Below are 71,724 nucleotides of genomic sequence, written 5' to 3' on the forward strand. Positions count from 1 at the left end.
AAGCCGGCAAAATCGGCAAACGGACTCCACTACTCAGTGTCCTCGCTGGCAGGGCCAAAGGATATCATCGGCCGCTCCGGAGGTGAAAGCGCTCCACAGAGCCATGAAAATGACAATATACCGAACAGGATTCCCAGTCCCCCCCGTCCGTTGTCCTCTGTGTATGTCTGTGTGTGTGACACAAAACTGGCATTAGGCAAGGATTTGCGTTGATTATGGACAGCAATGGGTTTTTGGCTCTATTTTCGAATGAAAAGACAATGAAAGGCATCCCTCGCATCCCACTGCCAGCCACTCCGTCTCGATTTCGTGTTCCCGGCAATAAGACAATAATGCCATAAACAGCTTCGATTCCAGGTGAAGTCCCGCTTTGGCACTCGGCTGATAAAACTAATTACATTTCATGGCTTAGGCGAAATGTTTGCGAGATTTATGCCCGGGGTCAGAAGAGTGCGGAAATTGATAAGCCTTCTTAATGGCAGTTTGCTTAAGGGGTTCCTTCCTGGATTCCTGGGCAAAAGGGTCCCAGTTCGAGTCCTAGCGAAGGTCAGGAAATCAAAACAATCGAGTGGTTAATATCTGGGGAATCCCTAGAAGAGTGTCAATTTTAGAATCTATTTTTCATTTGGTGCCAGCGGAGAACACTTTTTAATTTATTATTGTAGGAAAAAATCTATAAGAAGCAAAAAGGAAACAAACTTCGGCAAGCCGAGATTTTTATACCCTTCAAGTTTGCTTTTTCAGTCTCAATTTATTCTGAAATACTTTTCTAGTTTATCCTAATTAAAATAATTGTGTTAGTAGAAAATCTAAGCACTTTATTGTATCTTTAAGAGACTTAAGAAATGTTTATTTTACAATATTATTCAAGTAACTATTATCAACATTTAACATTAACATTTTTCTTCTGTTTAAGTACGAGATTCTAATACTTTCTCATAGTTCCATTTCATCTTTAATTGTTTCCCTAATTACCATTCCCAGCTGAAACCAGAACCAGTCGTTAAAGTTCTTTATTTTCTCCCCAGCTTTTGCCCCAATGCATAATTTGGCTTTTGACATTAGACATTTTCTCAAGTGTTTCCGTTGTCAGTTTGGACAGACAGTGCCATCATTTAGGCGAGCATTGAGATAAACATATTTTATTATTAATTCATTAGGCTGTTTTTTAATGGGCAGAGCATATTTTTCGGTCTGGCACTTTAATTGTTAATTAGTTTAATGTTCGAGCCACGGCCAGCCAGCCACATGGCCTGTCGCTTCCCCCCAAGAGAAGACTATTTATTGGAGGGTCTAATTGGAGAGTGCGTTGAATTGGAAACCGCAGAAATTGGTGTGCCGTTGTTGTGTCTGTCTGAAGTGCCACCACCCTCGCACCCCAGCACCCACTTCCCAAGGCCATAAAAAAGCCCAGCTAATAATTAAGAGCCGCCACCACCCACCGCGCAAATGAACATAAATGGGCGCAAGTGTCGCCTCGGTTGCCTTGGTTGGGCTTGGGGCTGCTTTAAGGGCGTGCTAATCATAAAAAAAGAAAACACAACCGAAATTATGAATTTGTTTGGCGTAATTTTACGCGCCCAAGACAAGCAGAACAGAGAAGGGAAACCCCAAGACGGAAAGCGAAACCCAAGAAAGGCCAAGAAAAGCGATCCGAAACGGTGCTGCCAATAATGACCCAATTTGGTGCATCAAAATTTATGTTTATTCGCTGGGCTCTGTGTGCGCCTTTCCCTGTTTCCCATTTTCCCAATATTAATATGTATAAAATTAACGAGGGAGGAGGCAGACCAAAATCGCTGCGCATAACAAGAAAATTACTTTTTAATCTTATGAGTCATTAGAAGACATTTTTGACTTTTCAACAATAATGCCGTGGAAAGTGGGAAGTGGGAAGTGTGAAGACCCGATAAAGCCGACCGGAGTACCGTCATGAGAACTCCAATTCAAATGCAGATACCTAAGAGACCATCGAAGATACATACAAACAACACACCTAAGCGGCGTTGCTAAATGGGGAAACTCTTTTGTCTAATTTTGGGTCGATAAGAGGTGAAGGGAATTGGAAATGGATCTGTTCCAGGGCGCGTATTAGTATAATTAACTTTGTCCCACGGCTTATATGTTTTCCATATTTCCCATTAGTTTCTCCAAAGACCAAACTGACCTTTAAGCTGCAGCTGGCAAAGATAGTGAGTGGCATATGCCACATGTCCTGGCACCTTTCCCTCGGGAATCTCCTGCGATGACCGCACAATGCCACAAAAACCCGAAACGAACATAAAGGAAATTAATCAGATTTTTATTTAAACGCCCGGGGATATGGAGGCGAGTGCGACCATTGTCCCTCCCGGCCAGGGAAGCCTTTGACTCGAGCTCGAGCGTATCCTGTGTGTGTGTGCAATTTTTGTCAACATGTTTTCCGCACAACGCTGTCCATTGTCTTCGACCCCTTGCCCAAAACTGTCAGTTTTGTCAGTTTCTGTGGAATTCCCGAGACCATGAATGATTTTAGCAGATTTTTATATATTTCTGCTACAGCCCTGCGCTATTGTGTGCCATCCATCTCTAGGCATCCATCTATCTATATGTGTTATGTGTGCGTCCCCTGTCCTCCTCCCTTATCCTTGTCCCTGTCCCTCGCCCGTGTGGTTAGTTTGGTTTTGTCATTACAATTGTTTGCGTTTTCCACCATTCAATGCCAGCCGAAGTCGTGTCGGTCCTTTGTTGGATCGCACTTTGGATGGGCAAGGACAAAGCAGATGCCGGTTGTGGGTTGCAAGTTGCCAGTTTTCAGATTCCAGTTCAAGCGGAAGCAGCAAGGCAAAGTTGCCTCAGAATGCAACGTTTTATCTTTGGGAATAAAATATAAACATATAATAGTGAGGCAAGGATTTTAAAATATAGGTATTTCAAGTGTCTATATTTTGTTTATACATTCTATTTGTCAGAAAAAGCTATAACACTTAGTCACCTTTTATGTCAGGTCTTCAATTGCTCTCATAAAAGCCATCTCAAAACTCCATCTCGTTTATTAAGTCATATTTCTGGCTCAACTACTCCACCTTGCCCTTTTAATTGTCCTTCTTGTGCGGTTTCCTATCGACTTGCAAACCAATTCCGTGCACAAACTGGTCCCTGGCCACCGCAGACGTGCAAACTGATTGCAAATGTGTTTTTGAACCGAAAACTTGCCAAAAAGGCAGGAGAACGAACCGAGACTCCCCCGCAGATTCTCACTTAGTTTACGGCATATTAGTTATGTGCCATAAACAAGATGCGGCGGTCCAAGTGGCGCCAGCAGGAAACTGCAGCCTGGAGGAGAGGAGAACGCCAGCGAAGCACAAAATTAGGGAAGCCTCCCACTCTGCAGGATCAGGGTCTCCCAGCTTCAGCTTCTCCTCTGCCGCCGGAATCGCCATCATCATCAACCTGCGACAACTTGCAAAACACAAACGAAATTGTTCAATGGCGCCGCAAAAATGACCAAAATGCGATGCCAGCAGACGCGCCGCCATTTTATTTGCAGCACTGCCACTTCCGGCGGCAAGAGCTGTCTCCGCCGCCATCCCGTCCCTTCATCGGCGCTGCGGCAGCCAAAAGCTGCAAATTGATGGCGACTGGCGCGCATTCAAAACGCTTCCATTATTGTCATAAGCTTGCCCGGCCAGCACCCAGCCAGATAGCTCCAAGGAATGCCGCCGCGTACTTTTCGATTTCCGCTCCGTAATATTCAAGTGATTGCGCGGCTGCTGCTGCTGGCCAGTAACAGGAAGCTGCAAAGTGCGCCGGGCCTGGGAGAGTTTTGTGCTGACGTGCGCTGATTTCAGGACTCTATCTGCACTGGAGAAGATTGGGGTATTCTTGGGAGTATTTTGTGGGTAACAATAATATTCTGTGACAAAAAAATGGAGGATTTTTAAAAGAAAACTTTAGTGGTATCTTATAAAATTAGTTAATAGATTTAATAATATATTTTCTTTCAAGTATTATCCCTTTCTTTTCTTTATTTCTCACACTTTTTCCACTGTGCAGCTACGAGTCCTTGCCGCATTATTTGTGTTGCTAAGTGTGCTGGGTTCGCGGCTCTCGGTGCTCGCTGCTCGCTCGGTTTTCGGGTTCAATGACAAAGTTTACTACCACTAAGTATTTATAACTATTATTTATGTAGCCAGCACCGCCTTCGCCTTCGCCTCCGACCCCGACCCCATTTTAAATGTTCAGTGATGCGCAACGAATTTCTTAATGGTGCAATTTGGCGTTTTATGTTTGAAGTTTAGGCGAATGGCGATTTCCAGCGGCGGCAAATGGAGGAGGGTCCTGAATTCATTTTTTTCCCTGCCCGCTATCGCTACGTGCATAAAGTTTTCGCAAACAATTATGGCCGCCTGGCAGACGACCAACCGCCGGAGCGGCCAGTAACATAACCGGAAGGAAGGCATGGGGGCGGTCCTAGCTGGAGGACCTTCGATATTTGCGGTTTTTCATTAATTCAATGGTGTTACTTCCGCACCGCCGTCTGGCTTCCGGGCGAGCCGTAATCGCACTCTGTCGTATCTTATTGATTTGAAAATATGTTTTATGATTCAATTCGCTGATGGCGGAGGCATGGCCAAAAAATGTTCCAGCGATGGTGAGCATATTGTAGAGTTTATAATTGGATATATAAATAAATAATAGTCCATTTTGGGCATAAAATTTGGAATAAAAACAATGGAGCCTTAAATATATTTCTATCGTTTAACAATGTCAGTTTATTTAATTATCTTTTAAGAATTTTCTCAATTAAAAACCACAATCAACGAGCTGATCTGAATTATTCATTTAACAAATTAAATATTTCTGTACCTTAAAATTCGCTTAACTGACATACTCATTCCCACAAACAATGCCTGCAAAATATGGGCTGAAATTCAATTGCAAACCCGATAAACTCAGCATCCAGAAAGGCAAAAACAAAGTCTGGTTGGTGATAAAAAATTTTGCCGGAAAAACCGCTTGGAAAAAAATAAAATTATGCCAAGCACTTAATTGGTAGAAAGAAAAAAAACTGCCGACACTTTGGACAATGGGCTTCCATCATGACTCCTCAAATCATAACGACATAATGAATATGTGATTCCCGGCGAGTGTACGTGGCAGCCGGCGGCGTTATGCCAAGAATGGAAATTAATTGAAAATGCATTTTGCATTCCATTGTCTTCAATTAATTTTCATTTCACTCACTTCGAATAGCTTGTAATTCGATTTGCTCTGAAAATGAACGGGCGAACGGACGCACAGCGGCTTTAATTCGTACACGAAAAGTTAATAAGTGATGGCCGGGCCCGGCGGAATTGAATTTCTTACCATCTCAATTGGAAGTGATTGAGTTTAAGGTCTGCGATTAATTTCGCATATAAAAGCGTAACTTGTTTTCCATTTAATCCGAATTACTAGCACATATTGTCGCTCTGGCAAATTGCCTTCACTGACTGCCTGGGCTTGGGCCTGTGCATAATGGGCTCATAACTAGTTAAACTAACAGAACTCCATTATCCTGCAGCAGCTGCAGCTGCAGCCTGGTGTCCTGGTCCTGTCCGCTGTGGTCCTTCAATTACCGAGCTCGCCAGCGAGTCCGGAGTTGTCCGTAATGTATTCAAAATCTTTAATGTAATTAATGCTGTTTGTTTAATGAAAGTTGTCTGAGCCGCTCTCTCATTCTGTGTGCATCCCAGTGTCGAGCAGGGTCGAGGATATTTACCAAATCCAGCCAGGACATTGCAATATGCAAGCTTGTTGCGGACATGCAGAGCTCGGCCACTCCAAATGTGTGTGAGTGGGGGTTTATGCCACAGCAGAAATCGTGAAGTGTGATTTATTATGAATTTATTTGTAATCTTCCTTCAAGCTTAGTATTTCTATAAATAATTATTTGAATGATAAATTCATTTATTTGATTCATCAATTTCAACTGACAAATGATCTCTAGGTTAGGTATAAACCGAAACCCACTGCACTAGGGCTCCCAGTGGACTTCTAATCATCATCGACAACTGTGCCATACATTTGTCCGTCTGTCTGCAGGTCTGCTCTGCCCTGCCCCAGCCCGAAAGCAACCCCTCGATGGGTCCGTGTGTGCGTGGGTTCTAATGCGCTAAAGTGCTTTTTCAGAAAAACAAGTTACACTTTGCAATTTGCACTAAATCCCACTTGGATGTGGCCGGGTCCGCCGTTCGATTGACTCCGGTTCTGGGGTCTCTGGCTATCGGGTCTCTCCGGCTGCATAGGCAGGCCGAGTTGTTTAGTCCTTCCTCTTCCTGTTCGCTTCATGTGTCTGGTCTCCGTGTCCGTGAGTGTGTGTGTGTGTGTGTAAATCCTTTGGCCGTTGCGTGGCAATTAAAAGGGATTTTCATGGCTAAAACGTATTTATTTAACACAGACACACACACACACACACACACGAATGAAGACTGAGGCACTGCTTCCTTCCCCTGACTCTTCCACCTCGCTTAATATTTGATTTTTGATTTGTGGTCCTGTTTCGCAAGGCAACCCCTGCCACAGCCCAACCACCGCGTCCTCGTCAAGTACTCTTATTAATTGCTATTGATTTTGGCCTCCTGTTTCGGTGTTAATGAAATTGAATCGAACGGCCGCCGAGTGCAGGCCACAGAGCAGTGCGGCAACCGTAGCGAAAATCGATAAAATCGCCGCAGTGGCATAGTTTTCGAAAAGGTGCATTGAACCCAGCATTTCCCCGCATTTCCCTGACTTTTCCCGAATTCCCAGGCACACACACACACACAGTTTCACAGTCAACGGCTCGTCACGCTATCCCTTCGCGGTGGACACAGGGGCGGAGGCGTGGCAGACAGCATTTAGCACTATGCGATGGCAGGATAGGAGCAACAATCACCAGGCCAGCTTATACCCAGTATCCGGTTTGGGTTATGCCACAAAATTACAACCGAAGGAAGACTATCTATTAGTACTTTTTAGTAAGACAAAGATTCTATTTAACAGCTTTCCCTTTTTGGAATCACAGCTCTATTTTGTTGCCATTGTGACTGCATTCAAAGCTCACTCAATCAGCTGGCCATTAATTATGTAAAGTTAGCCTGCAAATAAAGCGAAAATCGACCAAACATATGACAACAAATTGCCACCTGTCCTCCCCAATTTCCATCTCTCTCTCTCTCTCTTTCCAAACCTGCTGCTGTCTCTTTCTGTTCGAATTGTCGCCAGCGTCAATATTGAATTTGAAATTAAAACGCCCCCGAAAATGGCAGAAATGGACAAGGGCCAAGTGACCGGCCGGCAACAGTTGGGCCAAATTGGTCAACTCCAAACCCATAGTCTTAAAAACACAGCGAAAAGTATGAGTATATATTAAATAAAATCTAAAAAATCTATACATTTAATTTAAGGTATTAACAGGTTGCAAAGACTTAAGTCATTTCTCAGTATAGATCATCAAGATTCATTTAAATGTGGCAAAGGAATTTTCTGATATTTATTTTAAGTATACTATAAGCTTATGGATGAGAATATATACATTTAATATACTATTTATTATTTAATATAATTTAAATTTCCCAAAATTATATTATTTTCTCTCCGTTTACTCCCCCTTTGGCCTGCCCAGATATATCCCCACGGAAAACCGGGTGGTGAAATCTGCATGTGTTAATTACCGTTGCCGGGGTCTGGGCCCTGGTCAAGGGTCAGAGCTGGCCGGGGTCTGGGAGGCGGAACGGCAAAAAATTGTCAACATGGCGGCGGTCTTTTCGCCGGACGTAGGAAAGCTGCCAGGACAAGCTGCCGCCCGAGCGACGCGCATTTGATTTATAAAGCCCCGGCGAAGGGGGCGTGTTTTCAGCCACTCGAATTTGCATTTACCTCCAGCAAAAACAAATAAACGTCTAATCGAGTCCTGCGTATCCTGCGACCAGGGGGTCGGGCCAATTGGCCAGCCTCAACTGTTGCCCGCTCCCAGACAGACAGCGGCGAATAATGTGACGTAACAGCTGGCGGCGGGCTAGAAAAACTGATGTCCGCCATAAACAAATAAAGGCGAGCTTGGTCGAGAAATTGATTTTTTGCGCCTAATCAAAAACGAATTAATTTCGGCAGCATGTGACAAACAGCCTCCCATCGGATCGTGCGGCCTGCGGGGGCAGATAATGCGCCGCCAGCTCCTGCTCCTCCTTCTCCCCGGAAGGGTCCACAGATAGCCCCAATTGATTAAATTGGCATGAAATGAAATTTATGTTAGTGTCTGTCCGCCTCGGTGGTTGCAAGGTGTTTTCTTCGTTTCTCCCTGCACTCGGTGGGGTTGAAATCTAACTTCATTTGGGCCAAGGGTGAGTTCGTAAACCCCAGTGGAGTAGCGATTGCGATTAAAGTGCCGGCGAGGAGATTTTTGCGGTTGCAGAAAGCACCTTTATTGTGGGGAGCAAAGTGTCTTTAAGATTCTGGTAGCAGTAAGCCGTGTTTCCTGAGGGTTTGCTGGAGCTCTTGAAGTTTTTTCTCCTTTTCCCAAGGCCTAATGGGTGATGCCGACAAAGGGAACGTCTAATTGGATTGCTATATATCAAAGTCGAAGAAGGGGAGACTGCATTAAAGACTCTATAAAGGTAAGCTAAATATTTAAGGAAATGTTTATTAAGGCATTACTATATTTTATTTACAATTTTAAAATATTTTATTCTTCTTTAAATCAATCATTTTTAAACCTTTTAAAATTTAAATTTCTCAAAAATATTTCTTTTTGTACTTTCAAATCGATGCGATGGTCTGTGCTTTTCCCTTCATTGGGCTGATACATTTTTAATGTGGGTCGCACGCACATTACGCATACGCCGCGTGCAGCCAAAAAATATGACTGAGCCGTCATAATGCTGAGCAAACTTTAAATAAATGGCATCCAGAGCGCACAGACAGACAGACAGGCATGGGCTCCCACTCGTCCATTTGTGTGTTTCGAATACCATAAAAAGCAGTCGTAAAACCCTTTCCGCAAAACGGAAATCCCGCTTCAAAACAAACGCCATTAAAAACGAGGTCATGCTCAGTGGCACGTCCATGGGTACTCATGGGGATGTAGGATACTGGAAGGATACTGGCAGGATGCGGGCGGTATGTGGGATCAGGCTGGCGGATGAGCTGGTGTTTGGGCAATATCGCATTCAAGGACTGCCGAAAAGTCAAACAAAATTTACAGTCTCAAACTGCACAAAAATTTCAAAAGTTCGAGGCACAGAAAATATATATAAAAATATATATATATAATATAATATTTTAAAAGTGCTCATAGGGAGCAGCATAAAATATGGGCGCAAAAAGTTCAAGTTTACGAGGGGGCCAGGGTGTGTGGCTCTTCTTTCTAAGGTATTTATTTTCATAACGCAGCACAACATAAGGAAGCAATAAATTTAAGCTGACTGACGACAGTTTGCATGTGGCAGGAGAGGCGCAGGAGGGGATCATACATAGGGTCCTGGCAAGGATATGCCCCTGTTATGTCTGGCTTTGGCTTAGGCGGCCTGCTGTTACACCTCCTGGACCCCCTGCTCATGTGTCGTAGGTGGAATGCTAACAGTCGTGTCTGCACATATATTGCATAGTTATTGTTTTAAAGCCTTAGCCCCACGCCCCGGCCCCTAGTCCCGTCACTTGCTCTCCGTCATTTAAATAAATTTTATGCAATTTAGTTAAGCTGCTCCCTCTCGCTCTCGCTCTCCCTCGTCGTCCTTGTCCTCTCGCTCTGGCTGCTGCACTTCGGTTGAGTGAGTAAATGTCATTTAAATTTCTCTCGCCGTCCCGCTCGTCAGCAGCGTATGTGTGGCATTCCAATTTCTTTTCGCCTGTATCGCACATATCCTTTCACAATCCCCAGCACCGCTCGCAATAAAATATTTAGCAGGGGGGCGGGCAGGGCGGAAGGAGATGGATACACCGGGGGAAAAGTGTTTAAAGCTAATCTCAAATATCTTTGAATAAGAAAAGGTAAACTATGCTACAAAAGGATACAACTTTTAGCACTTTAAGTAATCAAAATCAAACAATTTTGGTAACTAATATCTAGTCATACCTTATACTTATTTCCCTATTATCAACTTCATTTTCTCCCTGTGTAGGCGCTCGTTACCTCCCATTTGTGTGTTGTTTTTCGTGAGTTTTTCCTTTGGCTCTCCCACCCGAATACCGAATGCTCGGCCCCCCTGGATCTTGTCGTATGTCACCGGCAACTTGACTGAGTTGTTAGTTTTACTGTATTTCTTGTCTCTGTTGTCGGTGCTGTTGTTGTTGCCGCTGTTCCATCACATCATAAAAACGTGTGTGCCATAGCTATATAGCTTTTCCTTCTGGTTCCTGCTTGTTCAGGTTATTTATGTTTGCCATGTTGCGTTTGTCAAGTTTTTGCATTTGAAACAGACGCGCTTGAAAGCATTATGACTTAATTCTTATATGGCGCTCAGACATGATATGGATGCATAATCCAAAAAGGGCGGAATTCCTGAAGGACACCTCGCGTCCCTTAAAGCCTCCAACATCAAGCTCCTGGCTGCAACTGAAGGACCTATTTGCACGGCAAATTCAATTGCTGTCAATTGTGCTGCAGCAGCCTCCGCTTGCTAATTGAATCAAACTTAATTAAAAATGTCTTGACATGGCATAAATCTCGGGAGAGGTGCTGCCCACCTGCACAGGTAAACAACAGAGAAGGCCAGAGGGTAGGGCAACATATGCCAGCAGCTGTTTTGCTTTCGGGCTGCCTCAACTATTTATTTGCACAAAAAATATAGCAAATGTCAAATGTGTGTTTACACAGACCGAGAACACATATACTCTCGCTCCTGCTTGCTCTGGGCTCTGAGCTGCCTTAAAGAAACAACAAAGAAAATTGCTTTAGTAAATCCTAACGAAAATAAACACAAAACACAACTTGAGTAGCAAAGCAAACAGAACCCAGAAAGGTGCGCCCAGGTGGGTTTCTAGGGGTGCTTTTCTTTGGGGCGAGGAACTTGGAGTGTGGGTGGGTGGTGTGGCATCCACATTTGCAAAAGTCAAAAAGGGTTAAGGCAGAGCTCTCCAAGTGTTTATTATGCGGGGGTGCGAATGAGCGGCTCCTCAGCTCCTCTCCGCCCGGCTCCTTTATTCCCTGCTCTTACGTGAGCGCTTTCATATTGCGCTGCCTTATGTATGACACTTAAACATGCAAAGCTGCTTGCCAAGATGATTTATATTAGCCATGATTTCTAGCAATTTTTAGCACTTTGCGTACACCCCGTTCCTGCCGAGCGTCGGAGGTGTTGATTGTTGTTGAAATCTGCAAGGGGGACAGCAGGGCGAGACACGAAATGCGAAACACTCGCATGTGTCCCTTCGCTGTGACATATTTCGGGCCATGATAATAAAAACTTATTTGGTTCCCTTTCTCCGGCAAAGTGATTACACAGCTCGGATGTTGTACGAAGCACTCAAGAAGCGCAAAAGCTGACAGGAATATCCACCAAAAAGTAGGTAAATATCTAACAAGAAAGGAGAAAGATCTTTGGGGTTACTCTTCTGCAAGAGCTGGGGATTTTCCAAGGTTGAAACTCAAAGGAAAATTACAAAATTTATTTAAAAGTAAAATATATGATTATATGGCAAATCAAACTAGTACCTTATATATCAAAAATTAATTATTTAGTACTTACTACAATTATATTCCCTATAGTTCTTACCGCAAGTACCCTCACATGTCCTGAAATTAATTGTTGTGGCTTGCATTTAATCCCACAAAAACTGCAGGACTTATAGGACAATGTCCTGCCGCACTCATAACCGTGGATAATGCGAGTCAAATGTTGGCCAACTTTTGCGCGTGCAAGAATGGCAGTAAAAACAATTACTGGCCACAAAGCAAAGTCGTCGTGGGCCACGCTACGTATACGTAATGCGAGCAGAGAATGGTGGAAAGGGGGCGTGTTCTCGATGGTCGTCTGCATAGTCACACACAAATACACGGACACACTTGGGCTATCAAATTAAGTAATTGCATAATTGTTTCACTAGCATTTTACTATGCCCACGGGTGGTCGATGTGACGAAGACACACCATCTCTAACCACACACACACCGCATAGATGTGTGTATATAGCACACCCCCAAAAAGCAGCCCGGAGCCCAACGCCCAACGCCCACTCCCAGCGACTTGGCTTTTTATGTGCGCTCCAAGTTTCTTTTATTTGCCTTTTGGTCGATGGCTAATCCCCGCCCTCTGCCCTTGGCTACGTGCCTGTCTTTGAGTTTCCGTAGCTCCGAATCCACCTCCGTCTCCACCTCCGTACCCGCCTCTCGTCCCTCATAAATCAGCGTCAAATCGCCGAGGACTTAGTCCTCCGCTGGCCCGGGCTCCGTGGTTTCTAATTGTTTTGTTATAGACACACATCCGTGCGGTTCCGCGGCCCCTTCGAATGCCGAATGCAAAATGCAAATGCCTGCTCCGACCGCAAATGTTGTAAATGCCAGCCGCACCTGCCAGCCCTGGGGCTCATCCCACGAGCAGCTAACCTGAGTGGGACACACAGGCAATTGCACCTGCTGACAGTGGGACGGGGTTTAAGATTATGGGGAATATCTGAAGAAGGAAGAGATTGGACCTCAAAAAACCACAAGGGAAGCTTCTCAGTAAAAGACAAATAAACCCATAATTCCCAGTCTGAATATAAAAATATATATAATATCTTTACCATATTTCACCCCGTGTGCTTTCTAGCTTTGCCCACTGTGCTGCGGTCGGGCAACTTTGTGGTGGCCACTCGAGCTGGTGGCCAGCTTGCCTGGCGTGATAAGGCCAACAGAGCGGTCAAATATGGCGCTAACATTATTACCTCGGCCGAAGGATGTCTGTGTTTGCCGGTTGGAATCGGATCGAGCGTGTGAATGCGGCAAGGTAAGCTTGCAGGTATATATGGTTTCATGGGAGCGTGCAGCAGGAAAGCCAAGGCAAACAATTATGAAATAGATTTCAGGAGGCTCTGCTCGGTAGTTGTAAATCTCACAAAGAAATGCCCTTCGTTGCCGTATAAATCTCTCAATCAATTCCCCCAATTTCCTCCAATCTAGCCCTTTGTTTTGTGCTCTCCACCATGATTTTTCCAGACATTTTTTTACACCAGTTCTCCTTGCCCTGTTTATTTATAAGCCATCCATATTGCACTTCAGTTTCGGCTGCAAGTCAAACATTTATCATTCCTAATTACTGGCACTAAGCTCTGATTGATCTACTCCCCGGGAGATGGAGGACGTGCCGCCCCTGGATCTGGATCTGGATTTATGGCCAGTGCAGGCGAGGCAAAGAACAGCCCATTTGCTGCGCCTGGTTGCTAATTTTAATATTATTTTTGGAGATCTCATAAGTTGCCCTCTGCCTGGGGATTTTCCCCTTTCTTTAGGTTTTACTTTCCTCTTTTTTTTTTTTTTTTTGCTTTTGCCAAGGCAGCTCTTTGATGCCCCGAACTGTTGATGTCTTTATTGCAGTTGTTATAGGCTGCCGCTGCTCGCATTATGATTTCCACATCCACATCCACTTCCATTTTCATTTCGTTTTCATTCAGCAACTCAGTGCGTGGATCGCTGGATCTTCATGGGGCTCTGGCTGTCTATAATTGGACTTGTCCGGGACTTCTGGGGGGGAAAACTCGTGTCCGGGTGCGGACTTTTAATCAAGATCAAGGGTGATAAATGGAAGCCTCAGCCATGGGAATCGAGGGGCTGTGGCATTCATTGAGGAACTGCAATCGGAGAACTTTACTCGCCACAAATTTAATGCAATTCGACGTGCATTAATCACTACATACAGATATATTCCACACAGACATGTAATTGGCAAAACCAATGACCCCTTAATGGTATTCTAATTTATTGTTATTAAAACAACATGTCAATGTGTCTCCCGCTTGAATTTATTCCACTTTGCAATCGTCTATTAATAAAAGTGAATGGTCTAGATGAGTTTCCAGTTCAAGTGCCATTTATTGTTCATCATCTCTTAGGAATAAATCGTCATAGGAAAAGTGATCAAAGAATTCCTGGGTTCTATTGACGCCCATTCTACTGAGGGCAGGTATGAAGTTTGGTTCGAGTTCGTTCCAGAATTCCAGCCAGTGAGTGTTAAGTACCTTGTTTATGGCAAACGTCAGGTCCGAGTTGTCGGCAAAGAGATTGTCCAGCAGGAAGATCATACGGTCCAGTTCCAGCTGAGACTCAAAGCTGTACAGCTTCAGGTGGCGCTTCTCCTTTCGAAACTCAATGTACACCTTGAAGATGGTGGTGAAGCGGGCGTTCTGAAGGTCAAACTTTATGGGGCCAGAACCACTGGTCTCAAAGAACCCTACCTTTATTTGGTAGTAGAAGAAGCCCTCGACTTCGACCCGTGGTATTCTGTACTTGAGCCTAATCATCTTGGTGGGATCTCGGTCGAATCCCTTGACTCGATACACCGTTGCATTTTCCAGGCCCTTAAACACCGGATTCCTGAGGATGAAGGACATCCAAATGGGACGATCGTGGGAGCAATTGTACACGGGAATATCGGGAAGGGGAAATTTGTCAAAGGACTTGAAGCCCAGCCTAGGCATACCTCTGGCAAAGACCTCGATAAAGCTGTTAAAGCTGTCAATCAGACAGGAATCGTTGCTGAAGTGACACTTTTTAATAAGGGAAGCTATAATAATAAAAAATATCAATAATAAACAATAATAAATAATAATAATAATCTGTATAATAATAGTAAGTAAGGTAGTTGAACTTCGATTCCCTATGATCGCTACTTACGTAACTGAGATGGTGCTGGTGTAGGTAAACCCTTCAGGCCAGGCAAAACCATTATAAAGAGTATAACAAGTAGCATCGTGAACTAGTATCTATCAGGCCCAACGTCAGTAGCTATACTAAATGTTAGTATAGACCCCCAGTCGACTCGAAAGCCCGCTTGTAATACGCTCCAATTAGCATAACCCGATAGATTAGGCCGGTGGTACATCCCCTTAACAGCGAATTACCAGCACTTCAGATGACGCCAAATCGCTGCCTTGATCACCAGTGTATATATAAAATATACGCTCATTTTCAGATATTCCCTGATGCATTCCACACGCGAGCGATGCAAAGGCCATAATAATGAGCTGGAATGCGAGAGCAGAAATCAAAAACAATACTGCTGCTGCAACATAAACAAATGCGAGTATAAATCTTAGGGCCCTGAGCCGACAAAGAAACTCTGGAAGGCGACACGGGGAAAAATAAAGGATATTTATAAAATTTAAATAAATATATTAAATAATTGTTACAGGGTTTGCAAGGAAATTTAAATGCTTTTACCTTGATGTTAGCTTGGAAAACTTCAGGGTATGAATTATTTTCCTAAAAACTTTTACCTTATAGCAAACCCAACATATTTTCTCCCTGTGCATAACTCCGATTGTCAGTCATCGCCTTTTGCATTCCAATGCGTTTTCGAGCGTCTGAAGTGGATTCTAAGAAACTTTTGCAAATGTGCGTGGTGTTTTCTGCATATAAATTGCGAGGGCACAAAGAAGTGTATATGTTATGGGCACATGTGTCACTCCGCAGAGAAACAATGCTAAGACTGGGGGGGAACTCCGACTGGAACTCCCAGGGAAAGGAACCCCCTTGACAGGGGCTAATAGCTAAGGTCAACAATTAAACTCATTCTGTCCGTCTCGAGTGACGACGCCCCATCCCCGGGTCCCTGCCTCGCCTCGACTGTCTATCCGCGTGTCTGACAACTGCAGAGCCATCTATTTGCAATGCATTAATTTTAGATTGCCCCGGAAAACGACCCTCGGCTGGCAGCAGAGTATCCAAATTCAAATTCAAAAGCAAACCCAAAACTGAAATACAGGAAAAATCAATCGCCCGCACTGTCAATGTGCCCGCATTTCCCGTTCGCTTCGTTCCGTTCCGGAGCTGCTCGTTTTGTTTCAGTCAGAGCCTCGATGGTATTTTCATTTCATTTCATTTGATTTTATTTTCGGGCACCTTCCCCGGCAGGAATCGATGGCGCGCCAACTATGTAAATATTTGTCACGACCGCACGACAATATTTGTTCAGACTTTGATTCACTTTTTGCGCCGGACCCTGGCACCTCGATTGAGTTGTGTCAAAAATGACAGTAACTAGGCGAGGTATTTAGGCATTATGTTTATTTATAAGTTGGTATAAGTACTAGTACCTTAAAGTCCCCCATATTCAATTGAAATTGCATTTAATGAAGACTAAACTGTGAAACAATTAGTCTGAGTGATGACAGCTGTTATCTTAATTAACAAAGGCAACCGCTTATATTGTTCCTCTGAATTAACAGTGAATTTTGTAATATTAAATAATCTAGAGATCATTAGTGGAATTGTACTGGCACAAAATAGAGGTAAAAATCCCCTGGTTGATCAATGATTCAATAAATTTGTTGTAGAGCATCTTACATTCGGTGTTCCCCCATAATTGTTTTCCTATGTCTTCATCTAGAGAGCCCTAGGAGTAGATCCGTAGGCCCTCCCTTTTTGTTTGTTGTTTTGGCGCTGCAGCTCTGTCCCTCGTTGAAATGTGTATCTTGTCCCCAGTGCATTTCCGCCCAGAATGCATCATAAAAGTATTTCGAATTAACAGAAGTAAATCAGGCGGCAAGCATGCTGGAGATTGTTGGGTAAACAAATATTGACATCGCCATGCGAGCTGCTTATGGGATAAATATGAAGCTTCCTTCCTCGACGAGGCATCGTTGCAGCTCTTGTCGGGAAAACCTGTCGTCCATGACGAGTTCCAGCCTTGATCCGCCAATGCCAATCCCAGTGGAATTCACTCGGTTGAACCGCAACCGGCGGCAGTGCAATTATAAATAATTATTTAATTATCAGACCTCTCCATTACTATTGCCTGAACGATGTATTTATAAATATTTTTTATTTACCTCAAGTGGTCGATATTATTTGGAACAAATATATTATATATTCCAACAAGGAGCTTGTCTCAAATTACTCTCAGCTAGTTTTGTTTTTGAAAAGTATCAAAAATTCAGCAAGAATGTTTTCGGCGACGACGCCCTCCAAGCCGCAGGCGCCGAAGTGCGAGTGCCACAAGCCGGGGCAGCCGGACTGCATGGAGATGAACGAGAAGATGCAAGCCGAGTACCGTCAGATGGACATCGAGGATGTCACGGACAGCGTCATGAAGGTGATGCGCATCTGCGGCCTCAAGCCCTTGGAGGTCAAGCTTGCCGCCGGCGTCATTAGGAGGTCCTTCATGTACTTTGAGGAAATTGTGGAAAGGATTGACCGTGTGCCCCGCAAACGCTTCGGCAAAGAGAGCTTCCTCCACGGACTGGCCCACGTGGCGCAGATGTCGCGCATGGATGCCCAAATGGCCTACGCGATCGTGAAGCGGGCCTTCAAGGTAGGTTTCCCAGAGGAAAAAACCCACCCAGATCTAAGGATCCCCTTTCCGCAGGCCTTCTATTACGGCACGGGCGTGGAGGGGCGGCGCTTCGCCTGCCTGCAGTCGAAACTGCATCATGGAGAGGAGTGCATGTGGCGTCACGCTGCCCGTCGTACGGCTGAGATTCACGCTGTGCTGATCGGACTGATGGACTCCGAGAAGCGGCTGTTCGAGGAGCGGATTGAGTGCGTCTACAAAACTCTCGTCGATGTCTTGAGGACGCGCATCTTCTGGGAGAACGACTTGGTCTGCAGCTGCGGCCATCCGTCGGCGACACCTTCACGGGCCGTGTTGGGGAAGGCCACCTCGCAGGCCGACTCCTTCTACAGCGCCGAGGTGGAGATACTCTACCACAAGGAGAACAGGATCGTGAGCAGCGCTCCCTCGGGGACCTCCGTACGGATAGCTCCTCCGACAGCTAACCAATCAGCGGTGAGCTCCGTTTCCTCGCGGCACAATCATGGCCTGAAAAAGGGCAACCAAACGCTGTCCAACAAGCAGACTCCAGTGGTGACGAGTCCCCTCAGCTTTTTCGACGCGCCGCGGTGCAACTGCCCCAAGCTCCGCTGCTGGCAGGAGAACGGCGAGTCACGGGAGTCCCCGGAGATCACGGCAGAGTGCAGCCAGGGCCCGTTCATCTGCCGCTGGCTGGCCTGCGAAGGTGAGGAGGAACAGTTCCACGAGCACTGCGTTCCTTATCCGCCCATGGAGGACTTGTGTCCACCGTGTCCCACGGATGATCTGCCCTGCGATTCTGAGTGCACCTGCACCTGCGAGGTGTGCACATGTCGCCCGGTCTTCGACGACGCCTTCGAGGAGGAGCACCTGGGCGAGAAGCTGTCGAAGAGCGGACTCGAGGACCACGACACGGACTTCTGCTGGGTGGGACCCTTCCGGGGCAGCAGTCGCGAAAGGATAGCTCGGCAGCGGGCCAGGGATGAGCTGCTCAGGGCGTTGGATGAGGTTGAGGAGGAGGAGGAAGAAGAGTGCCGCTGCACGTGTGAAATAAAACAGCGGGCATACCCCCATCTCTTCACCTACCTGATGGACTTCAAGGACAAGCAGCTGGTCCAGGAGGAGCCCCAGCCGGAGCCGGAGCCAAAGGTGGAAGAGTCGGAGAGCGAGGACCTGCTCTCCAAGCCGCCGCCCTACGGCATCTCTCAGGCCACCTACCGCTGCTGGGTAAAACCTAAATCCTCGGAAAGCGAGTCACGAGAGTCAGATGAGGCAAAAAAGCCTCCTCTAGTGTGGGTGCTGGCAGGCAAACCCAAGGCCAAGCCCGAGGTCCAGATCACCATTAAGACAAAGCATGCAGAAAATACCGGGGCTGCCCCGGTAGCTGCGCCTCTTCCCAAGGCTCCTGTTCTGCCCAGCAAGCCCACTCCCACACCGGCGCCCGCCAAGCCACCTCTGGCCCCCCAAAAGCCGGAGGAAAAAGATGATAAGCTGACCAAGGAGGACATCCTCGAAATCATTGGCATGAGGTTTAAGCAGAAGAAGTAACTAAATTGCAAGTACTTTCCAGAGAGCTGAGAATGTTTAAGTAGAAATTGGATATATTGTTGTATTTTATGTGATTAAATAAACTTGAAAATGGCCTAACTACATATCATAATACATTTCAAAAGTTTCAATATTTTAATCAAGTTAGATTTCAAATGTAGGCAGGATCAATTAGTGGTAAATGTAACCCAAAGCAAGAATTCAAAGTTCTTGTGACTTCCTGGAAAACCCATCATGTTGCTGCAATTGTACAATCCGTAATTAATGGTTAGATATAAAATTAAATGCGTACAAGGAAAACGTAATAGGTCCTGGCTGAATGACAGCTCAAAGGCTGCACTGGAAACCCCAGCTGGCCACACAATCACAGCGCTCTCCGGCACTCAACTAATGTCCTGGGAAACCCAAGCTGGCCAACGCAATTTGCTCTCGAATAGTTTACGACAAGTTATTCGATATTTTATTCTATATTTTTATTGTCGAGTCGAGGGCTTTGTTGCATATTTCTGCGTTCTGTGAGTGCGTGTTTGCATTTTGTTTTTTCTGTTTCTGTTTGCCAACGAACTGTCAATTGATTGTCAAATTATAAAGCGAAAACGGTCAGCTTGCAGGCGGGCGAGAGGGTCCTTTGAAAATGTAAACTGTTTGCTTTGTCGCCACTTGGCAACTGTATTCTGACAGGACCCGGGCAGGACTCGAGGGGAGGGGCCCAGGATCGAACCGAATCGAACCACTTCAGCTGCAAAACTATGCGAAACATTATCCAACACGCACCGCCAACAAAAACATTTTCGAAGGATCGTCGGGGGACCCAAGGACCGAATCAATTCCGGATTTCTGACACACGATATTTCGCATTGTATTGTATAGCTGTGTATGTGTGTGTGTGTGTGGCAAATAATGGGGGCGGGGCCACGCCCCACAATGGACAACATTTGGCATAGTAAATTACAGAATACGATACGTCGTATTTGCATTGTCGATAGTTGCTGCCGGGGACAAATCTCGTTAAAACCAAATCACGTAGGAATTTCATTTTCCTGTAGAGTCCCTCCGAACTCCTCTTCTAACCCCCCCTCTGCCCGTAACTTTTCCGGCTGTCGTAATTGCAGACAAATTGTGAAAAGTATTGCCTGACATGGGCGGCACAATACGGGATTTGTTTGGCTTGACACGGGGCGCTCGAAAGTTTTGTGACAGACGCTTTTAAGCAGAAAATTGTTTGCTCATAACTTTTGACATCACGGCGGGGCCTTCGAAGCCTATCAAGGAATAACAATAAAAAGGGGTAAATGCCGATGCGAGGTCTCTCCCACATTGTGTTTTATTTGATCCGATGTGTGTTTGATAACGCCAGCCACAAAAACTGAAATGAAATAAAATAAAATGTTGCTTTTTCTGCCTCTAATGACTTGGAAACCTGAAAACCCAAAAGTCAAGGCAGAAATCACTGGTTGCCTTTTACACGGAGAGATATTAGTTGAATTATTTGAAAATAAACTTATAATAAGGTAAACATCATATTTTTACAAACTGAAAGTCAAATGGTAAGGTATGATAGCTTGATGTGATATTTTGATATTTCAAAGATACAAATAATATTTTTATTATCATTTAAATTCATATAAAAATGTAAAGATACATCTTTAAATATCACTTCAATGAAATTTGTATAATTTAAATTAAAATAAATTAAAACAAGTAACAATTTTAAACCTGAAAATGTAGATTTTTCTTTTCACTGCCTCCAAACTCGGTGTAACTTGCCACAGAAGCTAAAAGTTTGCTGTAGTTAGCGCATTTTTTTTTTTAGTTTTTGTAGCCACAAATCGTTGACTTTGAGCGTAGGATCCCTTTGGCTTTCATAAACTTTAAGTGAGTCTTCATTGCAGAGCCTGTCCGATGGCCATAAATTTCTAGTTTGCTCTGTGCCTGGTCGCGGAAGGCCATTAAAAAATTCCTGGTCGCATCGGGTGCGGAGCTGAGTGTCTGGAGCGCTGTTATGACCACGGGATGATGCGATACGATGCGATGCGATGCGATGCGCATTGCTCATTAACACGAAACTAATTAATTGCGCAATTCAGCTAAACTATCGTGTAGCGATGGGCAGGCATTACAGCTCTTGATTGATCGCCCGACGTCGCCTGCGTGATCTTACAGGGCTAACGAGCCGGGCCCCAAGATGGTGCTCCGCCATTGCATTTTAAACGCTAATTTATTGTTAACTGCAACATGTTGCCGGTATGCAAAAATGTTCCCCGGCATATGCAATTAATTGTAACAAGGCCCGCTAGTCAGGCGGCCAAGCGAGCAGCCTTTAACGAGGCTAAGACAGCGACACACACACAGAAAAAACAAGCAGCTAAAAGAGGGTCAAAACATAGAGTTAAGTAAAAGGAAAAAAAACTTGACTTACAAATTGGTACTAAGCACACTTATGTTCAAGTTTTTTTTTTTTTTTTGTATAAATATTCTTCATGCTTCAAATAACTCTAAAATGTTTTCATTCTTACCTCATATCGGGTAGACACAAGATATTTTTATGTATATAGCTTCTTTTTGAATAGGTTTCAATTTTATTGCCCACAAAGCTAATTTTCTCTCTGCAGCGGCAAATGCGAAAAAACAAAACTGAAACGGAGACAGGGCATTTGGATTGGCAACACTTTCCAACTGCTCTCGAACGCGTGTTAACCCGCTGCAATTTACGTGTTAATTTGCAGTCGTGTCTCGGCAAATGTTTGGCTGCCCCCGCCACGACGAGGGACTTTTGGCCAATACAAAATGCCGGCAGCCTCACTTTTACCCGGACGCTGTTTCGGGGAAAGTTTTGGCCAAGTAGGAGTACTTACCGGGCCAATATGCGAAGGTGGCAGCGTAATGCATGTGTTGCCGGTAATTGCCGGGGGCAGAGGCACTCATTCCAGCTGCTGCTGCTGCTGCTGCAGTGGCATTAGGCCAGGCCAATTCCGGGGAAAGCCGCCACTTACCAAGTAGCCTTTGCCGGATTGATATTTGGAACAGAGCCGGCCATTAGCTGGGACTGCAGTTAAGCCAACTTCCCCCACTGACCAGGCCCCTCCCCAGTCACTACATCATTTTGATCGCTGACCGCCGAAATGCAAAATCTCGTGAATCCACTCAGTCAAAATTCTACGGCAACTATGCAACCATCAATCAACCAACTCGCTCCCAACTATGCGCAAAATCAATAAATACCCATAAAGTTGTTGGCGAAACTTTGGCAACAGCCATAGCTATAGCTATCTCCCGCAATTCTAGCCAAGTGCCAGCATTTATCTATATATATGTTCGCCGGATGAATGCTGACAGCCGGCTGCAAGTACTCTTGTAGTTTTTGAATACGAAAATGCTTGCCATAGTTCGGCGAATGTTTCGAAAACTTTTACGCAAAATCCGTACCCAAAACGAGAGCCAGAAAACCGAGACCGAAACCGCAGAACGCAGAACCCAAAACGCACAATGATGCCGATGCTGCTGCCGCTGCTGATGCTGATGTTGTTGCCACGCCCCGGGCTCTGGAGTTATCCAGTTATCCGGGCAACGACTATCTGGCAGCTGGCTCAGCGGAGCTGCAGCTTGTTTGCGGTTGTGAGTATCTATCGGATGCAGGCCCGACTTTGAGCCCAAGACACTGCACTGAGGGGAAATTAAATGGGATATGCTTTAAAATGTAAATATATCTAAGATATGTTTACTTTACAAATGTGGGAGCTTGGCTATATACTTGGTTAATTGTGTGTTTAAAATCCCTAGAAAATGTATCACTTAAATCCCCTTTTTCTTTATGTGTAAAAGTAGTGGCTGTACTGCAACTGCGCTGCAATTTTTCGGTGGTAAATAGTTGAGAGTTGAGCATGTTGCAAGGCCTGTCGCTGCGGCCAGGCTCACACAGATACGCAGCACACATACATATGCAGTTTCAGCCAAAAGCACTCGACAAATCATTGGGCTTTATGACACCGGCAACATATGTTGCCGCTCAAAATATTTAACCGCAGCAAAGCTCTTCGAAAATCAGCAGCCGCGTTTGATTAATGGCAGCATTCAGTGGCGTACAACTGCAAGAGAGTATCCATCAGATACGTAGTTTGTCAACGACGCTTTCCACCGACATAATCATCAATTAATGCTCTATTAATAGAGGGTTCCGCTTTTCCACCGCCCACCAGTGGGGGCGGGGGCCAACACTTAGCGACCGACATGTGTTGGTGTCAACTTGATTGAGCTGGGGCCCACAGAAATTTAACAAAGAAATGTGGTGGAGGAGCGGACAAGTATTGTATGTAGGGATCGGAAAGCAGAATCAGGAATGCCCTTTCGTTGACTAATTACTTACTATATAGTATAACAGTTAAACTAGGATTAAAAAGGAATATTTTACTAAATTTTACATACATTTATGAACTTGGGTTAGTAATCATTAACTTTTAAATCAAACTTCCTTCTGCTTTATACAACTAAAGAACCCCTCAGATACCTACCTAGATGTCGTTAAGTATAGCCCTCTGTCCATTTAATTGCTGCCAAATTATGGAGCCATTAAAAATTCAATTCATGGCCCAGTTCGATTTGAATTAATCAATCAAAAACCGACACACTGTGACTTATTATCGAGAAAACCCAAGTTCCAACTCTTTGATACCGAAGGTCGCGCCAGCTAATTTACTGGCCATAATTAGCATTGGGCCATCGAAATGTTTGGGAACATTTTTGGTATTCCAAGCTGCAGAGCATTTAGTAATGCGATGGGCTGGGCCCAAGTCCCAGTCATAGATAATTTTCGATGGCCAGGCGAGAGCGAGTGTGTGGCATATGCATTAACCCCTTGATTTTGGGCTCTTAACTGGCACGCAACGGCCTTGTTTCGATACACTGTGGAGAATGCTAAGGAATTTGTGATTATTTCTGTTAAGATTTGTTAGATTTTGGATTTTATTAAGGTTTTTTCGCTTCCAGATTTTATTTTGGAATTTCTTCGAGTGCTTGAAGTTGCCTCTGGGCCTTCGTAAGAGTTATTTTCGGCCTGTTTCCAGTGCGGTTACAGTTGCAGTTAGTGGTAAGTCTCCCAATATATTCTTTATAATTAGCTAAGAGGGATGCGAGATGCTGACTGCTAGGTAGAATGTGTGCCTTGATCAACGTGGACCTTCCCCTGATTTCGTATGCAGCAAGAACAGCTGGGATGCCAAGAACTTTGTACAAACACCGCACGCTTATCCCGTGGAAGATGCAAAAACTTTTACATTTAACCGCATTTATGGGGCCGCTGGCAGCTGCTGCTGCTTCTCGGATCCCGGATTCCTGGCTTCTGAATTCTGGATTCCGAACTCTGGATTGGGGGGGAGCAAAAACCTTCAGAAGCTTTCGAAAAGATTTTCACCTTTTATATTAGATGCCGGGCGAAAGTTTATTGTTTTCCTCAAGTTCACGCTAGGCAGCCGCTCCCAAATCCACTTCCTTTGCCATTTCCATTCGAAAGGATAAGCCTCTGGATGGGCCAAAGGATGCTATATGTGCGAGTGTGGGCGATATGTAAAATTGATTTGCCAGCCCGCCCGGTGAGTGGCTGCCGTTTGTTTGCTTTGTTTAGGGATAATCCCATACATTAGACCTGTGTTAGGAGCACCAAGGATGTTTTCAGTTCCTCTTTTTTTTCCGCTGTTATTTTATTCGCATTTGCCGGGGCCGCTTTGTTGTTGTGTGTATTTTTTGGCTAAAACTGATTCTCAAGGTATTTGTGCATTCCGAGAAAATTTTATAGCCATAAATGCGCCAGATTTGCGTTTACTCGTGAGGATTACGGCCCCCCGCTACCCGTTTCCCATTCCCTGGAAGTTGAAACTTTCCGAATTCACATAAAATTAGCAAATATTACATTTGCGCCCGGGAAGAGCTCCCAAAAGGTTGCACATCCTTCGCAGCTTCTGGACTCGAGTTTATTTTGTATATTTTAAGCAAACTTTTTTATTGCCGTAAACAAAGTTTGCCACGCAACGGGGAGTTATTTAACGTATATAACTTAAAAAAGAGAAAAGAAAACTTTCGTCGAAGGAATAAGTCAGCCGAGTGGAAAGTGGAAAGACTCCTCTGGAGTTGCCCTCCCAAAACCTGCTCACATGCCCCACGCCGCTGATTGACTCTCCTTTTCGGGGGCGTGGCATCAATGTGTGTCCCAGACAATGCCCGTCGCCGATACGCACGCAGATAGGTTAATGTTAATGTGTGCGGCGAAAAGTTTTCAGTTTTCAGTTTTGTTGCCGGCAATTTACAGTTTATCGCTTATGTCATCTAAATGGGCGTCATGCGATTTGCTAGCCATTATCATTTACCGCAGACGATAGCAGATCGGGTCTCGGTAGGGGGTCTGAGAGTTGATAAGGTCGTTATGGATGGTCATGCGAGAAGGTGGGAGGGTCTATTAAAGCTGTATTGAGGCAAAAGAAAATGTTTATACGAAAAATATAAGATTTAATTATGGAGAGCAAGTATTTTCTGCTGGTCCAAGGGGAGCTTCTACTTAGTTCACACCCTGCAATCGAAGCGCAAGTAATCACTCATGAGCACGCAGATCGGATGCCTGATTTATAGCGACTTTAAGCAGAACATAATGCACTCAGACCTGGCATTATCTCGACATCATCGTTGTAATGTTGCCCCTCGCGCGAGTGGAAACCAAATTAATTGCGGCAGTTTGTAAGACACACGCACTGCAAGTCCCCCTGGAAATTCGCTCTAAAGGAGCAACTGTCGGTCTGCTTTTCCTTTGTGGGGTGTCAGCGGTGGATGCACCAGGAGATCCACATCCACATCCACATCCAGATCCAGAGTCTTTGTCTTGCACTTGCCAGGCATCCGTCAACACAGAGTTGTTATAGCTGCTGCTGTTGTTCGCCCGGCTCACGACTCCAGCGGACACAAAGTCCTTGACTTGCATTTTTGATAAACAACGTGTCAACTTTGTCGACATAAACCATAATCTTCAGTGTCAGTTTGACTTACAACTCGTGTACTTTTCACTGCAACAGCGCCCTGGTAATCATGTCTGGGTCGGGGTCGGGGTCTGGGTCTGATTCAGGGTCCGACTTCTCCTCCGGAAAGTAAAGAAAACTCTTAGAGAGAGAGAGAGGCATTAGTTTTTCGGAGCGCTTGCGGCCCTCCGATTAATAAGTGGCAGCAACTGCTCCTGGAGCAGAACCTACTCCCGGATCATTAGTGTAATTAAATGTGGATGAAAAATTTCAGTTCATTTAGCGTGCTCGTCCCTGGCTCATAACTCGAAAAAACCGAAACACAATTAATCAGGCGGCGGCGGAGGCATGTGGCACCTAGGAATTAGAATTAAAGTAAGTGTTGGTACAGGCGACCCTGCCACATGACGCATGTCTGCCACTGGCCTGGCTTCTGGTTTTTTACTTCTCCCCCCCTCTCTGGAAGATGGCAACGGAATGTTGTCAGCTTAATTTTTTAATAAAGCTAAATTTAGAGCAGCCAGCAGCGCGGCGGAAATCAACAAGTCCTGCCAGCAGCCATGTAATTTTGCTAAGTGCACGAAGTCAGCGAGGCGATACCTTCTCCGATTCTCCCCATTATCCATTATCCTCCTTTTTCTGGGGCCTCGGAGTAGTGCGAATTTATCGCCACTTGCAGGGAGCGTGACATTGAAATTGTAAATTATTCTAGGCACCGTGAGGAGGCCTTTTGGCAACGAGATTGTTTTTAGTATTTGGTAGTCAGCGAAAGGGAAAATAGTAATCATACTTGTGCTAATTATTCACTTGATAAATATATATTTTTTTTAATTAGGGAAACTGAGACTGAAACATTCAAAGCGGCCACTTTAATTTACCTAAAAGAAGTATAGTAAAATCTGAGTCGGTCTAGATCTGTATCCAGCTTAAAGTCGAAGCCAGCAACAGCTGCGGGGCATCGATTTAAATATATCTGCTAATCTAGGGTCCTGCGATAAAAATCGCTCCGTGTAATCCCAGTCGCTGGTCGATGAAACAAGAGTCGCCGGGCGGAACCTCTCTCTTCATGAATCTGAATCTGGGATCTGAATGCTTCGCTCCGAAGGACACGAGGCTAGCCAGGAGGCGGGGCGAGACAAGGCGAGGCGGGGCGAGTGCATTGTGCTCTGGAGTGCACTTAAAGGATTTTTTACGAGGCAGCGCTCCTGCGCGGCGAAGGAGCAGAAACGAGGCGGAATGAAAATCAACAAATGATGACAACTACCCCGGATGATTTGGACGTCCGCTGGAGTGTTTGTCCTTTCAAAATGTTTTTCTTTTCTAGCGACTTGAGTGCTCGGCGTATTCTCCTAATTTTATTTCTGCTCTCGCGTTGAGGGAAGCCGGGAATCCTGTTGACAAAAATCTCAAATGTGTGCTCGACCGTGCGCCGTCTGTCTGCCATAATAACCATTCATCCATCCATCTGTCCCACTGTCCTTCTGTCCATTCAACCATTTATCCAGGTCCCTGCTGCGATCCTGAGCGAGCAGGTAGTCCGTCATTGATTCCTATTCGCGCGTGTTTAATTCCCAAATCAGCGGTCCCAGATCTTGAGATCCTCGTTGTCATCCGTTTGTTTTGTTTTGTTTTTGGTTTTATTTTTTATTTACGGGGTTTGGGATTCGCAGCGCTTTGTTTGGAGTTTTTTTTTATATTTTTTTTGCGCTTTGTCTCGTTTGTGCGGCAGCCGCTGATCTTATCAACGTTTTGTTTCGTGAGGCATTAAAAATTTGTCATTTGTTCCCCATTGAGAGTCCCCGGGATCCGTATAAGCTCGATTGTGGCCCGACGACTTGTCATCGCATCTCCCTCCATTAGAGAGCCAACTGTTTTTATTTCTCATTGAGGAAGCAGCTGGGGATATCTCCGGCCATTTGGTAATTGCATCCTCGAGGAAGCAGCTACATAATTGTGCCGTGCAATTCAATTTGCAGATACACATAGCACGGTTGCTCTGAATTTATGCTGAGTACAAGGTATTTCGGTTAGATTAGATTGATTATAATCAAACATTACCGACACTGGCCATAGGAATACCTCGGACGTAATCGGACCATAATCCCATAACCCGTACACCGCCACCAGTCCATATTGCAACAGTGCCAGACCAGTTTCCACTCCCGCTCCCCGGCGATGCACTCCTGTATTTGCAAATACTGATTATGTTTACATGCATACATCCCATGCCCAGTGTCCAGTGTCCAAACAATGCTGCCAACTCAATTGTCCGCCCGGCGACAACGGGCCGTATGCGTAATGCCATATGAGCAATGCTCCAGATCCGTAATGAAAATTGGCGCCGTCTGCGGAACCGTTCAGTTGAGTTGAGCTGAGCTGCCAGGATAGAGGACTCCTGTCCTGGCTTGAGCAGACAAAATCAATTTGGTTTTGCGGTTTTCGGTCAGGACATATGAAGGTCCAGTGGCAGGATCCTTGTCTGCCGGCAGCAGCAATTTGCATTCCAGCCGGTGCAGGTTGCAAATGAAACTGATTCGGCGAACGAAACCGAATGGACCGGTGTGACCCAGCTGCATTTTAGTTTAAATGCATCAAAGTCAAAGCAAATTAGGGAGGGAGATGGGCACTCGCACCTCTCCGACATCCTACCCACAAACTCGAGTGGTATGGATGAGGCCTTCGAGTGGCCCATCGAAAGTTGCCAGTGTCAGCGCCAACGGCTGCCCGAATAAAAGTTATGTCCAAGGAGCAGAGTCAGCAAACCGAACTAGGAGCTCACTTTATGAGGGATTTAAGATAAATAAGAACCTATTTTTATGTATTTCTTGATATAAAATAAACCAAGAGTATACTCTTGTTGCTCTTTAATATAAAAACAAATATTAAATACACTTTTCCTTTTCGCTACCTCAGCTGAAGTCCCCTGAACGTGAGGGCATCCCCAAAAGAAATGTTTCAATGCCCTGAGAGAGCCGAACTATTATTTGCAGTTGTCAGCCAGGCAGCAGCCAGGCTGCCAGCTCCTCGGCGAATTTCTCGTGTTATTGAAAAACTTTTACCAACAGGCATGTCCTCTCTCTATCGTCCAACCGGCAATGCTTCAGATTTAAATGAAGTGAAGTGAATTTAATGGTCAGCAGACATTTGTGCCCGGGAGTGTCGGTGGGGTCCTTTGCCTTGCACCTCCTCCACTCAAGTGGAGTTTTCCGTATCTGGGCGATATTTGCATAGTATATGTTTCGAGAGCTCGTGTCTGTTTGCTGGAAACACACGCAGTGGCTCGTCGGTGTAACTATCAGCGCAAATGTACTTGAAAATTGTAATGAGCTCTAAGCCCGAGCGTCAACAGCAAACAGTTTCAGTTGCGACTCGTTCCATATGCTCCGATTAGAGACCCCGGATTTGTCGGGAGTTGGAATTGGAGTTGGAATCGGGGACAAGAAGCGCTCTGTTTGCAGTTACATTTTACGGGCTTACATGCAAGTAGTTCCAGTTCGATTGAGGGGGCTTTAAAGCTTTTCCGAAAATGACAAAAACCCTCTTGAATGTAAGGAAATGAATGGATTTCGAAATTCGGGAACGAAGTCTAGGATTTTTTTAAAACAAAATCAGCACTACTTTGACTGTTCTATGTGAGAAAATCGTTAAATAATAACAACAACTAGATATTTAAAAGTATTTTAATTAAATAATTCATAGGATGAACAAGGGCTCAGGTATGTGGACAAGATCACCACCCCAACATAGCCGAGCAGGAGGAGCAGCTGTACAATTGCGTGTGGGTCCTTAGTAACTTTTCCTTCTATTTGGCGGCCGAATGTCTTTAAACCTGAAGCGATAGCACCGAGCGACTCTCCAAGCAAAATGGCACTTCGTTTCTTTGTGTCGTATCCCAAGCCATTTTTCACACCTGTCTTCATATCTTTTAATCACTTCTGGTTTTAACGTATCGTTATAGGCTTTTCGGAGCCCATTAGGAATTATTTTTTCGGATTCAGTTATGTTCTTATATCCCAAATAGCAGTCAATGAAACACTTTACTTCGTTGCTTGCATCAAACTTGTGAAATTGTGACACAATAGCGGTGACCGTCGCATTCGTCTTATAAAGACAGCTTAATTGCATTTGCCTTTCAGACATCTTTGTCCAATCAAATCCATCCTCAACAATCTATGGAAAATTTAGAAATTATAAAACCATATTAATAATTCGAAACTACACATACCTCATCTCCGTCCTTCTTAACCGGATCTTCTTCATCAGATTCATATTTATCAATCTATGGAAAATTTAGAAGTTATAAAACCATATTAATAAAACGAAACCACACCTACTACGTCTTCATCAAACGAAGCTCCAAAGGGAATTAGAAATATCAGGAGTGTCCACGCTTTCATTGTTCTCTTCGATGTTTTTTCAGTGAAGTTGGAGTTGCTATTGCCTTTTTGTGACTTTTTAAAGGCTTTTTAGTTGAAGTTGTTAGGTAAAAATTTGATTCACATAATTTACAATTCAACGCCTAAATATACCAACCGATAAATGGTTCTGGTTGATTTTTGTAACAAATAGGGTTTATCAGTAACACAAACAGATTCATTATTGGACTGTATAATCCATAATATTTAAGGTAAAGTGAATACAAAGTACATATAAATGTAAACTGCCTAATATTTGTAATAATTTTTTTACACAAATTTATCCCACAGATAGATTGTTGGCTTGATACTCAATTTCCCTGCAACATTGTGCTCAAAATACTGTCTTTGCTCCTGCTGAAAATTGGCTAAAACCAAGCTGGCAGTAATGGATCCATGGAAGTGGCACTCATTAGCTGCTATAAAGCAAAATCATCGGCCCGGAGAGCTGCTTTGAAAAGTGCATTTGGACGTGGGGATGGCAGAGAGAAATGAAATCACGTCGCGCCACTGCAACAAATTCAAGTTAATTGAATTCCAAAGTAAGCATAATTCCAGCCGGCTCTAAAGGCGAGCACATACAACAGGAGGCACTACCAACAGCTCCTATATGGCCATATAGCCACGACATTCACTCTGCGACGGGAGCAAAGGGGTAGGCATTTAAACTAAATTTAGCCTGAAATTGCTTCCTTTTTGCTGTCGGTTGCTGGCCATTCTGCTGCTGCTGCTGTTGCCTGACGGTTGCCACTTTGCCGACAACACAAAATTCAATTACAATTGGCAGCAGCAAAAACGAAAACGAAAGTCGCGCTAAAACCCCACCAGAGCCAACGAACGATCGGGCAACTGAAACCGAAACTGGAGCCAAGACCCGGCCTGAAGTTGAAGCTGGGGCTGCAGTCCGGTTTCTTAATGCTTTCAGCACTTGCAATTATTTTATGCCGCCATCGTTTAAAGTGTCGGAAATTTGGTTCGGTAATTAAATGAAAATCAACAGCGACCAACGCCTGGACGCCGAAAAAAGGTGAGCTGAGAATAAGCAAAAACTGAAGAAGGAGAAATACTCTATGAGTAAGGTGATAATAAAATATGGTATACGAAATTCTATATCCTTAATATTATTATTTAAGATTGCAAATATTAAAAATCCTTAAGATCAGCTTAGAGATTTTAAATTGTTAATTACACTTGAGTAATAATACCAATCAATCAAACCATATATAGCTTATTTTCTCCACCCTATTAACTGAATTGTTAAGCCCCTTAAAAAGGCAGTGTAAAACTGGGCAAAAAACATTGTTTGTAACATGAAAAATATGAAAACTTGCGACGTCTAGCAGCTGCAGCCAAACTAGTTCAACTCGTTGTGGAGTCGCCTTTTCTGGCGTAATAACCCAGGAGGCCCCCCTCTGATATCACACAATAACTCGCTACCTCTCTACCGCTCTCTTCTCTGCACAGTAATCAAAATACTTGTGGCAATAAAAACAACACAAAAACTGATATCAAAGGGGAGAAACCATAACAAATCAAAGCACTAATGAATATTGAGAGGCCACTAAAAGGAACACGCGGCAGGAGCAACAAATTAATATCGAAGAAATACCAAAATTCACATAATAATAAATGCAGCTCATCGAGGAGTACAAGGAGCTCTAAGTAGCTCTAAGGAGCAACTTTTCCACCACGATAATGAAGTGGATGTGGGAGTTAGGCAGAGGAAGAAGAGAACACACCTGCCTAACAACCGAAGAAAGGTAATGGGAATCGGCCGAATGAAGGTAATAAAAATCGTATAAATAACCAAAGCTAAAGACAACAGTGGCAGAAGGACTTACAGGGTGCTTGAAATATTATACCGGGAAGGGGTGGGGTGGTTAAACTGCCCGGGAGGAGGGCGGAGTGGCTCGTTAATTTGCAATAAAATCCGATTATAACCACAAAAATGCGCCCATACAAGATATATACGCGGTGGTACTTATACTTAACCAACCCGAAACCCACACAGAACTCTTCGCCTCGCACAGGTGGAAATAAAAAGCCCGGAAGTCAAAGCCAACTTGTATCAATAAGTACAAAGTTTGGAGCAGGGGGCAGGCTTACATTGATATTAAAGCCCCGCTATAAATAAGACGCCCTCGAGGCAGGCAAAGCCAACAAATTATAGTCCCGCATCGGTGGTGGGTTGTTCTCCTCTACCCCAAAGCTCTTACTTTCTCCAGGTAACTTTACCCCTTGCCAGGAACCAGAACCCAGAACCCAAACCAAACCAGACCGAATGGAGATGCCATTCGAATTTGCATTGCTCGGCTGGAACTGCAGGAGAGTCCTTTCCGAGGGCATCAATTTTCCCGGCTGTCCTGGGACCCGTAGCCCTTCTTCTCCCAACGTTGTTTTCCCACAGGCATTTTTTATATTTTCTTGGGGGTGAAGACCTACCTAGGGGTGGCTTCCAGATGGGATCTGAATGCTTTTGGAGCAGGAACATAAGAAATTAATCTTGATGAAGAATCTCACTAGTTTTAGTTTGGTTTTTAAACTAATTTGATAATACTAATATCTTTATTAACACTTTAACTCCAAAAAACCAAGCTTTAATTCAGACATAATTCAAAAATAACTCATCCCCCTTTCCTGTGCTGCAATGGGCGGAAAAGTTATGTCTTCAGTCGGCCGGGAACTCCCCTTTTTCCAACCCACCGCAGAACAAATAAAAGTGTAAACACTGATTTGGCACGCGCCTTCCTTAGCCGAAAATTTATGCATAAAGAGAGCGATCCCGAACTCCCCCAAAAAACACCCAGAAAGCAACCCCAAACACGGTAATTACCTGAGAGTCCTTTCACGCACACCAGGACGTTAAAGCAGGAGTATCCTGTGGGCTCGTCCGCTGCACAAGTTGAAGGTGAGGCCAGCCCACTGGCGGCGCTGTCTGGCAAAGTTTTCCTTTATCATTATTATCGGGGCAACATGCATATGAATATGGTCCTGCCCCGGAGTCCTGTCTGACTTGCCTGTCTGTCTGTCTGCCTGTCTGGGCGGAGGTGTTATGGCCGGCTTCCTGGAGGACTTAACCGCCTTTGTAATGCATAATTTTGCGGGCCCTCAACCCCACCCTGGATATATATATGCATAAATAATTCCAGTTTGGGGTTTTCCATTTTTTTTGCTCTTGCCTTTTTTTTCGACAGGTTAGCATGCGGAAAAATTTGTCTGTTGGCTTATTTTAAGCAAATTATGTGTAATTATTCACAAATTAACGAGCCAACGCGAAAAGAAGGAAACATATTAATGTTTATTAAATGAACTGACGCTGGTGGTGGTGGTGTCAGTTTATTGACTCCGCTTAGATCGTTTTCGGCAACCCAGGAATTTATAATAATTTCATCGTTTCCACAAACAATTTTGCAACAATTTAGTTAATTTATAGGCAGGCCTGCGTTTGCCTCGGAGAAGAGGCCTTCGAAGAGCCGTTAAATGCACAAAGGACACGCAACCCAATCTCCACAGCAGCCTCTACATTTTATTCCCCTGCCCCGCCGAGTCCAATCCGGTCCCGTCCAGGTCGTCGACGGACGACGGCAATCAGACGATAAACTTATAAATGCTGCAGACGCCGCAGAAGCCCGGGCAGCCATACATATAGTAATTATGGCCATGGGCAATATTTGCCAGCCAGGGTTCTGAGGGTTCCCCCTCCGAAAAACCAGAAAGTTTAAGCTCAGTTTGTCGCTGCCAAAGGACAACTACTAAGGCCCTTGATGAAGAAGTGAGCAGAAAGGGTTCAAAATGGAACTGGGACTGGGACATGGTGAAACCGTTTATTAACTCAGACAATGAGCAGTTCTTTTCTTGGCAAAACGAATCCACAAATTAACGGAAGCTAAATCAAGTTAGGAATGTTTCTGCGAGGAATTTGGTTATAAGAACTGCGAACTCTATTAAGGCAAGAGGAAATTGTGGGTCTTAGGAGAGAGAATTCAAGCAGTTTTTCTTTAGAAACATCAATAAATCCTTGAAGAGTAAAGAATTCTTACTGATTTTTGAACTTGTTCTATATTTTTCTGCTCTCGCTTTTCATCTTAAATCCTTAGCTCACTTTTTGATCATTGAAAAATGTTTTGTTTGCCAAACGCACTGATTGCCAAATTATTTATGACCTTTCCACTTAAAATAATTTGCATATTAATCTTGGGGCCTGTATTAAATCACCATTTAATTGCCCGCAACGAAGATTTAGCAATTTTGTGGGGCCTTCCAACAACATTTCGTCAGGGAGTTCGATCCGGCCATATATCATCATCATCGAAGCCGCAAGTGACGAACGGTGGACGACGAACTGCTCTGGGACCGTGGACTTTGTGCGGTCGGCGGAATGGAAATGAATTATGAAATATTTGCAGAGGCCACTAATGAGCCGCGCCGAGTAAAAGTAGCTGTCACATTAGCACCTTGCGCGATGTAGACCCAAGATAAGCTAATGACAGGTCAGGCCAGGTCGAGATGACCCCCGTGGAGGAGTTTCAAGGGGTCCAAGGGGGTCCAGGGTGGGCAACCTGCCCCGGGGGGCGGACCCAGCACACTTTTATTTTTCACAAATGGCATAAAAAACATTGACAGGTACCGGGGAAATGATGTGATAAAAAGAATGCGTATATATGTATGTATATATGCGTGCGATTTTCCTGGCAAAAAGGTCAAAAGTGCCCGGGGACATCATAAACGAAGGTTCCTTCTCGGCCAAGACGGCAAAACAATAACTGCAGGCAATTTGGCCGCTCGCAACTGTTTATTTGTCAAACATTTTTCTCTTTTTGACATCTCGACTTCCAGCGGCGACTTAGACTCGGACGGACGGTGTGTCTTGGTTCATGGCGTCTTGTGAGGGTACGAAACACGCGCCGCCTTTGCCCGGGAATCGAACCCGAAGTCAAAGCCGTCAGTTTGGGCCGTGGTCCTGGGCGACAAGTTGGGATTCCCTTTTTGGCCAGAGATGTCCGAAAATTGTTATCGATGTTTTTGTCATGTTTGCCTCAAATTAAAATCCCCAATAAACGAATAAACGGGGGAAAACTGTCAGTCGGTTCGGGCTCACTGATATATTATTGTCCTTTGCCAACTCCTGGCGCTGCATGCTAAGCAGGAATCGTATCCGGTCGGTGTCCTGCGGCCGCTTTTTAATTGGCTCTCGTGTTGTTGGCCTGGAAAATTGAAGATCAAACGTAAGCCCGGCCGAAATCCAAGGGACAGCCATTCAAGATGATGGCCCTTTGAGTTGGGAGTAGTAAATGTAGATGGAATGTCAGCTTGAATCCTGGCAATGATTAAGACTAGTTATAAGTTCACATGCTTAGTGGAAGCCCAAAAGGTTTTGCATGATGTATCTTCTATAGTAATGGGAAAGTTTCCTCTTCATTTGATTGTTTTTAAAATAAACAGAACCCCTTTCTTTTGGAAAAATATAATTAATAATGATTTAAATACATTTTTATACCAATTTTAAGGCTTCCCTTTCTGATAATGCCAAATCCAGATGATCAAAAGTTATGACTTCCGCCCTTTATCGATGATTTTGCCATGAAAGCCATCATTTAATTAAAATCCCACACAAAGAAAGTTCCTCGTTTCATTACGACTTTATTTTTATTTTGTGTTAATTTGTTTTGTTTCTTTTCCAGCATGAAAACAAACGATAATCCCCCCCTGCAACTCGCCGAATGATTCATCACGCTCGCTTGGCCAAAGCCCAGATACGGCCACCAATTTGATTATGGCCATAAGTAGACAAGAAGGAAACTTTGGTGACTCCAACTCCGCAAAAAGGACAATCTCGACGGAGACTCCAAAGAAAAAAAATAAATAAATTGCCTTTCAGATTGCAGCTTCATTTACCAATTTCACTGACTCTATCTGCTAATCGAGCGCAAAATAAGCAAAAACAAACGGCGAGAATGGCAAAGGGCATATCGGGTTGCCAAGAGCTTTTCCTTCTTTTCCCTAAACTTGGGACGTTAATTATATGAGCCAAGTTCTGTGTCGTCTACGCACTTGTAACAGAATCGGGCGGCGATGCACATTAATTAGTTTTTATGATTATTGGCGGGCATTGAAATACAATACGCGGCGAAATGGGGGAAAATTTGGTATAGGAAAGCCAGGGTGGGGAATTTACATAAGTCAAGCCGAGACGGCGGCAATATGTGGAGGATGTTGGTTGAATTTGTCAATTTCTAATGCCGGTTTATCGCACGAGGCTTATTTACGAGTTGGACTGTGACGGAGATGACATACACTCAGAGGAAAGAGAGCTGACAGGAGAACTAAAAACACAATTTTATAAGAAATTGTATAAAGTAAATGTATATCTAGTCTTAAGAATGAATTATTTATGTTTATGTACTTTATTAGAATTTTTATCTTGGCTAATCCTTATTATAGACTTACAGAGTATTATAACTTTAGGAGCTTGCAAAAGGGTGAAGAATCAATTCGAATTTCTACTTTTAGAAAGCTCGGTTTTTGACTTATTTTCATTATTTTTTTTCTCGCAGTGCTGTAGGCCTCTGGCGACAGTTGGCAGTTTCTCACACAAAACCCGCTGCCGGGGGAATGGGAGGATTCGACTCCTCTTCAGAGATCCATAAATATGCAGGAGCTTGGTTGTTTCGCCGGCAAATCCATTTGGCTAAATAAATGCCAGGACTGACATAAATAAAAGACAATTAAATTAAGATAATCGTTCTGACTTTGTTGGCTCTGTTTTGCTTGATGCCAAAATGAATTGTGCGTCCTCCACCCGGGCTTTTCCCGATAGTTGTTGCCCTCGCATAAACATAAAATCCGCCCGGCGGCAGCCTTAGCTTTAAATGCGATGCCACGAATTAATGGCAATCTTCCAGTTGGGTCTCCTCCGGAAAATCCCGCTTCATCCACGCTTAAGCCCCACTCTGCGACAATTGCCATGCACTTTGATTTGGCCCTGATTTTTGCTTAATTGCTCTGGCAACTCGCTCGTCGCTGTTTATTGCCTCGCAGTGGGATGTGATAGAAAATTAAGCGAAATTCGAGAATAAAATTTAGACTGCCAACCGCAGGGACAACAAAAAAAACACTCTAAAGAACCAACATAAAATCTAATTACGTCAGGCATGAGATTAATGTTTAGCTTCCGCTGCGATAAAATTTGATTTACACTCTGTTTCATGAGGGTTGAAGGAATTAGCCTAAGAACAACAAGAACTAATTAGTTTTAGTCATTTAAGGTTATACTATTTACCTAATATGAAATTTTCTTTTTAAAGAAAACTAAAAATATTTTCTCACCTTTAAATCCAAGCTAAAGTGTTACAATAAAAACCACATCAACATCATCATTCCCATTTCCAAAGTGAAACGTTATCACTTTCAGGTTTCTCGAAGGCCGCTGCGATTGGAAAGTGAAAAATATTCAAATAATTTTCACTTTATTTATGGGAAAACAAAACATCAACCTGCATATAAATTTCTTTGGTGGGACGGGGGAAAAATCTCAATCCGCATTAGGCTCACACAAAATGAAAACATAATTCAGCCAATGGATTTGCATAAAACATGGCGTTGCAGTCACATAAATATTCCCCTAACCCGCCGGAGCCGAGAAAAGATAACTCAATAATTTATTTGCTTAACAAATGTAGATACAACGGCTGTTTATGTTCGAGGTAATTAATAAACGCCGTGTTTTTGTCGCAATCGGTTTGAATTTGGTTGAATTTTAGCAGCAACTGCACTTCACTCTGGCCCCAAAGCCAAGAAGGTGACATTTGCCAGATCATGATTTGGCAATCCATGTGTGTGTGTGTGTGTTTCTGGGTGCAACACCTTGGGGTTCTCGAATCTGGGTGCTGAACTTTCGAATCTGACGTGCCGCAGTGCCACCAAAATGTCCGACACCTAAACGATCTACAATAGAATAAATACTTGAACAAATAAAAGCAGTGGAAAAAATAAAAGAAATATATTTTATAGTGGAATCTCACTTAAAAACTTTAATAATAATTTACTAAATTGGGTTAGGTTTAACAGTGTTTTTAGAATTATAAAATCTATATAGACTTTAAGCAATATATAAACTACTTTAGATTACCAATTGTAACCATATCTGTTTCCACAGTAAAGTTCTTTATTAATATTTAATTTATTATGAATGTAAGGAGTTCAGAAAGTAGAACTTGAAGAACAGTTTTTCTTTTAAGGTTTGGTTTTTTTCTTATATTTTTTCAATTTTAAATAAATAACAAATATTTTCTCCATGTACCAGTCTCCGGGAGACCAACCATGTGTGTTTGGGTCACCAGTTCTGCATATGATTTCGTTGGGGGCAACTGGTTTGGCTTGGATTTGGGGTTTCTTTTTTGGGGAACCGTGCAGCCGCAGTCGCAGTCGCAGTCATAGTCGTCGGTTATCTACATAATTAATGCATGTCTCGGGCCACACGAAAGCATGCAAACAACTGGCATATTGACCCAATATCTAGGCAAAGGGCTTGACATTTGTGGAAGCCCGAACTGAAAAAGAAAAAAGCCAAACACACAAAACGATGAACGGGCTAAAGGCGGACTAAAAGCCAGGCAACAACATCGCGTGCCAAAAAGCCACAGAGCTTTATTCGAATATTTATGCCTCTGCAAGTCAGGCAAATAATTAAAACGAAGCAGTGCCGCAGCGGAGGGGAGGGGAGGGAAAGCAGAGGAAAAGCCCAAATAATTATGAACGGAGACCTGGGAATGACACAAAATGCGGAGAGACAGAAAATACTTTCGGCTTTGGGCCGTGATTGATGATGGGTCGTGCGGATTCGAACAGAAATATATTTGTTTTAAATTTGTTATTCATTTATGTCGGGGCCAGTTGGTTCCTACGGTTTGGGGAAAATGCTTCGTGGACTGCACCTATCGGGTTTCATCAGCGGATTTTGGCCTGAAGCAGCGCGCTCCTCAGGCCTTCCTTCTTCGATCACGAGCAGCCAGGCGGAGGAATTATGGCAGCCGGAGGAGTCCACACTTAAGACTCGGCCAGGAATCAGCATGGAATCATAAATAAAGTGGTTTATTGTGCTCAGGAATTTATGGCACATCCCGAAGAACACAATTGATAATTGCTGTCGTCTGCTTTTCTTCTCGTTTCTTCGACCAGCCGTAGAGAGAGAGAGAGCAATTAAAACGGTCCCAGCTTCATTTTCTATTTTCCAGAATGCCGTTTTTTACAAGTCTTTTATGCTTTGATTACGATTTCGGCGCCTCACCCGGAGTGCTCCATAAAAACAAAAAATAAACCATATTCCGAAGGGTATACTTCGGTCCAGTCTGAAAGACTCAATTCCAATTCGAATTCAATTTTTCAACAGACTTGCTGGGTGACACCTCAATAAAATCAGAAATGCAGCGGGGAGGCTGCGAGTCCGAGTCCAAAGCCATCCTAACTCATCTCCCAGTGAAGCCAAATGGCGCCGTGTGTCCAAGTCCAAGATGGGCATGCATAAGTTAGGATTGGGGGATTGGACAACAAACACGACCAAATTGAAACAACAAAAATTGACCCCCCGTGGTAGAAAAATTAAAATTTTATTTGTTTAGCAGGCGGCGTGACAGCAACACACAAACGGCGACAGGTTCACCGCGACCCCGACAAATATTAATCAAATTCGTAATACAAACAGCACGACAAACAATATAACACTTTCGAAAAATCCCTGAGCGCAAATCCAATTAATAAAATCAACATTGCCGTCGCTGTATCCGTACCTGGTATCCCCCCTGTATCTGTTTCTGTATCTGCATCTGTATCTGTATCTATTTCAGCTGTTCTCCGCCGGGGCTCTCGTCTCGTTCTCAGCGATTTAAATATCACAAGTGGAAATCAGTGGCCCACGCTGAGCCCAGAACTCGCAGTTGAATACGAATTTGGACCATTAATTCATTAAATTATGCTTTATATGTTGCCGGTTATTAAACAGTGACGATTTGAATGGAATTTATTTGTGCAGAGTTTCGGGGTTTTTTCTTACATTTTGTTTTTGCTGGTTTAGAGAAACAAATATATATATAATTAATATGGACGATTGGAGTTCAAAATTAATGAAAGCATTTACCCATTGATATGATAGATACTTCTCCATAAAACAAAATAGATTTACTAATAGTAATTCCCCCGCTAATGAAGAGTGTTTATTAGCCATGTTTATCACAAAAGGCATTCCGCTTAATATGATTGGCTATTTACCTTTTTTAGCTTACTACCAAATTCGCCTTTAATTGTTATCGCTAATTTTTATAGATTGTCGAATTATTTAAATCATTAAGCCAAGGCAATTTTTTAGTGTCACAAGCGAAATTAACAAAATTGAGCCCCGGTATTTGATTAATTAAAGGAAGAGAGGCACCACACTCACGCACATATGGCTCAGACAGGCGGCTCACACAAATAAACACACACACCTGAGCTCCGAAGTTCGTTCAGAGTCGAGTTTGTTGGGCAAAGTTGAGCGTTGCGGGTTAATTACCATGTCAAATTCAAACAAAAACAACAAAAGCCAAGTACGCCAGCGAAAGGAGGTAGTTTATCATTATAACAACAGAACAGAGCACGGGGAACGGTAGTCAACGAAAATAATAGGCTGGCAAAAGGTTCGAATGGATGCGGATGGGGATGGAGTTGGCCAAAGTAAAACCTTTTCTTATCATAATTACGCACAAAACGCAGGGACAGGTAGTCAGCGCGGCGGGCCTAGGTTCGGCATTTAATTGAGCAGTGCGTGGGTGAAAAACAGAGGGGGAAATGGGGAAAACAAAAGAGAAAAATAAGGGAAAACACAGAGAAAAAATATCATAAGTTCTGGGTTATCTTATTAACGATTTACTATCAGCAGAAGGTATTTATAACTCCTAAATTCACTTGTTTTGATAGAGTATCTGCATTGTATTACATTAAAAGATATTTTTAGAGAAACTTAATTGCATTTATATATTAATTTATTATCCAGAAAATGCCTCTTAATTACAGCTATATCCTTAATCATTTTTCTCCCTGTGTACTTATGAATAGGGATCCTAGGGTCAGCTGGCGACACATTCAAATACCCTCAAAGATCGTCTTTCAAACAGAAGCCTTAACTTGAGGGATGCACACACAGGCATCCGTCCTGCAGCTGCCTTGGAGTTCTCCTGAGGGGGCGTGGCACACGCCCAAGTATCTGAACCATCATCGGAAACTATTCCAACTGAACCGAACTGAACTTAGCAGCGCTGAGCTGAATTGAGCCGAGCTCGCCCACGCTTCGCTGACGATTTGCGCACTTAACTGACATCCATTTATAATCGTCGGCCAGCCGTGCGGACAGCCACCATTCTCCGAGCACATTATACAATATATAGAGGTATATATGCAGCGAGTGTGTGTCCAGCACCCACACCCAGGACAGAGTGCGTAGTACATTATAATGAAATTATGCATACAAAACATCGCTCATATATCAAGCCAGCGAGCGAGCGACGATGACGACGGCCAAGTGACGCCGCGTATTAAAATAATGACTTAATTTTGTTGAGAGGCTCAGCACACACATATTCCTGGATATTCTGGACTACCCATAAGCCGTGAGTGTGTGTGCCGTATATATATATATGGATAGATACTCCTCCCCCAGGCAAACAGTTGCATTTGACTTGGCGCGTTAATTGCCATTTGGCTGTCCAACTAAGCGGCGACTCATGGACATTTGGACACTCGAGCCATATAGCCGAGGGCCGCCTGTCTTATCAGCAAACATATTTCGATATTATGCACGACAATTGGGTGGAGAGAATGGCATATAATCTGGCTGAAAATGCGCCATGAGTAGCCGGACTGACAGATGGATTGTCAGTTTGCCGGAGAAGGTCAGGCCAAAGTGACCTGGTTTCATGGAAACTAGTATTTCATTTAGATCAATAATTAGGCATTTAACTCAATTTATGCACTTGTGCATTTATAAGTAGTTATATTCATTCAGTAATATGTTGTAATGAGATTAAAGCTCCAACTAAAATTTAATATAATTTCTAAGACCAGTCTGGAGTGTATTAACCCGATTTCTGACTTAGTTACAATGCTAAAATGCTCTGTAATTCTTCAGATTCAACCTGTTTGGACTACCCACGCCGATGCTGCTCGCCAGTTAACATTTCTTTCAGTCGGGCAGTTGTCACTTTTGGTATGCTTGACCCATTTCATCATCTCCATTCGCTCCATTCGACGCGGTCATTGTCGCTGGAATCCATTCATTTGGGCCTGTCTGCTTCATTTTCCAGACTCAGCCAGACTCGGACTCGGATTCGGACTTCGCTCCGGCACACTCAACTGACAGCTGTCATAATTAATTTTGACTCTCCGTGGTAATTAAATATTTTCGTGCAGGTTCTTCAAGTGCCAGACAATGGTAGTCGGGTGGTCGGTCGCTCGTTCGCCTCCGTTTTGAATTTCAGGCCAGTGCCAGCTCTGATTAGCCCTTTGAAGTGTTGCATGATGAAGGAGCAGAAGATGGAGGTGGAGCCAGAGCCAGAGCCAAAGTTAGAGCCAGGGCCAGTGCCTCATTACCAGGGCCCCGGCTTATCGGCCAACAACTCAATAATCACCCAGAAACCCAACCGAAACCCGGCCATCAGTCAAAGGTGCTTAGAACAAAATTGAAATTGCCGACGAGCGTCCGTTTTCTCTGTGGCAACTTTTTTTCTTTTTCTTTTGTGGCCACCCCGCAAAGTGGGTTTTACTTAAAGACCACTCACTGGAGCCCGGGAGTGGGTTGGCCAACAGCAGCTAACAGCATTGCATTGTTCCCGGGCCAGAGTTGGGCTGTGTGTTCATATGCACGCGGCCGGAAACGACCTTGGCACGTTATCGTCGAGTTTTCATCACTTTCATATTCATACAATTTTCGAACCTGCCCAGGACTCCGGTGCTCAGGCATGCATACCGCTATGAGGTCCTGATGGGTGGCGGAAGGGAAGCAGAACTGGGTTGGGGGGCCGGTCAGTGGTGGGCAGCCAGAAACCACGGGTATCTGTGTCAGGGAATCTCTACTGCCCAAACACACTTGTTCGCTATGAGTTTTCTTTGTTGCCGGGCTACACGGAACAAAACGAAGCTCGCTGTTCATTCACAGGACTTGCCCAGGGTGTGATGTCGAGTGTGATGACTGCTGTAGCCTTTTTTTTACATTCAGCGGAGGTAAAGCCATGACCTAGTGAGCAAACAATTGATGGTGGCCAGGTTAAGTCGAGATAAAGGCCAGCAGTGGATACTGAAGAAGAAGCCTGGCTACCTTATGAAACAAATCATTTTAATATAGTTGTGGTTTCAATATTTTCTCCCTGTGCAAAGTTTTAATGCCCGGGCAGGGTCACAAATTCACTGAAATCTGCTCAAATTTCATATTTCGTTTTGACAAGCCATTCGAGAAGGTGCCAAGCAATTGACAGGCAGGCGAGGCTTAGGGGTAACAGGATACTTTCGAGCAGACCACAAGACCATTCAACATTTTAGAACTTTAACCAGGGAACGGGGCACCCGGAAATATTCTAGTAAAGTGCTGGGGCTCACGAACAACACAATTCAAGTAAGTGGTTCAACTAGGCCACAATTAAAATGCCATTACTTTTTGGTACTCGCCAAATGTGTGTCCTGTACAGGCTGCCAACCGAGTTCCCATGGCACCTGGCTGCCAGCCTGGATACACCTGGTTACCTGTAGCTCACGGCTGTTGCTCCTAACGGCCGCACGTTAGGCAAACAGTTATTGTGCCCTGTACGCAGCAGTAGTTGGCCCATTAAAGTGACACTGACTGGCGTTGGGCGAGACCCCCCCTCGAAATGGGCCACAACTTGTCATTAGACAAATTCAATTTTATGCCAGGACAACACAGCCAACAGCCATCCAGCGACCACAACGTTTTTCGGCGGGTGCTGCCATACAAATTCTATTTAATTTTCTTTTGTGGGCTGAGGAACTTCTCCTAATGTGCACATTGGCACGTTCGCTTTGTTGACACAACTGTACAACGCACTGCGGGAAGGAGTACACACGGCACGGTGAAGTTTATTTCGAGTGGAATCGCCGCTTTGCCATATCTCCGAGGACATTACAATGCAGATAGACCCGGGAAAGTGAGCGACTGAAACGGCGTCGGTTTCGGCATAGGAGTTCCGCTTGGAGATGCCAGGCGGGACCATATGAGTGGGCCTGCTAACCCAAAAGGACAGTGGGTGCAATCGGAATAGGGAAAGTCTATTAATAAAATCCTTTAAGCCAGGGAAACCTTGATGAAATGTGGCTAAACCCAATCCTAATACAGGAACTTGTCTTATTTAAAATACTATATTTATCCTAAAAGGATTTTAAATTCCTCAATATACTTTGGCTCCACTGTGCCTCGCCTCCTGTCAAGTCGCTGGTGTTGCTCCAGCTGACGGCTGACTGCCTGTCGGACGGGCTGACTGGCTGCGGCAACGGGTGGCGTCCTCTTTGGTTCAGTTAGTGGCATTGTCACGACTTCTTAATGTCATTTTATCAAAGGCGAGTCGCGGCCCGGACCCGAGGGCTCCGGGTCTGGGTGGTGGTGGCCCGACTTACACACGTGTAAGGCAGCCGCACAACGCGGCGTATACGTGATGGGGTTATTATTGCTGGCGCTGTCATTGTGTGTAGTTGTTGCTGCTGCTGCTGCTTGTGCCTCGTTGTGTTCGATATGTTTATATTTGTTGCGCGGTTTTGCGTGTCCTTTTTACATGAGAGCAACGTTTACATTACCAATACAAACACACGGGCAACGCACACTCGCACCCACACAGACACATTATTACGACTTCATAATGTGTTTGTGTGCGCGAGGGTTGTACACGCAGCCGGAGCAAGTGTGTCGTGTGTGTGTGATAAGCGTGTTCGTATCAAACGACATTTGGCGAAAATTTTATGGCGTATACCCAAAAATTGCTGAAGCCCTCGAACCTCGAAGCCTCCCCAGCTCCTGCCTCCTGCTTTTTGTGTATCTTCTTTTTATTATGCGATTTGTTCAACTTCATTTTATTGCGAACACACACAGACCGAGAGAGAGAGGCAGACAGACAGACAGAGCGACAGACTGATGCTGATGCTGATGCGAATTGGTATTGGTGTATTTAAAATTTTATAGCAAACATTTTTATGCGCAATCGATCGAAGGGTTTCATTACATTTTAATGAAACGACAGCCCAGAAACCTGGGGCTGACTTCCAGCCGTCGAAGGGAGCTGGGAGCCGGTTTGTTGTCAAATTGCCAGGTAAATGTGAAATGTAAAAGGTAAAAAGGATAGATAACATAAGGGAAGCCCAGACGACCGAACCGACAACCGTTTGTCGCTCAATTTGCGAAAGTTTATTTCGGCCGCCGCTTATTTGAAATTTAAATTTGCTCGGAATTCGCACAGTTCCCGCAGAGTGTCAGGGTGTCAGGGATGCCGCCCCCCCCATAAATGACACTTTAATACAATCAGAGAGCTGCGAAGGCGCAGCCTTGACATACCCAAACCCATTCATTCACTGCCAAATACTCTTTGCCAGCTCCCAGATGCACTTAAGCATTTAGCAAATGCACCATAGAAAAATCATTTTGCCAGGCACAAATTTTATATAGCCCTGTAACCAGCATATAAATACGCACATAATGTATGCAGCTGACATACATTTTATGTGCGGGCTCCACACACACACAGACACACTGGCACGGGGACATGCATGAATTTATGCTATTGCCAACGACTGCCAATTCGCATAAATGTCACGTACGTCAGTTTGTCATTTGCGTAAAGGAGGTTCTCTACTGCTGTGCTCTCTTCTGTTCGGTTCGGTTCGGTTCGACTCCCGTCTCCTTCAGGATCTCCGCTGCAATTTGACTGACTGCACACGAGAGCCTTGCCTCGCCACGCCTCGCCTCGATTTGCCCCGAAAAAAAAAGGACTGTCGAGCGACAGCCGCAATTCCATGTCTCATATCTTATACATATGAATAACGCATACGCACTGTGTGCCGGCGAAACTTTTCAAAGAGTTCAAATTGCCGGCATGCGTCGTATATGTGCACAGGCGACTAATTAAAATTTTATGACGCCCCGCTCTCCGGCGCGTGTGTGCGTGTGTGTGGGCGTGGGAAAATTCATAACAATTTTGCCAAAACGCTCTCGAAGCTATTTAAATATTAAATGAGCTCAAATTTTTGGACAGACCCTGACAATTTGGCTACTTAAAACATTTAAAACGGCAAAAGGTTCATTGTTTCACTTTTAAATGTCTCAAACACATGGAGAAATTATATAGGAGGAGTTTAGAAAAATCTAAATAAATATAAGACTTGTTTAGTTTAAAATAAATAATTTTGAATTTCATTTTTAGAGGTTTATTATGAACAAATAATATATATAAAATAACTACATTAGTCTCTGTTTATTAAATATTTGAGGAAGTGTATTCTACATTATTTAGATGCGATTTTCTATGATTAAATGCAAAATAAGTTATATTTTTATTGGAAAAACAACCAAAGCCGAACTTCAACTTGTGTTAAACTCATACAAAAAAACCGTAAAAAATATTTATCTTTGTATATTTTTTAATATTCTCTTAAATATCCGCTTTTTTTGGTGCCTCGCCAGATTGTTCAGTTCACTTATTTATCAAATTTCAAAGTTCATTACACTTTTAGGCGTCGGCTTAGACTTGTCGATGGCAGGCATTAAACCGTCCATAAACGGCAATGTCGCCGCTTCAATTGTCAATTATGTTAAACAAAGTTATTAAATTACGCAAAAATAAGGCAGCCAGGCGGCAGCCTCAAGTCAATGGGATTACACATACGCAGTGTGGGGCGCGGAGGAGGATTCTGGCGACAAATCAATAAGCTCAGGTGTAGGGATTTCCGCAGCGCCGGGGAGGTTCCACCTCCCAAATTGCGCGCTGAAAATTTCCATTTAGCATAAAACCCGCGCTATTAACGGTGCCTACACAGACACAACACCGGGAATTACGCCACTCGGCACTACACACTAAAATATGCAGGATGTAACGGAGGAACGAAGGACGTTGGACGGGGGAACAGGACCCTGTAGACGCTTTTTAATGTACCAAGGCGGCGGCAGCACAAAGAATGTCTGCCCTTGCCATAGACATCATAAAAATTCGTTAAAAATAAAACACAAAGCGGCAGAGAGAGAGCCAGGAACCCGCCAACGACTTCCGTAAGCTTAAGCTCTCTGCCCGGCCTCCGCCTCCGCATCCGACTTGGAAATCTCCATGCCCGCGTTTACCGGCACTTCGCATTACGCATACGCCACCGTTTCGGTTCGGTTTCAACAGGAAGCTCACATTGTTTTCGCCATATTTACTGGCGGTGGCGGCTGCCCGGGGGCTGTTTGTGCGCCGGGCGCCATAAGTAACAAATTTTATAAATTATTTAAATTTTTATTCATGCAACGTTGTAAAGTTAAGCCCGCTGACAGTTAGCTAGTTTGGGCCAGAGAGATGCCACAAAGCCCGATTTTGGCATCGCTTTATTTTTATAATTTTTCCTGCCTCCTCCTGTCCGCGTGTCCTGCCTGTCCTGCCTGTTCCGTTTCGCTTGGTTTTTACTTTCCTGCCATGGGCCCTTGTGACCTTGACTCGCTGGCTTTTAAATATTGATAACGGCCTTTGATCTGAGCCAAGCCAAGGCCTGACAAGCGGCATTTGAGCCCCGGCCTGCGTACTTATGCAAATGCAGGAAGAAGTTATGCCTAATAAAATTCTGAGGCATTTTAGTTTTTAGTTGAAGAAATTGAAGACTTTGTCTGTAATATTTTCTCCAATATAAATCCAAGAGCTTTTCATTCATAATTCATATTTAAATGGCATAGTCTATCCCATTTCTTTTGTGTATTTTCTGTTGTATATATTTTGTAGGTCTGTCTCCAGTCCCCTCGCTGCGTTTCGGGCTTTTAAACTATTAAAAAGTTGAGTTGTCTGCCACTGATAAAGGCTGGCTCATCAAACCCAACTGGTTAATGCTTAATGCAAGGCAAACGACGGACTGTTCTGTCTCAGTTCGTTCTGTTTGTTGCAGAAAACAGTTTGTTAATAAATTAAATGCTTAATTCACTGGTCATTATAACCGGCGACTTGCTCTTGTGTATGTGTCGCTAATGGCTGTTTCCCAGAAACTTGAGCTCCAAGTTTGTGCATTTTCCAGCTCGTTTATGGGACTTAACTTGGCGAGGGAAAATATTTGATTATTTAATTGGTATTGGTTTAAATGGATCTGGGCTGTTGGCCATAAATCCAACTAGGTGGGGTGTGCACATTAATTTTAATTTATGTATTTGTTTATGCATCTTTTATGCCGACAGTGACAACAATAAAAGTTCGCCCATATGCCACTGACAGACTTTTTAATAAACTTGATTTTTTATTCATCTCTCTCCTTTAATGCCCTTTTTTTTGTTGTTGTTGTCTTCAATTGCAATAATTTGTAGTTGTTTTTTTTTTTTGCTGATGGTCCGGCTTAATGGCAAAGTTTTTCAACATTGGTTAACCCAATCGCGACCGTAAATTTATGAAATATTCATATGGAAATAAATAAAAGAGCTGGCTTGCATACAGACGCATTTGGTAGATAATTTAAATCAATTGCTGAGAACTGCAATTAGCAGCCGAAGATAAAAATAAATTAAAGGCCTCCGCATAACAAATGGCCCATAAGCGGGCAGCACAAAATCCAGCTGGATGCCAGGACACATATTCCATGTATAAAGATATATACCGCTACGTATTTATATAGGTGGTACATATATTTTAATGGCCGCGTCCCCATAAATTATGGCGCATTTACTTTAGAGATAGAAAAAAGCGGCCAAGCCGAAACGAAACGAAACGCTCCACTCGATAAATGGGTTGCGGTCGAGCCCCGAATCCTTTAATTTGAACTCGGACGGGGCTTCAAGTCCGGACTCCGGACTGCCAACGTGGAGCAGCAGTCGCAAAGTCAAAGGCACATTTCAAAATGTCGAAAGCAAATAGAAAAGGAGCGAAAAATAAAAAAAAAATAAAACCCGTCGAGCTGAGGGCATTAAAATGCATGTGTGTAGTCTGGAGAACTGGAAAAATATGGCCAAAGCAAATTGCTGACTGCGCCAGAGTTGAAAACTTAACAAGTAAGAGTGCGATATTGAGGATGGAATGGAATAAAAAATACCCCCGAAATTGTAAACTATAATATCAGGGTGATATCCGGAAGGAATTCCATTACATTTTATAGAATCAAGTTAGTCTTGGTAAGCTAAAACCCTTAAAAATCCTTACGGTTTGTAAGAATAAATAAAAAGCTTTTAGAAATTCTTTCCTTTGTTTAAATAATTCAAATAAAGTTCAAATGAAAGTTATAAATAATTTTAAATATTAATTTAACTTGTGTTTTGATGATACAAAACCGCAATACTTGTGTCTAAGGGTTAATAAACATCCTCCCCTTGTTCTAAGCCTTAACTTAACCTCCATCTTCTAGAGTCCATCATACCCTCTCTTACCCCTGGAATCCACAGAATTCCAGCTTGGGCCCTCGGCCAACAGTGCTGCTGCTTCTTTTTAAATAAAGAGCAGCAAAACGCAAATATCATCGAATGGAATATAATTTATGTGCTCCATTTGCAGTCGGCAGTTCGCCACTCGCACACATATGCTGCCTGGCTGCTACCTCCTCCTCCTCGCTCCTTTCCCGCCTGTCCACATTTAGGGCACTTTTGCATATGGGTTCGGAAGTCCTGGGCCCAAAATGGAATGAAATGGTCGGGTTCGACGCAGTTAGCTAGCGATTCCCCAGTCGCCTCTCGTTGCGTTCATCTTTTGGCAAGGTTGCGCCTCCGATCCATAAATATCCGACGGGCTCCTATACGATTCCCCCGCAGACTAGCAAAGTTCTGCCCCGTATTTGCCAAATTAAATCGTTAAATGCTTGTTAAAAACTTCGACTGGGCCCCAGCTCTCTCGGAGAGTGTGTGTATCCGCATCCACAGCCACATCCATATCCGAGTCGGATTCGAATCTCTATCTGCATCTGTATCTTTGAACCGTTTCGGGGCAACTCGCCGACGCTTATGATTTATGCCAGCGCATGTTTTGTAGTTTTTGGGCACAGGTTGCCATCGAAGAACGTAAATAAGGCAGCGGCCAAAAGGCTAAATGGCCGAAAACGGACCAAAGGGTTTAAGAGCTTCTCTTCGGTTACCCTTTTATATATATTTTTTTCGCATTCCCATACGACTTCGTTTTGCTGGGGGCCATTTAACAATAAATTAAACGAAAGAGAAATTAAACTAAAGGCGGATTAGTCATCGATGATTGTGGGTTCGCATAAACAAAAAAGGATCCAGAAGTTCCTGAGAAATGCTCAACATCCTGTGGCTATATGTTGAGGGTTAGTCAGAGCAGGGATAAATATTGTATAAATTTTTATTACAGAATATAAATAGAATTTAAAATTAAAATACTATGTCGCTTACCATCTCATTATCCCAACAAACCATCCGTACATAATTAGCCCAGCCTGCTCTAAAGTCTGAGAAACGATCAATAGATCACCCCGGAACACGCCTTCGCTGCTGCTGCTGCAACTAACGATGAATGATCGGCTATAACTAATAATTCCTACCGCCCCTCCAACCTTCATCCCCTGCATCTGCATTCCGAATCGAGCAGCTAATTGCTCCACCTGCATAGTTAATTGTCGACCGAACATGGCATCTATCATCCGCAGATGATCAGAGTCCCCTTCGATTAATACATCAAGATCGGTGCACAGCGGAACCTGCAGCCGACAGGGGAAACAAAACACAAAAAACGCTGTCACAATAAATTTAAATAAATTGTTGACAAACGCCAATAAACATAAATTTTTGGTGTGCAGCAAAGCAAAGCAAGAGAGGGCACAAAACACAAAAAAAAAGAAAATACACATGCAAGCCAGAGAGGCCGGAAACCGCACTGTCAATCAAAAAAAGTGGAAATGCCGAGAAGCGGAGAGGAAAAGCCGGACTTGGTTGCATAACTTTGAGGAGGGTGGCGGGACATAGAAAGAAAAATATCAAAACAACGGGCTTAATATTGTAGATATTAAAAGAATATAGAAAACTATAAAAAAATATATAAATATACAAAGATCCGTAATCATATGAATGTAAATTAATTTATTCTCTATTCATTATCTATAACATATGTCATTTCTCGATCTGTTCATATTGACTTGCACGTGTGACTCGATGGCGATAATTAGACGACCTGCGTTTGCTTTTGTTTATGCAAATCGGGATACGTAATAACTCAATTAGATGTTGCAACTCGGAACCCGGATAGAGGGCTCCTGGCGGCGACTCACTGATTGCCCGAATGCGGGCAAGTGGCACATTGACCGGACTCTCCACTCGGCGGACTGCGCACTCCTCTGCTGATGGCTATTGAGTGGCGGGTTGTGTACGGGTTTTTAGCTTTATTGATGTCCCGTTGCTTTGTGGCGGACAATTGTCGTCATCGACAGCGACCTCGTCATTTAATTGTAAGTGAAACTACGCTTTGTTGTCGCACATATATAGTATATATAGAGTAGTGTGTGCCCTCCATGTGTTGCCAGTGTGTGCTCGGTGCTGCTCCGTTCCCCCATTGAGTGAGGTCAACAAACCAAAGATACGACCACCACTCGTCATCGAAAATACTCCGCCAGTCCAAGTACTGGTGTCTCTCTGGAGAGTCGCACAACTGCACCAGCATGTACACCATTGGAATCCCAGGCTGTTGACAAAATAAAGCACACTTTAATTGATACATTTGCATTTTATTATATATTCAGCACTGGCCACTGCGCCGGCAATGAATATTTATGCGGCTTTTATGGGTCAGTGCAGCGGCAGTGCAGCTGATAAATATTTGCCAGCATCTGGCAATCGATGACAGCCAGCACGAGTTCGGATATCGATTACATGCGAACAGGTGCCGGTCAAGAAATTAATTATACGATGAATCTCTAAAGTGCAACTGCCAGTAGACTTGTTCAGTTTAAAAAAAGATTTAAGATTAATAGCATAAGTAAAGATTTTCTGGCATTTAAAAAGTTAATTGTGCTTTGACTTACAAAGCTAAAGATTTTGCTCAAAAATTCTTATAGATTTAATTGCCAAGACCTTGTTTTAAATTTGTTTTGTGTACTTAATCAACCCCGTGGCGCAACACCCATAATTTTCGGGGTTAACACTCATATATCTGCCAGATATCGCTGGCAAACAACACATTAGATCCCAGCTGGAGCTGGTGTTGAAGGCTGTGTCTGGTTCTAGGCGATCCAATCTCTTGGCAGCGGGACCAACCCAACTCCAGCTTGAGAGCCGCGACTCACATGACTAACCCAAGAGCAAGATCGTTGGGATTCCGGATCACCTTGCCTGGCACTGGAGCTGGTACTCCATTTTGCGTGTGAAATTCAATAAGTTAAACCGACGGCCGGCAACTGCAGGCTGCTTAGCATAGAGCAGCACACACATGGGTCCACGAACTGAACCCCACAAGCCGATGCATATCTCCGGCTGTATTGACTAAATTGTTTGCTGGGTGTGGCGCAAAATGCACGACAAAAGTGTTCGTGTATCTCCTCTCTCCCCGGGTTTTCTGGCATTGTTTGGCCTGTTGTAGTTCAATTTATGACGCTTGTAGCGCTTGACTTTTGCGCAGGCGTTGAAAGCCCCACAACAGGGCAAGCCGGCGTTTCTGACAACAACTCGAAAATCAAATTGAGCGGCTCTGATATTTGTTTGTTGTCGGCTCCAAAACTCAGCCAGTTGATGTTTTATTTGATTTCGTGTTAATTTTCAACGAACACAATGGTACACGGTACAGAAATTAGGTGGATTTTAAAGGGAAAATGATTTTAAAACAATTTATTAGATGAAGTTAAAGGTAAAAAAACAGTTTTATATATATTTTTATTTCTAAAATATTGTAAAATATTATTTAAGAATTTTTTTGAAAGCATAACTCTGAAGGAAATTCAGCTCTTGCCATTAAAAATGGATCTTTGAAAGTTTAAGGAACACTTCTTACCACAACTTTTGAGGGTTTTTATTAGCTGATCAACAAGTTTAACATTTAAAAAATAAAAAAAAATGTTAAATTAAGTGATAATAACAGTGTACAATTCGTCACAGTCACAGTTATGTTTCTATTCGTGTGTTTACAATTCTATTTAGTGTCTGACATCTATTGGTCCCGGGTCCATTCGATCTATTTGGGCATGACAAGTGGTACGATCGATTCCGATTCCAATTCCAATTCCAATTCCGATTCGATGTGTTTACACGGTCCCGGGAAATTGATATGTCAAACAGTCGGGCGAAATGTCTTCTCCATTATTGTGAGGTTGCAGCAGCTCTCAATTCACACTATACATACGTCTAGTCTGGTCTATTTTATGGCTCCAAGTGGGGAAGTTGTTTCTCCGAATGGTATGTCTTAATTTGAGGAACTTCCTACACGGCCCCGGGACCCATTGACCTGGTTAGCTTGCATTTTTATTAGGCATTGATTTGTGGGTTTCCCACAGTCGCGCCGAGGAGTCGGGCCTGAGTTATAGGTGCATCGATTAGATTTACGCACTCCCCAGGCCCTCTGCATGTTGTTTGGCCTTCTCCGAAAATTCACAATTAAATTGTGTAGTATTTGGTAGCCTACTAGCTGCTGGCAGTTCACTCGATTGTAAAACAATTCCATCAGATGCAATTTGCTGAAGCTTTGAAGAATTAGATTCAATTACTTTTGGCTTTGGGTATGGATATTTTGAGTAACATTTAAGTTATTTGTGTATCTTGAATATTTTAATTATTGTTGCAAGTAGAAATTATATAATTAAGGAGGAGAAGTCATGAGAAATTAGGTTAACCAAGAATTAAGGTATATATTTAGCTCTCAGAACAGCTGGCTAAAATTCTATTGGCCACTCAATGCCATTCAAATCGCATACTAACCCACATTCATTGCTATTTTGGACTCGTGTCCGTAGCTGTCAATATCCATTTCGCTTAATCGTTCTACAAACCCCAATTCCACCATCTCGAAAGTCAAATCCATTATCCATTGATTGTTCTCCAATCTCGAATCACACATTCGATTCAAACGACTGCAATTGGGCCGATTTTTATTCAAGTCCGGCTCAATTGTCATAATTACGCCCACTCGGCGAACAGATACGTATCTGTATCTTTGGCAGCCGTATCTTTCAGCTAATTCTTCTCTGACAAGGCGCTAAGCAGCCGCGACAGCTCGCCGATTACCTCCAACCATTATCTGTTGTTTTCCGGCGCGGCGCGCAGCCTTGAAATTAAATATAATTATGAAAAGGCATTCCCATTCACACAGGCCCAGCGAATGATATTTCATATAGTTAGTTGCCTCAAATGAAAAATTATTTAAGATGCCGGCGCACGCACACATCAAAAATATAAAAATCCGAGCGCCGAATCAATAAAACCACCGACCCGACATCCATACCCGCCTTCCCGGCTCTGCCCACGTCTTCGAGTCAACCTTTATTTATTTATTATTTTTTTTCCCCGTCTTGCTCTTTGTATTTTTGCCCAGGCAATTATAATTAACTTTGCGGCAAGTTTTGATTTCTCCTCTGAGCCCAGCTCTTTTTCTTTTATATTCTTTTTATTTCGGTTGTTCGCTGTGCCCATGGGCTGATAATTTTGTTCGCACCTGATCGCGTTACTCGGAGATCGGCGGTTGTCTTCCTGGTGAAGTACACATGAAGAAAATATATATAAAGTAAAATACCAATATTCAAAATATTGTAGGAGCTTCTCTTTCCTACAGTACTTTAAATAATCAAACTTTATAGCTTTAGTTTGTATAGAAAACTATTTCTTTCAGTGCCTCCGGTCCCTCTCCAAGCTGCGTGTGGATCATTAACAGAGCTAAAGATCTTCAGACGCAGATCCAGAATCAGTCAGCATCTGCGGTTCCCTCTTAGCCAGCTGAGGTTCTCGAAAGCCATTTCTCAGACAATGGTAACTTTCATTTGTTTTTGGGTTTTTACTTTTCAGCCGGCAAGCCATCGAAAGTACTTTGGGCTTAGTTAATAGGCTGGGCCCTAATGGGTTAATGAGTGCCAGCCGGCCCAGAGAGTAATTGGTAAACCAGTTTTCAGTTCCAGATCTTAACAGACGATGATCAATAATAAGTGGCAGAGGGGTTAAAGTTATCTTAAAGAGCCTAATCCCGGCGGACTTAACTCTTAAATCTCTGGTTCTTTCATAAAACCAAGGACGAAAAGGGTTAACCTTTAAAATTTACAATGTCCTACGGTCGCTGTTTTTATGACAGGCTGCAAAATAACCCAAAAGTAAAGCCGAAAATGGTGCAAAACAAAACAAGCGGGGCCCCGAAACGAAAATAAAACACAAACTGAAACAGAAACAGCAACAGAAAACGGCAGAGAGGGTTGAGGAAAACGAAAACGAAAATGAAAATGGAAATGGAAGGAAAATTCAAATCACAAACTCGGTATTTATTTGCGAAGCGTAAATGATTACCACTTAAAATGTGCTCGACTGCCACCTAAAAACCAATTGTTGGAAAAAGCACAACCCGTCGAGCTTCTTGGGCGCCAGAAGGAGTGAAAGGACCAAAGGCAACATATGTTTTTTATGCCTGAGCTGTCTAAGTGGATACGGGCGGAGCTTGGCAGTTCGCTGGGCGGCGTGACAGAGACAGCGAGGAGAGAAAACTGCGGGACAGCTGCCAGAGCTTGTTAGAATCTCCCAAAGGGGGAGACAGAGCTGGCACGGGGCAAATATGGAATTCATTAAACGATTTCTTATATATATATATATATAGAATAGATTGGATTGGAAAAGCAAATACCCTGAGCAGGACTGGAACTAAACTTTGTTAAGCTGGGAAAGGGGGTGATATTAATCAACGATTGTTCTTAGCCCTTTTTTAAGTAAAAGGTTAGATTTTCCTTTGGCTAAAATGAAATTTAAATATTTTAAGACTAAAGAAAACTTTATTGTATAGTTTAATAATTGTTAAATAAATAAATAATGTCTGTATAAGATATTAAATGTGCAAAACGGATGATAGAAAGCTTGATTGTAACATTTAAATGCTGCCAACACAACCTGTTTTAATATAATTCTTAAAACTTAAATAATATTCTTCTAACCTCTTTAAAGTCTCGTAAAAAATCTAAAAAACTACTCATCCTTTCACTCATATTTATCTCTATAACTTCTCTTGCACTTGAAGTCCTAGAAGCAAACGAAAGGGAGAGTGTTGTATGTCCCATGCAGACAAAACAAATATGTTAATGTAACCAACACAGCCAGGACACAGAGACACGTATTGGTTTCAGTCTGGTTCTGCAATCGTTAGATCGCATATATGAGTGAGTTATTCCGGGAGCTTCCGGGGGGAGGAGGCGGAGGCGCGTGGTGGCTACAACAAATGGGCGGCGTCGCCCTTTTCCTGCCTTTTTATGGTCGTCACGGACCGCCCGCAGGACGAAAGGGATTCCTTTGGTCTCCCCCCCCAGTCATCCATCCTTCCCGGCAGTGCACGCCCTGCTCGCACATTATTTTGCCACTTCTTCAGCTGAATTTGAATTAGATTTGTGCAGCGTCTGGCGCGCGTCTTGGCAGCGTGTAAAATAATATATTTATTTTTATTTGCCACACGCACACACACACAGAGAGCGAGAAAGTCCAACCCCGGGACAGAACAGAACACAAAAAGTGTTTTGTTTTCCTTTCAATTTGTATTTTTATTATTTTCATTTGTATTATTTTTGTGTGCTCATGAATAAAAAAGGAGTAGGAAGCGACAGCGATAGATGGCCCCAAATTGTATAGCTTAGCCCTTTTGTGTGTGTCCCAAAAGAAAAAGTTAACAAATTTTCGCATGAATATTTCGCCTTTCTCGAGGGTGACCCAAAGGAACCAGGACCAGGACCCTCTTTCGCCGCTGTCCCACGTCCTTGTTGTCCCATCCCCTGGCCCGTCCCATGTTCCGGGCCATGTTGACATTGTTTGCTGCTGACAGCCAAGTTTTTGAGGAATTTGCTTTTAATGGACAGGCCAGACAACGCATACAGAAACGAAGACGGACGGACGGACGGGCGTGAACTTGCCATTTAAATAAAGCGGCGGCAGCGGAAGTCTATTGATTTTTTCTTCCCTGAGACTGACTCTGACTCGGCCTCTGCCACTGACTTGGCTTAAAGTCTCGGGCCGGCTTTAATCAAAATATTTAGTTAAATGCCTGGGCCACTGAATTACTTCATCATCAGCATTCGGCGGCGGCGGCCATCAAAGCAAATCCGGAGCATTGGCGGCAGTTCAAAGTTCTTGGAGGCGGCAACTTTCCAATTTTCACTGTGTTACCTAATTTTAATTGTCATGCCACCTGATGGCCGTGATGAGGCATCAAACTCCGCGCCGCTCGCTCTACCTGCTGCCCGAAAATCTAGGCCCAGCTTCTGCTTCTCTTTTCGGTTTGTTGTCCATTGTTTGCCAAGCCGTTTTTTTTCTGTATTTATTTTTCTTCTTTTTTTTTTTGGTGACCTTTGTTGAACAATCGGCTGCTGCATTGAACCCAAAGACTCCAGTTATACTTACGATTTCCTTCTGCCGCTGCGCTTTTGTGGTTAGTTCCGATAATTCCCGGAATTTAATTGCCCTTTTGCCTGTGTGAATTGTCAAGGGGATCATACAGCTATGGCCAAAAAAAAAAGAAGGAATTTCCTGGCATGGCCTACAGCGTTTTTGTTCTGGCTTGTATGGAGGTTTTACGGTCGATCAGCGGAAACAATGGCTCGGAAATTGCAAGATATTATGGGAATACTGGTTGCCTCTTTCAAGGAGCATTTCGGTTGCACTTTCTCAGTGAATGTGGTTTTGGGAGTGATTCATGCGTGCCATTTTTGCTGTCTGTCTTTGAAAGTAAACAAATTTCCTGAACAGATGTCCAAGGGATTTAGAGAATCTTATGATCATTTGTTTAATGTAATGTTGCGTTGTTATGAACGGGGATTTAATGGTCTGTCGTAGATTAGGGATATTTTGTTTTACCAATTTTGGGAGATTTTTGCACTCTTTGTAGTTTTCCGCCTAAGGTAGTCATTGCCCAGCCTATAAACCATATATTTCTAGCCAGGATCAACTGCTCAGTCTCAAGTTATTTATGCAGATTTTTAATTCTGATAAAAACAAGCAAGCAAGCTTAGTTTTAAGGGAAAAATCTGTCTTCCTAATGTTAGTTTTTTTCTTTTTTTATTTTTTTATAAATATTTCTAGACTCAGAATCTCTATAAAACTACTTATACAACTTCCTATTTTGTGTTATTTTACTAACAAAACCCTATTTACTTTATATTTGCTGACCATTTAGACAGAGGTAACTTTAGTGCTGGCTTAGGACCCTTTAAGGGCACAAGATGTCCTCAAATCTTTCATTTCCAACTTGTGCCTAATAGAGTTCCTGCGCCCGGGTCGTAAACTGTCGTCAGACATTTTACTTTCGCTCTTAGGGCCATCGATGTGGCAATGCAGGTTGCCGATGCGAGTCGTAAAACCGAGCCAAGTTCAGTGCCTTTTTTAGTTGTTTGCACCTTGCGGGACCTACATACATCCATGTGGCATCGACACCCGGGGGAGTTGGGTTCCTGCTTTTGGGTTGCTATTAGCAGTACATTTCATACATTTTGTAGTGCACATAAAACGCTCTCGACTTCCAGCTCCTCCCTGGAAGTTCGTGTGTGCTGTTTGTGTAAACTGTTGACAGGCTGCGCCACAGACGCCAGGGGTTAAGGGAACGCAGACGGGGACCGGGGGCTGCCGGGGGCTAAGCAAATGAGCTGCAGTCGTAAAACAGACAATTGAGCTCATATATTCTACACGTTGGCCTGCGTTGACAGATCGTAAAAAGCCGTCAACTGGAGAACTCCCACATAAATATCAAGATCCGACCGAGAGAAGGCATCGTAAAAAACGCCATCAGATACCAAAAAGAAAAAAAGGGCCGAATAGAACTCGAGAACTCCGTGGAACACAGCGATAATGAAGAAAACAAAAATTGATTAATCTCATTAATAAAATGCCAACCTGCATGGTCCGCGCAATCAACGACGGACCTCTCCTCAAAAACCCCTCTCTAAGCTGAGACAATAAAAAACGCAATCGTAAAATATGAAAAAAAAATTCTTCATTTGGTGCAGGCCGAGTTAATGCATTTTATGGCCAAGCTTTGGGTTAATTTCCCCCATGAACAGGGGGTTCAACTGTCACCGGGCATAAATTTCAATAAAAAAAACTAGAAAAGCAAACTAACCGAAACTCGGGCATAATTTTCATAATTTTTTGTTTTCCCCTACGGTTTGAGTTTTTTATTTTTATGGCGCAATAGCTAATTAAAATTTCAATACTTAAATGTTTGCTCATTACGAGAGGTCGTCTTATCAGTGCCTCCCCATCACCGAAATCATCTAGGGGCCCTATTAAACTCAAACATTTCCTCAACTTTGAATCACAAATGAGGCTGTAAAGCAGAGCAGGTGTATTTTAGCTCAGTGTAACCATCTTCAGCTGAGATAAATAAGCGAATATAATGCACATTATGCGGTATTAGATATGTGCGTAGATAGCGGCCAACAAAACTGCTTCGTTTGCCGATCAAGGTGAAGCGATTTAATTAATTGCAGCCGCCAAATCAGTCCAAACAGTTTGATATTATGCGGGCCCTAAGATATAGTTGCTGATATAGGAAATTCCGATGGCACAGTCTGGGGGAATATTAATTGTTCCACATTGTTTGGGACTGTGCAGTCAAGGTCTTTAGAAAACGAAAGACATTTGATAGAAAGTGAAGGGAGATTGAGGCATGGGATTGGTCAAAGGATGATTAATACGAACATGGGAATTAATTTATAAAATATTTGTTATATGGGTTATTTAAATTTAGAGATATTTTTAAGAGTTTCTATACTTAAATTATAAGAAAAACAGGGACAACTTTATTCTTCTACAGTAAGAATATATTATTAAATTTAAAGAAAATAAAAGACTTAAGATTTTTATCCTATTATTAAAGTAACTAATACAAGGTACCTAATTTTCACTCACAATTTTATTAAAGGAAAATCCCCAAATCAATATTCTGACTGCACAGGAAATCAGCGATAAGAAATCATCGTCAACGTTCCTTGGGTCGTTAAAACCTCAGTCGTTTCCTTTTCCTTCCACCACCAAAAATAGAAATAAAATCCCATTTTAACTGCGCTCATATTTAGTATTTAAACTTTTGATGGTCAGCCCCTTTGAGTCGTTTTCATTAGCTTAGTTAACCTCTATTATTAGTCCCGCAAAACCAATGACCCGAGCCACCGATGCGGACATGTAAGCTCATCTCGGCCATTAAGCGAGGCCACAACAGCGCCTGTATCTGTATCTGAACTCTGGATACGGCAAGTATCTGGCATATCAATCAATGGTCAAATCAACTCGGCCCCCAGATGCTTATCTTCCACTTAATAAATTTCTCTGTGGGGGAGTTTGAGTCGCAATCTGCGAAGGCAGTATCCCAATCCCCGGCCGATGATGGAGCTGCTGGAGATGGCATTTGATTTTAAACGGTTTGGCTACGCGTGCTGATTTTATAACTTTGTTGGACAGATCGGACATATACATATAGATTTTTTATGAAATCAGAAACCGCTGGATTGAGGGGGGACTCGATAAGATCTCCCTCCGCCGAATAGAAGAAACTAGTTTCCATGGCGGATTTGTCATATCATAGCTTCGTGCGATGGATTTGACAGGCCTTAAAGCAAGTTCTCAGTCCCGATCTCTGCCGATGTCGATGTCGGTCTCGTAGGGGTTATGCCATCGGCAATCCATGCTCCACTTTTTATGAGGCCCATAAAGTTAGTTTTTGGACGCACACAGGCCATATAAACATTTATGGGTTTTATTTAAATAAAAATAAGCATAGTTAAGCATTTTCGGGGGAGCTTGGTGGCATGGCGCATGCAAAATTAGCCCCGGGCCGAGCTCTCCGCTTATAAAAACTAATTATGTAGTTATGGGTTTATGCATTTTTAATACAAACAAACACACAGTATTTTGGCCCTAGGTAGGGCCTCCAATAGTGGCACATAAAATGTTTGATTAGATGGGGAGACACACACGTTTTGTTTCCACCATAAACTGTTTTATCGTTTAATAAAATGTATTAATAAATATTTAAGCTGCACATAACGGGGCATTAGGTTAAAGAGCAGCGGAAATCAAATCAACACGACGGTTCTTCTCTCTACAACTAAACCTCTTTAAAAAAATACACGCAAAAGGGTTCAGGTTCGGCAAGTGAACACTTTATAAAGTGCAGCCCCAGGGCTGCGACAAACAACATCAAAAAAAAAACCGGGAAAAAACCCTAAAGTAAAAGTTTTTGTTCATGTAAATAGGCTGGCCCCGAAATTTGAGTAAGCAAAGTAAATGAAGTAGAAACGAGCTGCTGGGCCAGGAGGAGGCGAACACTGAAGAAATGCCCGAAAATGTTAATTACTTCCTTGTTTACTTAAAACTAAGGGAGTGCACGTGTGTGTACTCCAGTTGCTGCCGAAGACTCGTATTTTTGTGTGTGTTTCGAGAACGCCTCCGGGCCAAAAACTAAGATAATGAGCTGCAGTGCCGGATAATCATCTGGGTAAATGGGATTAAGGCACCCGAAAGAGAGACCCTATACAACCTGCATTCCACTCTTTATATCTTATCTATGATTACATTTAAATAATGATTAAAGGGAGGCTTAAATAATCTTTAACTGCGGATTATACTCTTCTTGTTTGTAGTCTCTCAAAAAGATATCTCAAATTTCACTCTTTGAATTTTAAAATATTATTTATTTATTAAATCTTAAGTTAGCTGCTTGCAAATACCAACCCTTTAAGGACTTTTCCTTGACTTTCCCTAGTTAAAATTAACTAAACTATTATATAAAACTCCCTAAGCGAGTGCCCCATAATCGCATCACCATTATATCCTTGGCTCCTGACTAAGCCTCGTGTTGATTGCAGTCGATTACAAAGCACTTGAGTATAACTCTCCAGAGCGTTGACTCATCTTCCATGGCCTGTGCAGCCCCTAGTAGTCCATCATTAAACTTTAGCCGAAGTCAAACAAAATTAAGGAAGCTGTGCCCCGACTCTGGGCCACTTGGCAGCAAGTAAGGCGAATTAAAAAGCACACGCTCAAGTTGCCAACGCACAGAAGTAGAAAAGGAACGAAAGGCGGCTCCGATAAACATGTAAATGGAGCACGGAGGCAAGGACAGCTCTGAAGGTCTGGAATTGAAGAACTGGAGCAGAGGCAGAGGCAGAGGCAGAGGCTCTTTAAGAACCAAGACTGCCGGAGAGAGTCCGTGTGTGCGGTCAGTGGTAAAGATTATCGATCGTTGATTTTTTTTCAATTGAATTGTCTTCCATCTTATTTGGTCGTGACCAAGTCGTTGCTTTTTATGCCCTCTTCCCGGCCAGTGTCCTTAATATCCTGACGTTCCCCGGCTTTGCTTTGTTGGCATTTCTCCGGCTGCAACTTCTACGGCTGCACAGAGAGAAAGCAGTGTGCCTTTATAACTCTTGATTTAGCATGACATTTCTATTGATTATATAGAGTTTTTCCAAGTGCAACTCTTGGTGCCTTTAGTCCTTCGGCACTTGCTCACGAAATTTAATAAGCACAGGACATGTTTGGTGTCGTTGCGTGCAAGGCGTCCATCAGGCAGCAAGCCAGCCGGCTCATTAAACCGGTTTTTCCTGCTCGATTTTCCCGGCTAACCCAGGCTCTCCTTTGACTTTAAAGCTTTTTGGGTTATTGATTTTCCCCGCTGCTCCTCGCTGAGGAGGCAAGATAAATAGTTTCCTGGGGATCTCACTTGAAAATACGTCGCAGGAAAAACAATTAAGAAAGGTAACCCTAAACGGCAAGTGGAACTGGGCCATAATTCGTAATTGTTTGAACCCACGCCGAGTGGGCAATATGTGTGGCACTGAAACAACAAAAACACACAGTCTCAGGCTACTTTTTATTGTTGCTATTGTTATTGTTGCTGTTGTGGAAAACAACAAACAAACAGAAATTAAAACACATGTGAACAAACACACAGGAAAACACGGGAAAACAAGCCGAGCGAGCGGCACATGCAAAATACATACAACCGGAGTGTGACTCCTTTGGGGTATTTTCTTTTCGGTGGAGTAAATGAACCCGGCAAGCCAAAACAAATAATTACGCCCCACAAAAATAACAACGACAATGGGCACCGCACCAGCCAGGATAAAGCATAAATGTCGTCGGCTGTCCCCTTTGTCCTTTCTGTCCCGCTACGTCCTGCCGCCATGCTGAATAAACGCTGACAATGGACGTGAAATTATGACAAACCCACATATATGTATCCTCCTCGAACACTCGTGTACTCGAGGAGGATATGTATGGTATCTATGTGGCCCCGCACAGCTGCTGGAGCAATTCGTTGGCTGGCACTTGTGACATTTGCGTTCTGGCCGCATTATAGAGCTTATTATAAATACAGGCAAAAACTTTTCCAACGGCGGCTAAAAAAGGTTAATTATGTTGACTTCAGACAGGCAATTTTAGAACCCAACATTAGGTATTATAAATGCTGTAAATAAAGGGAATTTTCAACTCAATTTAAGGTTGAATATTGCTTCAGTATACAACTTTTTATGATATATATTATTTCGTTTTTATGGCCCATTGGCCTTCCTAGAAATAATATAGAATATATTGAAATTAATTGAGCCTACAATTCCTCAAATATCCATTTAGATTTTCCAAACACTTGGGCCATCATGTCATAATAATAACATTGCTCAATTCAGGCAAATATAATTAAAGGTGACCTACGAGTGTGTTTTGCCTCAGAAAGAAAAATATATGTGGGCCTGGCTGGGGGCCCACGCAAAAAACTTCAATCATTGTCTGGGGGCCAAATTGATTTTCCCCGAAGTAAAAGTGAGCAAAAGATATATAAAAACAGAAATAAAAGCCAGGAGACACTTTGATTTGCAAGCTGTCAGAATGAACTTATCACCTTGGCGTCGTTGTTTATCAGCTAGAAAATGAAAATTGTGGCCAACACACACGTATATACATACATATATAATATAGTATATAGTGGAAAAGCCTGACCAAGCATTTCGTTTCAATTTTCCCGCTGCTCGCACAGATTTATTTGCCTATTTCTGTGCGCTCTACCGACAAAAACGTGACGAAAAGCGTTTTCCCACTTGCCTATGTATCGGAATTTCTATGTGAGTGTGCGGTAAAATGGAAATGCTGTATATATACATATATACTATATCTATGTACTGACATTGAGGAAATCTGAGTGACTGGCCCACATTTGACAGTACAAAGTTTTGCCTGGCAAATGCCAAGGCAAATGTTTGGCCGGACCTTTTTTATTACATTTAAATAATTTGATTGCCAGTGTAGGGTCCGACATTTAAACTTGCCCCTGAAGTGGCGCCCTTTCCTTTTATTGGGAAACAGTTTTCAATTCAATTTAATTCACTTTGGGCCGACTCGACTCCTGCCAGTGCCTGATACTCGTACTTTTTTATTTAATTTTTCCCTGCACTCTCCTTTATTCCTTGCAGCATAAAAATTTATTATCATAATAAGCGAAACGGAGGCCGATGTGTACATATATCCTATATTATTTTTTTTACCCCCCCACGGCACATACATATATGAGAGAGCAACCCTCGATGTTTTTTACGACTGTTTTGTTTTGTTTCTGTTTTGATGGAAATTCGATATTTGCAACACGTATTGAATTTTGATCAGGCAATATGAAATATCTCTTCAACGGCCGCCCTAGCTTCCTTTGGCTTGATTTAAAGAACTGGCCGTATTGATTTTGCGGGGAAATGCCCCAGAAAAGCTGGGGAAAACCCTCCCCAGAGACGACTGCTGACTGCTGACTGCCGACTCGACAGCAGCAGATGCGTATCTGCAAACAATTAAGAAATTGTTAAATGAAATTTCCCAAAAATTCCTTAACTAGGGCTTCCGATTTTTCCCCCAATGCCTTTCCGCTCGTCGATTGCATTGCAGTAGCTACTACTGGCTGTTGTTGCCCTTGTCTTTCGGCATTTGTATCTAGATACAGATACGCAATGTGTGGCATTGTTTCTTTGCCGGGTCTGTAAATCTATTAGATACAAGTTGTGCAGTGCGGAGAGGAAGAGGGAAGAGCCACCTCAATAAAAGCAAATTAAAAAACTTTGCCAGTTGCAGTCAATAGGGTTTTTAGGGCGAGGTTTGGGTTAGGGGGAAAAAGCAGTTCCCCTTCTTGGCTTTTAAATGGGTTTCCCCCTTTTTTTCGTACTTGATACTTGCAGTAAGTGAGGGTATGCAGAAATAGGGTATACATATTTATGGGAAAGTGGTAAAAATATTTTACAAAATTAAAAAAGATATATAGAAACAGATCTTTCGTAATGTGTTAAGCATTTTAAAGCAATTTATATACAAAATTAACTAGAATATTAATGGAAACAAAATCCAAGCTTAGAAACTTTACTAAGAGTATCTCCTAGTCGTGTCTTGCCTTAAGCTTTTCTTCTTGTTTTCCCTGCTCTTTGTCCCGGAATGTATTGCTATCGAAATTGACTGAGAAATTGAGATACTGGAGGACGTAGCTCCTCGATTTGTTTCACCACTATTTACATCTGCTGGAACCAACTCCAGAGTCAGGCTCCAACTCCAGTTCCATCTTTAACTCCAGCTCTTTGGGCCAACACTTTGCACTTGGCCTGGGAGACAGGCACTTGAGCCCGGCTTGGTTTGGCATAAATGCCAAAAGCGTCATAGAAATCCACTCCAGACGCGTATAATGCTCGACTAGGTACGAGTGCGAGTGCGAGTGCGAGTGTTACCCTTCAGAGGGAAACAGCCATCATTTAACCGCCAGACAGATAGACAAGAAACCCGGGTGAGAGGCGCTATGTGCTCCGTGATGGACAGCGTCGTGGCAAAGGGGGTGATTTGTGTATGCTGCGCATTTGTGTGTCGCTTCAAGTAGATATGTATATAGTAAACTGTATAGAAAACAAAAAATGATTTATCACTCTGAGCTGTGCGGAGCGGAGCAAACGTTGACTTTGACGGGCCGCCGGAGTCCCTCCTCCGCCGAAGCCCCTGACAATGCGTGAGGATTACAAAACAGCAACTCATGTGCATGATGAATTAAATTAGCAAAAAGCCAGCTGGAAATGGAAATGGAAATGGAAGACCAATTGCCCTGGCCACAGGCCATAATCGAAGCCCAATCCCAGAAACACTTCACTTTGTTTTTGTTTTAAAAAAGTTGTTCATTTCATTTGCATTGTTCGCTGGCGAAACAGAAAAATATCTTTGTTGTTGTTTGTCGTAATCGTACATAGATTTAGATGTATATATATATATAGTATATAAATAGTTGTATTCACAAAATTGAATTATCCATAGGTTATACATATATCGTAGAGCTGCATTAGAACTAAACTTAGGGCTGATCTCTCTCGCGTATATTACAAAATGATAAAAATAAATAACAGTTTTGGGCTTTCATACTGGTACAAGTGTCTTACTGGATCGGTAATCCATTTATATATCCGGTTATCTGAATCTCTGGACTTGCTTAATTAATGACGAGTAGGCGAGTGTGCTGAAATAAATGCTCTCGTGTACGAGTACGAGTTTCGAGTACGTTCTATAGGCAGTTGTTAAACATTTACTCGTATAATATATTCGTAAGATATACGTACTGGCGGATACATATTCGCATACCGCATACACATAGTAGTTCTTTAATATCAGTTAGTTTGCTTTTCTTTACACAGTCACGTACATGCAGACACGCACATTGATATATCCATGAATATATGTATATATATGTACTATATATAATTAGCTATGCATATGGTGTATGGAGTGAGCCGCGCAGCCTGCGAGACCTCTGTTACAATTATCGTTAGTTTTGGTAAGCGTAAGTGTTTAAAATGAGCTTTTCTGCATATGGTTATGAATCTCCTTCCCTGGCTAATTATTAATGCTTTTTACATACGGCTGGGATTACTTGACAAATGCATTTATCGATTTCACTGCGGGGCTCTGTGGCATACAATTTACATGTGTTCTGGGATGTGATTATTGAATTATCCATACGGTTACTGTAGCTGTATCTGTATCTGTATCTGTTTCAGTTTATGTATCTGTATCTATGCGCTGCGGAGGTGTATGTGTCGCTCTCTCTATACCTATCTACGTTATGTTTGGGCAGTAAATACGGCGTGTGGCTATTTACAAATTAATGGGGGCACAGAACGAACACACAGACACAGGAGCAGTTGGATTATAGCTTGAAATTCTACTGCCTGGAAATCCTTATTCCTGCGTCCAACTGATTAAAACCATATTAAAAAGTTATCACAAATTCCCCCTCGAGCAATTCTTGGCTAAGCAAATGCCAGGCCAGAGCAAGTTCGAGTTCGAGTTCGGGTTCGAGTTCATACGAGTAGAGTGAGTGTGCGTGTGTTTAAGGAGGAGGAAAATTAGTTGGGAAACTTTGAGATGGCATTGTAGCAACACCACCCTGACATGACCGCCTGCATCTGTATCTGGTATGCCGCCCGACACTCGTATCTGTATCTTGTGCGCTGCTCTGCCCTGTTCTGTGTGTTGGCTTAGTGCATCTAAAATGACTTTACACTGGATAAACAAAGTAATATACGTTAAAATCCTGCTGCCATCCTGCTGCCCCTCCCCGCTTGCTCTTAGCTTAACTCGCACATATTTTAGTAATTAAAATTATGCACAGGAACCAGTCCCTAAAGAAATCACTGTCATCATTCCGGCAGGGGAATGCTCTCGCTCTTACACCAGATACGCCTGGACATGCGGTCCCTGCTGCTGGCCACTGGACACTGTCTGGTGTTGCTGCTGCTGCTGCTGCTGTTGCTGTTGCTGCTGCTGCTGGTTTGCCTTGGAGCCCAGGGTGCCGGCCTGGGCCTGCTGATGGTGCAGCTGCTCCCGCTTGGGCCTCCAGGTCTGTGCCCTTTGAGCAGCCTCCAACCCGTGACCTGCCGGCATCATCAGCATGTGCTGCTCATTGTCCAGGGTCGAGTAGTCCGAGTCGATGCTGGAGTAGATGTGCTCCGAGGGCGGCCGCATCCCATGATGCTGGTAGTACTGGGCATGCAGATGATGGCCTCCCGTTCCCGAGCCAGATCCTGACCCGGATCCCTGCTGCTGCTCCCTGCGCTGTGGCCTGGGACTCGGCGTGGCTGTGGTGGCCGTGGAGTAGTTCTGCTCCGCTGGCACCGATGCTGTGACCACGGCTCCTCCCTGCGGCGGCGCTCCTTCTGGCGGACCGCAGTAGGCGGGTGGCGGAGCCTGGCGGTAAAGCAGTCCAGGACTGGCTGGCTGCTTCACCCGCTCGTGGTTGTGGTGGTCCAGCTCCAGGGTGTAGTTGTTGCCCCGAAAAGTGGGGTAGTCCACGGGCAGGGCGTAGCGCAACTTCTCCCAGAAGTGGCGGTCCGAGCGGCGGATGCGGTGCACTGCCGAGGTCTTGAGGTAAGGCAGCAGTTCAATATCGCTCTCCGCCTCGAAGGCCACCTCCGGCTCCTCGATGATCACCAGTTTCTGAGGCCTTCCTCGCAGGGCATCGTGCACGGAGCGCCTCAGCTCGCAGCGGGCCCACTCGGTCTGAAGGAAGTTCCGGGTCAACAGGATCACCACGCGCCGCGAGACTCGAGTGGCCTCCAGCAACTGGTAGTGGGTGGCGTCGTGGGCCAAGTCTCGGTGCTGCAAGCAGACCCGCAGGGGAGGTCGTCCCGTTTCCAGCTGGGCAGCCAGATGCTGGCACACAAATTCCGAGTCCTTGGCCGAGTGCAGGAGCACGGCATCGTAGAGCTTCTCAGACTCCTCGCATCGCGGTCCAAACACCCGCACGCCGTAGTGGGCAAACAGCCAGATTCTCAGCGACTCCCGGAAGGCGAAGACCATGGCAATGACCACCAGCAGAAAGAGCAGAGCCAGGGCAGCAGCCAGGAGTGGGATGTACGACTCGGGAATGCCGTGCTGCAGCATGGATCCACCGGAATAGTAGTCCGTGCAGGCGGCTCCTGTGGCATTGAAATCCAGTTCCCTCTTCTCCAGAGATCCCTCATCGATTGAGGAGGAGCTTAAATCCATTCCAGAGCTTCCGCCTCCGGCTGCCATGCAGTAGATGTCCTGAGCATCCTGGACAATCAAAGCGTTGTCCGCCACATAGGCTGTGAGGGCCTGCAGGAACTGGCAGCGGCAGCTCCAGGGATTTCTGCCTAGGCTGATGGAGCGCAGTCGGGAGCCAAAGTGTGTGGCATGGAGCTGCCAGATGGGCAAAGTCATAAGGCGATTGCCATCGATGCGGAGCAGCTCCAGGGCGGCCAGCGGGGCCAGGGTGGCGTTCTCAATGGTGGTCAGCTGGTTGTTCTGCAGATAGAGCTCCCTCAAGGCGGAGAGCTGCTCGAACTCGTAGCCATGCAGCGTGCGCAGCCGGTTGTCGGCCAGGTGGAGCAACTGCAGCGAGGCCAGGCTGGCGAAGGTGCGGTTCTGGATGCCCGCCACCTGACTGCCGTTCACATACAGCGCCCTCAGGTTCTTCCGCCCGATGAAGGCGTGGTTCTTTAGCACTGGGAAAATGTTGCCATCCAAGTAAACCACACTGGAGTCCATAGGCACACGACGCGGCAGCTCCGTGGTCTGCTGGCCACCGCAGTCAACGACATTGGTGGACCAGATCTGGTCGTGGTAGCAGGTGCAGTTGCTGGGGCAGGTCATCTCGCAGTCGCAGGCGTCGAAGTCGCAGCAGTGGCACAGCGCGAAGCAATGCGACTCGTAGCGGCAGAGGAAGTCCTGAGGCCGCAGGGCCGCCAGCGGACGCACTGCAGCGCCGCGGGCATGAGGCATGACGCACTCAATGTTGGCCATGTCCATGACACGCGGATGCTGGCGAGTGGTCAGGTTGTTGATTCGCTGCAGCCAATCCATGGTGCAGTCGCACTCGAAGGGATTCCCGCCCAAGTAGAACTCGGGCAGGGGCTTAGGAGCCACCACGGGAGCCACACGGAGCTGCTGGAGCTGGAGCTTGCTCAGCTGATTGGCGTAGAGATCGACGCGGGCCAAGTTGGCCTTGTCCACAAAGGCATTGGGCAGCACGCTGCCGATGAGGTTGTTGTTGATGAACAGCAGCTCGATGGTGTTTGGAATGGACATGGGACCAATCTCCGTGATGCGGTTGTGCGAGGCATCCAGCGTCTTGACTCGGATCTCCTCCTGCAGCTTGTAGTAGTTGCCCAGGGCCTCGATGTAGTTGCCATGGATGTCCAGCCACTTGAGGTTCGAGGGTATAAAGGCATAATCGAACCAAACCAGGTGGTTCTCGGAGAGATTCAGCCAGAGCAGCGAAACCAGAGTGGCAAAGACCCCATTTATGTCCGAGAGGAAGTTTCTGTCCAACCGAATGGCCTCCAGCTCGAAATTTTTGTCAAAGGAGCCACGCTCAATGCTCTGGATGCGGTTCTTGGCCAGGTTAAGGACACTCAGGCGGGGCAGGTCTTGGAACATGCCCACGGTGATGTTACCAATCTGGTTGTCTATCAGCCGCAGCCCGGTCAGCTGGTGCAGATTCTTGAAGCTCTGGTTGTCGAAGGTGCGGATCTGGTTCTCGCCCAGGTCGAGGGTGCGCAGCATGGCCAGGTCCTGCAGGGCCCGCGGCACCTCATTCAGCTGATTAGAGCTGAGGTCCAGCTCCTTGAGATCCGAGCAGTTCTTGAACACCGCTGGCTCCACCACGCTGATTAAGTTGTTGTTTAGCGTCAGCTTGGAAAGCACATACAGGCCATTGAAAAGACGGTCATCCAGGGTATGCAGCCGGTTCTCGGCGAGATTTAGGGTGTGCAGGTTGTACAGCGGCAGGAAGGCATTGTCCTCTATATGGCCAATGGAGTTGTTGCGCAGGTTTAGGATCTGCAGGAAATACAGCTCCTTAAAGGTGCGGTAGTCGATCCGGGTGAGGGCGTTGTGAGCCAGGTTCAGCACAATCAGGCGGATTAGGCCCGCGAAGGTGGTGTTGTCCACATGGTTTGAGGTCAGCTGGTTGCC

At 44.0% G+C, this 71,724-nt stretch overlaps 3 protein-coding genes and 2 long non-coding RNA genes across 8 annotated transcripts in view; 2 read left to right on the plus strand and 3 right to left on the minus strand.

The window, feature by feature from the left end:
* Positions 1-14,006: 14,006 nt before the first annotated feature.
* On the minus strand, positions 14,007-15,961 carry LOC108082093 (circadian clock-controlled protein daywake-like). The gene is made up of 3 exons (XM_017177389.2): positions 15,919-15,961; positions 14,809-15,158; positions 14,007-14,698 (listed from the first exon to the last, which is right to left on the minus strand). The coding sequence occupies exons 2-3, from the start codon at positions 14,882-14,884 to the stop codon at positions 14,007-14,009; spliced, it is 768 nt and encodes a 255-aa protein (XP_017032878.1). The 5' UTR covers positions 14,885-15,158; positions 15,919-15,961.
* A 1,046-nt stretch (positions 15,962-17,007) lies between these two features.
* LOC108082113 (uncharacterized) lies at positions 17,008-19,093 on the plus strand. Its single transcript, XM_017177413.3, has 2 exons — positions 17,008-17,446; positions 17,501-19,093. Exons 1-2 carry the CDS (start codon positions 17,078-17,080, stop codon positions 18,989-18,991), a joined length of 1,860 nt encoding a protein of 619 aa, XP_017032902.1. The 5' UTR covers positions 17,008-17,077; the 3' UTR covers positions 18,992-19,093.
* A 10,555-nt stretch (positions 19,094-29,648) lies between these two features.
* LOC108082144 (uncharacterized) lies at positions 29,649-30,450 on the minus strand. The gene is made up of 3 exons (XR_011444484.1): positions 30,321-30,450; positions 30,212-30,265; positions 29,649-30,156 (listed from the first exon to the last, which is right to left on the minus strand). It is a non-coding gene; the product is annotated as an uncharacterized lncRNA (long non-coding RNA).
* Positions 30,451-30,556: 106 nt separating this feature from the next.
* On the plus strand, positions 30,557-36,291 carry LOC121502898 (uncharacterized). Of its 4 annotated transcripts, none has more exons than XR_011444487.1 (3): positions 30,557-30,613; positions 30,697-35,626; positions 36,083-36,291. It is a non-coding gene; the product is annotated as an uncharacterized lncRNA (long non-coding RNA). The 4 variants fall into 4 exon arrangements; XR_011444485.1 differs by having other exon boundaries at positions 30,564-30,613; positions 30,693-35,626; XR_011444486.1 differs by having other exon boundaries at positions 30,564-30,613; positions 30,693-32,161.
* Positions 36,292-66,911: 30,620 nt separating this feature from the next.
* The window catches only part of Toll-7 (Toll-like receptor 7), a 6,278-nt gene continuing 1,465 nt past the window's right edge, over positions 66,912-71,724 (minus strand). Inside the window, exon 1 of the mRNA XM_017177503.2 lies at positions 66,912-71,724. This exon is cut by the window's right edge and continues 1,465 nt beyond it. Within this exon, the coding sequence (XP_017032992.1) occupies positions 68,455-71,724 (3,270 nt within the window). The 3' untranslated portion in view covers positions 66,912-68,454.

This window comes from Drosophila kikkawai, chromosome 2R (genome assembly GCF_030179895.1).
Source record: "Drosophila kikkawai strain 14028-0561.14 chromosome 2R, DkikHiC1v2, whole genome shotgun sequence".
In the NCBI taxonomy this organism is placed as follows: Eukaryota; Metazoa; Arthropoda; class Insecta; order Diptera; family Drosophilidae; genus Drosophila; species Drosophila kikkawai.

Excerpts from the sequence above, each read along its gene's own strand:
- LOC108082093 (XM_017177389.2), bottom strand. The coding sequence starts at position 14,884 with ATGCTACTTGTTATACTCTTTATAATGGTTTTGCCTGGCCTGAAGGGT. Across the intron at positions 14,699-14,808 it reads ACCAGCACCATCTCAGTTAC|CTTCCCTTATTAAAAAGTGT; the intron begins GTAAGTAGCGAT and ends TTATTATTATAG.
- LOC108082113 (XM_017177413.3), top strand. The coding sequence starts at position 17,078 with ATGTTTTCGGCGACGACGCCCTCCAAGCCGCAGGCGCCGAAGTGCGAG. Across the intron at positions 17,447-17,500 it reads TCGTGAAGCGGGCCTTCAAG|GCCTTCTATTACGGCACGGG; the intron begins GTAGGTTTCCCA and ends CCCTTTCCGCAG.